The sequence below is a fragment of the Neoarius graeffei genome, chromosome 6 (genome assembly GCF_027579695.1).
Source record: "Neoarius graeffei isolate fNeoGra1 chromosome 6, fNeoGra1.pri, whole genome shotgun sequence".
Classification (NCBI taxonomy): domain Eukaryota; kingdom Metazoa; phylum Chordata; class Actinopteri; order Siluriformes; family Ariidae; genus Neoarius; species Neoarius graeffei.
Window position 1 is genome coordinate 49,673,994 of NC_083574.1, and position 72,089 is coordinate 49,746,082.

The 72,089-nt window shown below is 41.4% G+C and overlaps 2 protein-coding genes across 2 annotated transcripts; one reads left to right on the plus strand and one right to left on the minus strand.

The window, feature by feature from the left end:
- Positions 1 to 10,690: 10,690 nt before the first annotated feature.
- Positions 10,691 to 44,798, minus strand: rassf9 (Ras association domain family member 9). Its single transcript, XM_060923770.1, has 2 exons — positions 44,608 to 44,798; positions 10,691 to 14,830 (listed from the first exon to the last, which is right to left on the minus strand). The coding sequence occupies exons 1-2, from the start codon at positions 44,652 to 44,654 to the stop codon at positions 13,561 to 13,563; spliced, it is 1,317 nt and encodes a 438-aa protein (XP_060779753.1). The 5' UTR covers positions 44,655 to 44,798; the 3' UTR covers positions 10,691 to 13,560.
- Positions 44,799 to 51,791: 6,993 nt separating this feature from the next.
- nts (neurotensin) lies at positions 51,792 to 55,391 on the plus strand. The gene is made up of 4 exons (XM_060922940.1): positions 51,792 to 52,034; positions 52,868 to 52,929; positions 54,580 to 54,792; positions 55,086 to 55,391. The coding sequence occupies exons 1-4, from the start codon at positions 51,974 to 51,976 to the stop codon at positions 55,212 to 55,214; spliced, it is 465 nt and encodes a 154-aa protein (XP_060778923.1). The 5' UTR covers positions 51,792 to 51,973; the 3' UTR covers positions 55,215 to 55,391.
- The last annotated feature ends 16,698 nt before the right edge of the window (positions 55,392 to 72,089 follow it).

Sequence of the window (72,089 nt, forward strand, 5' to 3'; positions counted from 1 at the left end):
AGCCACATAAAGTTTTGATTATTAATCAGTAGCGTAAAATGAAAGACGTGGAAAGAGGAATGAATGGGAGTAGATGGAAGCCGGTACGCCAACATTCTGATATCCTCCAGAATTTTTTAATGGTCCAGAATAAATTGAATGCTACACGTTGATGGATTACTTTGTTCTTCTACGCGCTTTTTGAGGAATGTATTGTTGGACTTAAACCAACATCTGAAGAGGTGAGATCGCTCCTTTTTTTTCCCTATTTTTGCTGGCGGGATTGTTTTTGTTTTTGGAAAGCGCACGGGCGGTGCGCGGTTTGGTTATACTCAGTACTTCCGCAGTGTTTGGACTAAAGACTCTGCCCTAAGGGCTATTCTCTCTCTCTCTCTCTCTCTCTCTCTCTCTCTCTCTCACTTTGCACCATTACACAATAAATATTCACAGTGAAAATATTTTGTAAGCGCGTTTCATGAACCAAGTTATAGGATTTGTTGACAACTCGCATCGAGTTCGTTACACTTCTACCCAGCGTGAAGCACTGACAGTCATGTGGTTGTGACGTCATCGTAAACAAATCTGTTCTACTCATCCAGACGACTTCGCAACGGCACCGTTGCCAGATTTTTCTACTCTGGAACCCGTTCTCAAAAGATTTCGTTTTGGGGCACCCAAAATGCCGGTGCCATGTGGATGCCAGGCCGAAACAATAAACAATTTTATCAGATTCACCTGAATCCGTTGCCGTGTGGACAGGGCCATAGACACAGACAACCATTCACACTCACACCTACGGTCAATTGAACCTAACCTGCATGTCTTTAGACTGTGGGGGAAACCAGAGCACCCGGAGGAAACCCACGCAGACACAGGGAGAACATGCAAACTCTGCACAGAAAGGCCCTCGCCGGCCACGGGGCTCGAACCCAGACCTTCTTGCTGTGAGGCGACAGCACTAACCACTACACAACTCTGTTGCCCTAACAATACAGTAAATAGCCCTATTTCACAACTGTAGTAATCCATATTACGTCAAGAACCGCTCAACAGTCCATCATTACTTTAAGCTATTAAGTGTCTTTAAATTAATAAAAATAAAGAAAACTATTAAATTACAAGGTGTGTCCAAACTTTTGACTGGTACTGTAGAAAAAGACACAAATGAAGAAAAGAATGAAGGAAAGAAAGAAGGAAGGAAGGAACTGATGGATGAAAATCAGAAAGGGAGGAAGGATGGAAGGAAGTTGGAAGAAAAAAAATCTTATATAAAACTGTTTACCTATTTAGTTTATCTATAAAACCTCATTGGTATAGTATTGAACAGAAAGCACAATGGTTTTCCCCAAACTGATAATTAATTATGTTATAATCAAAGGTCTTTTTCAAGAAAGAACATACAGAGATCCACTGCAAACTAGAAAACCCTAGCAGGCAGAGAAGAAATACAGAACTTCACCACACACACACACACACACACACACACACACACACACACACACACACACACACACAAAAAAAAAAGTCGATTTTTTTTTTTCAGATTTGTGCTGTACAACAGTAAGAAAACTGGTCTGGTGTCATCAGACTGGTTTCCTTGTATTACCGATGTAAGTGGTTAAAAATGGTAAATGCTACCGCTAATATGTACCGTAGGTATTGTCACTTTGGAGTATGGTAAATACAGTATATATGAGAAAAAATAACATTTATCTACATAAAATTATGGGCGGCATGGTGGTGTAGTGGTTAGCACTGTTGCCTCACAGCAAGAAGGTTCTGGGTTCGAGCTCAGCGGCCGGCGAGGGCCTTTCTGTGTGGAGTTTGCACGTTCTCTCCGTGTCTGCGTGGGTTTCCTCTGGGTGCTCCGGTTTCCCCCACAGTCCAAAGACATGCAGGTTAGGTTAATTGGTGGCTCTAAATTGACCCTTGGTGTGAATGTGAGTGTGATTGGTTGTCTGTCTCTAAGTGTTGGCCCTGTGATGATCTGGTGACTTGTCCAGGGTGTACCCCACCTCTCACCTATAGTCAGCTGGGATAGGCTCCAGCTTGCCAGTGACCCTGCACAGGATAAGCGGTTATGGACAATGGATGGATGGATACATAAAATTATAATACCAATATTACAACAGGGCCATAATAAAAGGGAATTGAATGAATCAGTTTGACATGAGGCTGAGCTTTAGATTGATTATGATTAAAAAAATGCAGCAAAAGCAATCAACGTATTCAACATATGCATGCTGGCTCTGAGACTCTTAGGAGAAAATTAGCAAGGCATGGGGTCACTAAGAAGTACAGAGGTTGAGGCACTGAGGACAGTTCTTTTATGAGAAACTAATGAGGAACACAGATGTGTAAAGAAGAATTATGGAGCTGAAGGAGGGACAGAGAAATGTCTAACTTTTAAATTAACATTTAGATCCTTCGGCTTTAAAAGTCATATCTTATTTGATGAACACTTACTGTGTAAGTGTCTTATATACTATACATAATTGAGCATAGGATTCTGCTTAACAAACATCTCAGGGTTTTTTGTGCCTGCGCCTCCCCTCCCTTGACAGCTCTGTAGACTGGCTTGGCCATAATGAAAGGCTGTTTGATGAGCCTAAGAGAACACCTGTGGTAGAGCAAACACAAATAACAGTAATAATATGTGCACAGTTGGAGTGCAGGAATAGAGAGAGACATTAAACATGAAAGAAGCGTGTGTGCGGCTGAGCAGTGAAGGTGTCACAGATCCTACAGCACAATATCAGAATAATGCATGTATAGAATATTTAAGACCACCCAAGAGGCAGGCACACACACACATTGTGCACACATGTGTAATGTGTGTATGTGCATGAGCGTACTGTGAAATTGAGTGGAGGAGACAGTATTAATGCTCTGAATGCTGGTAAGTGGTTTTATTTATCCTTGTTTTTTTCTCAGTTAAAAGGTGGAAATGCTGAGATAGAATCAGTGTTGTATTCGAGTCACTAAACCTCAAGTCCGAGTCCAGTCTCAAGTCCCCAGTGTTCAAGTCTGAATCAAGTCCAAGCCATTAAAGAAAATGTTGAGTCGAGTCCGAGAACAAGACTCCAACTGCACCATTTGACGGTGGCTGTTGCTGCCTTTATGTGAAACTGTCTCTGCTACTGTGTTGGAATAACGTTACTGCTTGACTGCCCCATAGTGAATAGGCTACAGATAAAAAGCTTGTTTATCACTCAGCAAGCCCCGCCCACTATCAACAGGGCAAATAACATGAGATAGGGTTAACACTAGCTAGTTCATCGCTCAGCAAGCCCCGCTATCAACAGAGCAATGAACACTGCATGTCACTTCCTTCTCTAGGTGGAGTCTTACCAAATGACGATTGAAGTTCGAGGTTGTCCCCATCGTCTCCTTGGTAGTTCTTCTACATATGGAACATATAGCAGTGCATTTTTCCCACTGCACGAGAAGTCTGTATAAGCAAAGCAGACAATCCTAGGGGCTTCTTTCCAGGCATTTTAGCGCCATTAATGTTAGCTTGTTCCTGAACATGATATATGAACAGGTGAATGTGCATTCTCTTGCACGAAATTAGTATCAAAATTAATGTAAATATAAATATCTTATGCCAAATTATTATGGCATGTTACAAAAAATAAAGAAAAAAAATCAGAGTCCTCATCTCCAATTTATGAGTCTGAATGCAGTTAATGCACTAGTCCAAGTCTGAGTCATCAGTGCTCAAGTCATGAGTCGGACTCGGGTACTACAAGCCTGGATAGAATATTAAAGTTTTCTTTCTGCCATACCCTTTAGTCCACTTATTTGAGGACTTATTTGAGACACACTTGTTGATCAAGCATAAATCAATATATATTTTAGATGCTTTGAAAAGAAAATTGGCATTTAATATGAGAAATGCTTAAAGAGCAGTCTTGGAAACATAGATTATGTAAGGGTGTAACACAATGCTGCTATCTGTGTCTGTTTAATGCTCCAAATATTCATTTCTGTATTTGGATTTAAATCTGAAGTGGCCATGGCTTAAACTGGAGTTAAATAAAAATTAAATATAAACCACCACTACGCTCTTAATAGAATACTTTCTAACAAATGTACTTGGTTATAGTTTCCAAAATATAAACAAAACAGTAGCCCAATTTAAACCATCCTCATCTTGAGCAGGCAATTACTAAGGACTGCTGCCCATATACAACTTCATATCCGAGAACTCACTCACACCCGCATGAAAGTAAAAACCGCCTGCTTGAGCAACTTGGTTTGTTGCGACCTACGGCATCCCAGTCATAATTCACATCTTTAGAGTCAAACAGACTGTGAAACTTTCTTGTAAGCTTAAAAAAAACAACAAAAAAAACCCCTAAAACTAATAGTGTGCCTCCTGTTCATAACTATTTATAACACATTATGTGTTCATTCTCTATTTTGTATTACATGCTAATAGATCACTATTAAAGGTATTACATTTTCTACTTAAAGAAAACAGATCCATTAGAATATTGGAAATGTTTTATCGATTTTGACAGCAGTGCAATCAAGATATAAATTAAATATTACGGAAAAACTTTGTATGTCAGTAAAGAAAGCAGTGCATTATGTAAGAGACCACTTTTCACACAAGGGTTATTTAAATAATATTGGCTGGCTTTGAGTGGTATATCAGATATATCCCATTCAGCTAGCATGATATTGAATGAGTCAAAGATGAGACCACAAAAAAAAGCTAGCCAATATTATTATTATACATACACACTCTTCATATCAGCATGCTCAAAGGCCAACTAGCTTACCCACGACTTGGTGCTGTTAGTGCAGCAGTGCAGTTACCTTCCAGCAGGTATAGTGTTAGTGAAGGCCAATGCTAGCGCAGTCGAGCCAAATATTATTATTATTATTTTCCCTGTGTAATTTACTTAGTTACTTTTAAAATCAACATCAACAACTACACACAACGGAGTGACCTAGCAGCCAAAATTCTCTCAGAATCTTCTGTTTTTAAGGAAGCAAACCTGGCGGCCATGTTTGTTTACAAACTGTCACAGTCACTCGCTAGTGCAGAAGTTTTCCATCTCCGATGTGTCTCTTTTCCAGTTTTTAAATGTCCACTGGTATGTTTTTCTCTTGTAAATATGCGTGAAGAATATATAATGAAGTTTTGGTAGGCTTTCGGGTGTTCAGCGCATCTTTAGTTTCAGTTTTCAGTTTAATTATTTTGTGAGTAAACCTAGCACTGGTTTAGCCTTGTCTTCTCTCTTTCCCAGCTGACAAAGAAATGATTCTGCACATGCGCAGCAGAAAATTTTGTCACTGGATATTCGCATGAGCTCTGATGTGTGACGTCACATTGTCTTGACAACGTGCAATATTGTAACCATATTGCACACTCATTCTCCATTGGGGAGAGTAGCATAATACATGGAAGATAAGATATAATAACAATATTGCATGCCATCAATAAACCCACTAGAAGGGAATAGAATACATGTTTTTATTCCATGGAAAAAGTGGCCTGTATGTAAAATAATTCACATTATTGAAGGCTGCTGGGTTTTGCATGTAAAAATTATAAGAAGGAAGTGCTTCATTTACTTTTGAAGGGATATTTGCTTTACCGTATTTCTTTGCATATTATGCCTAAGCCTTTTGCATAATACCGTAACAACTTAGAACATGGCACTTTTGGTAACTAACATTTATTATTATACATACAGAACACTTTTTCGATTGAATAAAAACATGTATTCTATTCCCTTCTAGCAGGTTTCATTCATTTGGTTTGATAGCATGCAATTTTGTTAGCATATCGCTTATCCCACGTGTATTACGCCACTCTACCCAATGGAAAATGAGCACTGAATATGATTTACTATATTGCATGGCTGTCAAGACAACATGACATCACACGTTGTAGATGTAAAACTTCCGTGCTAGTGAGCGACTGTGACAATTTGTAAACAAACATGGCCACCAGGTTTGCTTTGTTAAATACGGAAGATTTTGAGAGAATTTTGAAAGAGAAAGACATGTTGAACACCCAAAAGGAATGTGTATGTATAATAATAATAATAATAATAATAATAATAATAATAATCCCTGCGTCCGAAATCACTCACTCGTTCACTACTCCCTACTCACTATATAGGGAATTACTATATAGAGGACTATATAGTGAGCTCATCTCATCTCATTATCTCTAGCCGCTTTATCCTTCTACAGGGTCGCAGGCAAGCTGGAGCCTATCCCAGCTGACTACGGGCGAAAGGCGGGGTACACCCTGGACAAGTCGCCAGGTCATCACAGGGCTGACACATAGACACAGACAACCATTCACACTCACATTCACACCTACGGTCAATTTAGAGTCACCAGTTAACCTAACCTGCATGTTTTTGGACTGTGGGGGAAACCGGAGCACCCGGAGGAAACCCACGCGGACACGGGGAGAACATGCAAACTCCGCACAGAAAGGCCCTCGCCGGCCATGGGGCTCGAACCCAGGACCTTCTTGCTGTGAGGCGACAGCGCTAACCACTACACCACCGTGCCGCCCTATATAGTGAGCTCATTGATAAAATGAAAAACCGCTTTCGGACACTAGAACGTTGCACTGGTATTTACGTCATTACTATCGCACAATTAAAACATGCCAGATCAGTCGGCTGGTGGGTTTTCAAAATAATAAATACATGCATGTATTTTTGTGATAAATACGTATTATACTGAGCGCATTTCCCACATTAATAAATACAAAGTACTTTGTGTCTGCTGCATCTTTCAGATCTTTTAAATCAAGGCTGAATACTTTCTTCTTTGCCGCCGCCTTTTATTAAATCAAATTTGAGGCTTTTGATTTGATTTATTTCAGCGCGACTGCAATGCATGATGGGATATATTGCTTGGTTAATGACCATCGGTTGCGCACTACTTTTCATGATGCATTGTGGGATACTTTGAGTGCACTATATAGGGTGTAATGATTCTCACTATACATTCAGACAGCACTACAAAATGGCAAACTCAATATATAGTCCACTATATAGTGAGTAGGGAGTGATTTCGGACACAGTGATTGGCTGGCTTTTTCGTGGTATATCAGATATATTCCATTCAGCTAGCATGATACTGAACTCATCTTTGACTCGTTTAATATCATGCTAGCTGAATGGAAGATATCTGATATACCACTCAAAGCCAGCCAATATTATTTAAATGTTTGGTTGTATATCCCATTGCTTGCAAAACCAAGCTGGTGAACCACTGACATCACCAAACTGTTGCCTTCTTTTGTGATGCTTTTCCAGGCGTATACTGCAGCTTCATTCAGTTGTTATTTGTTTTGGGGAGTTTCTCCCTTCAGTCTGCTCTTCAGGTGGTGAAATTCATGCTCAGTTGGGTTAAGGTTTGGTGATTGGCCTGGCCAGCCAAAAACCTTCCAATTTTTTCCCTGATTACATCCTTTGTTGCAGTGTGTTTTGGCTCATTGCATGACGAAGTTCCTCCCACTTACATTGGATGCAGTTCTCTGTAAATTGGCAGACAGAACATTTCTGTAGACTTCTGAATTCATTCTGCTGCTGCTGCTACCATCATGACTTACCTCATGACAACTTGGTAAAAACCTTCACGTTGTCAAATTTTTATATTTTCTACTATATCGTTCTGAAAACTACAGGCTTCCCTGAACTCTTTCCCTTCCTCTTTCACATACACTCACCATCCACTTTATTAGGAACACCTGTACACCTGCTCATTCATGAAATTATCCAATCAGCCAATATGGCAGCAGTGCAATGCAGATGAACTACGGCAACAGAAAATCACATCAGGTTCAACTCCCAGCAGCCAAGAACAAGAATCTGAAGCTATCGTGGGCAGAAATTCACCAAAAACGGGTAGTTGGCAAAATGTTACCTCGTCTCATATAAAGTATGCTACAACTTGATCAAAGCTCATTCACTATGTGAGGAAATCACAATTAACTAGCAAGGTTTTAGACTGTTTTTAACACCATGTTTGTTAAATTGGTTCTTTAACCAACATGATCTTTGCAGGACTATAGCCTGAAATACTGAAAAGTAAATAAAATAAGTTTTGGTGAAATACATCTATGATTTCTTAAAGTTGCGGTGTCAAGCTACTATATACACCCAAGCTTTTTTTTTGGATGTTTGTCAGAATTGAACCACAAAGACATTTGACGAGTTTTCCAAACCACCATGCTCATTAGGCTATATCCTTATTATTGGAGACATTCTTCTTCTCTGGATAATGTTTTAAAACAGAAAATGTAGGAATAGGTTCAACCTGAACTCTACATTACAAGGTGAGTACAGTAGATGGTGAGGGGAAAAAAAAGAAGAAGAAAATGTTATGTATCTATAATGCTTCTAAGATTATACTTTCTCTATGATCATGTATTGGACATTATCTCTTTTAAGATTAATTGTTTATGTTAAGAAATTACAGTATATACATAAAATGGTTTTAAGCCCATTTTAGATTGAGATAAATAATAACCTTACAGAGATCTAAATAATATGGAATGAGGAAGAAAGATTTTATTATTATTTCCATTGCTGAGTGCATGTCCTGACTTTTGTCTAATTATCATAAAATTTATAGCTTTGTGCCCGATGGCGTCTCCTCTAACAGTGTTTAGGGTTGAGGCAATTGCCTTCTGAAGCTGGTGTTGTTCAGGCATGCCAGTGTTGTTTAATCCAGTGGGCTCTCTTCGCTTCAGTGACTCCCTTCCTACTTTTGCAAGATTCTCAAGATGAAACAACATTTTAATATATGTACATTATTATATTCTAGCCCACAAAGGAATACAATCTAATAACTTTTCTTGGACTACATATGAATTTTGAACATGTTTTACACACAAAATTTATACCCATTCTGTGTTAAGCACATTGATTATTGCAGTCACTTTAATGGTATGGTTTATGTCTTCTCTAGTATCATATTATCCCATTAGGGCCCATAAACCTGATCCCCCGTTTTTGTATTTGAGAATCATGTAATTAAGAACAGACACTATATTTAAACAGCCCTGACAATATCATACATTCTAGCTACCATTTGAAATAGACGTCTCATTTAAAAAATTATATAACCTAGTCCAGTATATAAAAAAGTAAAGAAAAAAGATAATTTTTTTGAGGTGGGAGAATACGATTGTTTTTGGATCTGCACTTTTAATTATATTAATGATTTGAAGGTGGTTGGAATGTTTGTTTTTTGAAACATAAGGCTCATCATTTGGGTTGCACGGTGCTGCAGTGGTTAGCACTGTCACCTCATAGTAAGAAGGTTACAGGTTTGAATCTCACGGCTGACGGGGGCCTTTCTGTGTGGAGTTTGCATGTTCTCCCTGTGTCCTCCAGGTGCTCTGGTTTCCCCCATAGTCCAAATACATGCAGTTAGGTTAACTGGCTACTCTAAATTGCCTATGTATGTGAATGGTTGAGAGGAAAAATCCTCTATAATAATGCAGTAGAAGGCAACAGAAAACCACGACTGTAATTTTGCCTAGAAACTTTGATGGCTGGAAGAAAAAGCTGTTAGAGCAGCCATGTCACTGTAGTGATATGCCAAACTGAGAGAATAAGGACCATCATTTGGTCTGTTTCTCAGCAGAGAATTGGTTGTAGCACATGAAATGCATCATTGTGCATGATATTAAAAGATTATAGCTCTCAGCATGTTATCATGAAGTTCAAACAAAAGAGAAATTGGCTTGCTGTAAAGTGAATAGCTTTTGTGGCTTTCATAAGCCTAATAAGTAATGATCAAGCTTCATGCATATGTAATGAATTTCTTTTGAATAATAGTGGAAATTTGTTTTGTTGAGCTCTAAAGGGAATGTGGGCAAGATTAATTTGCTTTGCTTTGATTAACTAATTTGCAGTCACTGGTTTGATTGATATAACCCAACTTGCTTTTGTTTTAGAACCTACACCTAAACAAAGGATTGGACTGGAAAAGAAATTCAAGATTTTGTTATTTACTTGGCCACTATATATGTGGTTGCTATTGGGCGTAAAGACTAGCCTGTAGTATGACTCCACTTAGCTAATGTTGTATGAAGACCTCAACCAGCATGACTCTTCTGTCTTACTCAGTCCCGACCTCATCTCACCTGAAGCAAACCACATCAAACACCTATGAAATCTGATGTTATTTCCAGTTGTTTAGGACAACAGCAAGTCTCTTGATAGGGATACGACTAACTCATCAAATGTGATAAAGCTGCTTAAGACAACACACACACTTTGCAGAAATCTGAGCAATTACCTGTGGTTTGGGTCTCATGTTTTGCTCACACCTAACAGATAAAGCTTTTATGGTACTATGTTTACTCAGTTACAGCCCAATACAAGACGTGGTTCTTTAAAATGGCATCTAAAATGACTGTTTATGAGACTTGGATCAAGTAATTGTTAGTGCTGGAGAAGCTACTGCATCAGCAGTGGGAGAAGCAGTAATTGACATTTTCAGCGAGGTAATTATGGCCATTTTGCAATACAACAGAGTTCTGGCAGGCCTCTCCTTCCTCCTGAATGCAAAGTAGAGGAAAAATAAGTCACCATGGTAATGGTGGAATGATGAGCCATCTTTGATTTAAGCTGGCAGCATTCCTTTTGGCAGTCAGGCAGAAATTTCTACAGTTATAATTTATACAGTACCAGTCAAAAGTTTGGACACACCGTGTAATTCAATGGCTTTTCTTTATTTTTCTTTATTCAAAGACATTTTATGTTTTAAAGTAACGATAAACTGTTGATTCTCTTTACTAAGTTGAGCAATTCTTGACATAATATGGATCACCCCTATTATGACAACACATTGTACATGATAACCAAATAACATGTCCCTATGTGAGTCAGTGAGCAGCAAGAGAAGATTATATTACATAGCGACAAAATGGCACTTTAATGAGATTGCCTTGGCCTGTTGCACATTCAAAGACAGAAAATGAGGGAATTGCTTCATGCAAAACAGCTTAAATATCTCTTTCCTGGCCTGAACTAAAGAGGTGTACAGTAGTGTTTCTATGAGAATTCCTCACTTACCCCATCATTATACCTGAGTCGAGCTGCATTCCTGCTGCATGTGCTGTTTCATTTACAGAGGTTGTGATGATACTGTGCAGTTGTGAGCGACTATTCTAAAAAAAGAGGGTTTACACAATTTTACTGTGCGATTTTATTGGAAACAAAAAGTCTTAAAGAAAAAAAAAAGTGTGTGTGTTATCGTCCAAGATGTGAGAATGGAAATTTGACATGTACATAAATTTATACTCGATATATTTAGTGAATGATTAAAAAAAACAAACACGTAATAAATAAATTCTATTTCTAAGCACTTTAAACTGACATGTATTCTTATCACATTGTCTACTGTACAAATACATATTAGTTTATAGCATAGCTTTTTGAAACAGGCTACATGGTGTTGAAAATTTGAAACGGTTTATACAGTGAATTAAAAAAAAAGCATTTCTGAGAAGCTGGTAAAAAGGCTCTACATACATTCTGTGGTATGTTTTAATGTAAAACAATTATACGTTCAATTATAAGCCTATTTGATTTCTATCTGTTCTAGCTATACCTTAAATACTTGCATTCTTTATAAATAAGTTTTTTAAAAATAAAGAAAAAAATTAAAAAGGTTTTGAAAATTAAGATTTTGTTGAAGATTCGGAATGGATCCCTTAGTTCCCGTAAGAGAAATTGTAATGGTACAGCAGACAAAGACATCCTGTACAATTGTGTGCTTTTGTGCCAATAGTTTAGGGAAGAACCACATATGGGTGTGATGGTCAAGTGTCCACAAACATTTGGCAAAATATATAACATTTATTCCATGAAATCAAGTCGTACATAAGCTGACACCCAACGAGGTGTATAGCACCGAGTTGACTATAAGTCATGTACGACCAGACTGAGTGGCATAACTGTTTTATTCTATCCACATTCACTGGATTTTGAGAAACAGAGCATTTTTATGTTTTGCAAATTCGATAAATAAAAACTTTATACAAAACGTCCGACAAAATCATTTCTGCTTAGAATGTAAACAAACTGGCGAAATGACAGGAGCAAATTGTGAAAAATGTGATAATAATAATTCTTGAAAAATAAAAAAGATACGTTCTTACCATGAAATACTTTCATTCCATATTTTGTTGTTTTTTGGGGGTTTTGTTTTCGAGTAGTTTTTATTTCATCCTCGGTTGGTTCAGCAACACAGTCTGCCATTTTCTTATTCTTCTTTAGGTTTTTTTTTGGCGGTTTGCAAACCAACTTGAAGGTGTAATACTGCCACCGACTGGGCTGGAGTGTGGAACAGGAGATATTGGGCGGAAAAAAACTACATTCTTTTAGCTATTTCTGTTTCTTTTAAATACTTAATAACAAAGTGATATATCTGACTTGATGCACTCCGCCATTTTGTTTTCTCTACTCATGGTATATGAGCTGATATCCTAGTAATAGAGTAGCCAATCAGATTGCGCGATTGCTCGTATCCAGTGAATGTGGACAGAATATATTGTATTGTAGGATTTACATCACTTGTGCAAGCCCACTACATACTGTATGTTCCACCTGCTGTGGGCTAAGCCTACAGTAGTCTTCTGAAGATGCCACTAAAAGCCCTGTCCTAAATGGGTGAATTTTTTTAGGAAAGTTCACTGTTTAACACATCAAAAGTTTCACAGACTTGTGATCTCAGACCTAGCCAAGTGAAAATGATAAATTATATTCAAAAGAACACATGTAGCTCTGTGAGAAAATATGACTGCATAAGGATGTATGCCTAGGAGAGTGATCCCTTATACCGGTAATTGTGAATTTAAAAAACAATCACAGTTGATACTTTTTCTGAATTATTGCTGACTGATGCTGATTGAGATGCTGATTATGTCCACTGTCAGCTCACATAAGAGATTTTATTTCACTATTGTCTCCTATAAATTATGCCCGTTTGATAGCTAGGCTGGGCAGCACGGTGGTGTAGTGGTTAGCGCTGTCGCCTCACAGGAAGAAGGTCCAGGTTCGAGCCCCGTGGCCGGCGAGGGCCTTTCTATGCGGAGTTTGCATGTTCTCCCTGTGTCCGCATGGGTTTCCTCCGGGTGCTCCGGTTTCCCCCACAGTCCAAAGACATGCAGGTTAGGTTAACTGGTGACTCTAAATTGACCGTAGGTGTGAATGTGAGTGTGAATGGTTGTCTGTGTCTATGTGCCAGCCCTGTGATGACCTGGCGACTTGTCCAGGGTGTACCCCGCCTTTCGCCCGTAGTCAGCTGGGAGGCTCCAGCTTGCCTGCGACCCTGTAGAACAGGATAAAGCGGCTACAGATAATGAGATGAGATGAGAGCTAGGCTATTAACAAAATCATAAATGTATATTTTTCTACAGCCTTTGCTATTAATGCATCACAATTTTAACCATTTCTGTCAATTTAACAAGGAACTAATGATAAAAAGCTTCTATGAGACCACCTATTCATCGAGACCAGCTGATAAAGTGGGCAATGTATGGATGTATATTTGGATGTATATTTGCACATCCATCATTTAGACATCAGTGTCCAGGGGTGGCTGCCTGTCCACGCAAGGAGACAGTGAGTCCTGACTGTGAGTGGAGCTTATGCCAGTGTCTGAGTCTGTGTCTGTCACATCACTAGGTGAAAGTTTCTGTCTAAGTGTCCCTGCGGTCTTCTGAGAGACACCAGGCCTGACTGAGCTCTTCAGGTAAACAGGGCTTGGTGGCTCAGCACAGTCCTCCAGCTGCATTGAGCTCAGCTGGGCAATAAGGTGCTGGTACTCCTGGTTCCTGGACTGCAGCAATGTTGTGTTATGCTGAAGCTCCTTTTCAAGGTCCTGGGTTTGGGTGTGGAGGAAAATTCCTGCTCTCATACTTGCCTCCAACTCACTCCGCAAGGTGTCCAGCTCTAAAGATTCTGCAGAGGACAGGGCAGAGATGGGGTCAAATTCAAAAGCAGGATTTGCAGCTGTTGCCCCCTCAAGCTCCTCAGTGTCCAATGAGTAAACAGCTTTCCTCAGCTCTAGGTCAATGTCTCTAGAAAGCTCATCAATGAGTTCCTGATGCCTGAGCACCTGTAGGTCCAGTTGTGCAATACCATCACTGGTATAGAGGTATTCCTGCATTTGGTCTTCATGCTGGAATATGGACAAGGAAAGCAATTGACTGTTGGCACTCTCTGTGAGCCCAGAATCAGGTAGACTGTTTTCTCTCAGCTGCTGCTCCATAAGCTCGAGTCCCAGGTCCAGTTCCTGTATCTGGTGGAGCTGGTGTCGGATGGTGTAGTCCTGGGAGATGATAAGTTGCACCATTTTGTCAATTTCCTCTGAACCCTCTGAGCTTCCTGGCTTCTGCATTTTCTCCAGTTTGCGAAAGGCTTTCTTCACCATGCGTTTCTGGCGCTCCACAGCAAGGTTCCTGGCATACTGCATTGGACCCTGCTCTGATCTTTTAGATCGGAGCCCCTTAGATTTTGAAGCCCTTTTGGGTACAAACTCATTAGTCTTCACTAAGACAAACTGTATGAAGGGTTTCTCATCACCCCATGCATTCCACAAGCGAAGAATACGCGTGAGGGGAGGTAGAGCCCTTTCAAACCCCCTCCACCGCTCCAGGAGACAGAACTCTTTTGGTTCCCCATGTAGGAGCCTTTTACTTTCTGGTATGGTCTTATGGTCTTCCAGTAAAGCCTGAACCACATCAGCACAAGTTGTATGCTTGGTGACACCAGAAACAATTTTCTCCTCTTTGCCTATTAAAACTTGAATTTCTTTTGCTGGTGTCTCCACTTTTTCTTTAGACCTGAGGAAAGAAAGGAAAAAAAGGTTTATAAAAGTTGAACTACTTGGAGGTAATTCATTAACTGCAAGAAAATGAGAGAAAATGATGCATAACCACATGTAAAAGAGTTGCATGATAGTTGCTAAAGTAATAATTACAACCCCAAATAAGAAAAAGTTGGAATGGCATGGAAAATGCAAATTAAAAAAAGAAAGCAGTGGTTTCTGAATTTATTTTGATTTGTGTTTCATTGCAGACAGTATGAACCTAAGACATTTTTTGTCTTATCTGGTCCACTTCATTTCATTTGTTAATGCAGCCATTCCTGCATTTCAGGCCTGTAACACATTCCAAAAAAAGTTGAGACAGGGGTAATTTAGGGCTAGTAATGAGGTAAAACTATGAAATAATGATGTGATTTGAAAGAAGTGATGTTAACAGGTGATTGTAATCATGATTTGGTACAAAATCAGTATCCGGGAAAGGCCTAGTCTTTGAGGAGCAAAAATTGGCTGAGGATCTCCAGTTTGTCAACAAATGTGTGAGAAAATTATTGAAATGTTTAAAAACAATGTCCCACAAAGAAAGCTATGATGGAGTTTGGATATTTCACCCTCTACGGTATATAATATCATGAAATGATTTAAGGAATCTGGAAGAATTTCGGTGTGTAAAGGGCAAGGGTGCAAGCCTAAGCTGAACACCCGTGACCTTTGATCCCTCGGCTGGCACTGCATCCAGAACTATCATTAATGTATAGCTGATATAACCACATGAACTTGGGAATAGTTTGGCAAACATTTGACAAGCACTAAAATATGTTACATCCACAAATACCAGTTAAAACTTTACTGTGCAAAAGGGAAGCCTGATGTTAACTGTGTCCAGAAGCACCACTGACTCCTCTGGGTTTGGAGGTATCTGGGATGGACCATCACACAGTGGAAACGTGCATTGTGGTCAGAGCAATCAGTAATCCAGGTCTTTTTTGGAAGAAATGGACCAGCCAGACTATTACCAGGAACAAGTCCAAAAGCCAGGGTCTGTCATGGTATGGGTTTGTGTCAGTGCCCTTGGCAAAGGTAACTTACACTTCAGTGATGGCAGCATTAATTCGGAAAAATACACTGAGATTTTGAAGCAACATATTCTGCCTTCAAGATGACAACTTTTCCAGGGATATTTCAACAAGACAATGAGAAACCACATTCTGCATACATTACAAAGGCATGGCTGTGGAAGAAGAGCGTGTCTGTCCCCTCTGTTCCTGATAGAGAATATACGGCAATTTTTGAAATGAAAAGCATGACAGTAACGACTCCGTACTATTGAACAGTGTAAGACCTGTTTGCAGGAACAATGGGAAAAATAACACCTGAAACGCTTCATCACTTGGTGTCTTCAGTCCCAAAGCATCTTTTCAGTGTTATGAGAAGTAACGACAATATTATAAAGTGGTAAATGCTTTACTGTTCCAACTTTTTTTTAAATATGTTGCAAGAATCAAAATTGCAATAAGAGTTTATTCAGGGAAAAAAAAGCAATAATATTTATAAGGTAAAACATCAAATAATGCAGTTTTGTACTGTTTTAAGTGCAATACAGGTCGAAGATTATTTACAAAACATTGTTTTCAATTTTAATTTTAAGAGACCGTCCTAACTTTTTCTGATTTGGGGTTGTACTATATCAGGGATGAGAATGAAAAATATTTTAAAAGTCTGAAAAAACCGGGGCGGGGCCCATGGGGCTAATTATTTTTGGCTATTTTTTTTTTACCCCAAAACCATTAATTTTATCAGCAAAAATTTGCAATTTATTTGGAAAGAAATTCCCCTTCTTTGTGGACTCCCAGGTGAAAATGATTAATATGGTACAAGAGACTTGTTTTTAATCAATTCACATTTGATTATTTCAAAAAATCAATGCACCTTTTAATATAAACGAGCTCGATAGTATTATATTTCTGCATTTTTGTGATTCATCTTTGAATACTCTAATCCTTTAAAATGAAGTGCAAACCAGAAAAAAGTTCTATCATATAATTCTCTTAAGCTTTCTTCTGATGTTATCATGGTAGCAGGAGGTCCTGCATATTAAGCAGGCAACATTCAACATCACTCATCACTTCCCTTTCAACTGTTGTGTGTACTAACTAGGTTTTATCTGGACAGGATGCTGTGTAATGTAATACAGATACCATATGGTCAATCTGAAGATCAAGATGGTGATTTTGAGTTAAAGAACAGGCATGTACAATGGGCATTACATATTGGAAATTTTTTTTAAATCAAAAACTATAAGTTCATCTCGGCCTAAAAAATTTGGGCAGATGCTCCCGGGCGGCACATGCCAGCAATTCCCCCTATGAAATGAGCAATAAGTAGGAGAGTTATACAGTACATGCTATCATACCTAAAATTTTATCAGAAATATAGATATGATACTATGATTCTCCCCAACATGCTACATTAGATAAGCTAACCCCATTTATAAAAGATACACACTTATATATGACGTGTAATTGATATATATTTTTTGGGGCGCGCGCTCTCTCTCTGCCATGCCGATCCTGTAGGCTGCACTGACTCAACTGAAAACTCCGGTCCTCGAGAAAAGAGATAAAAGCCCGCCCACACTGAAAGCTGATTGGCTTATTTTGCTGAGTAACCCAATCAAGATGCTCTTTGTCTGGCATGCGCTACATGAACAGGCACACAGGCAGTGTTGCCAGATTGGGTGCTTTTAAGTGCATTTTGGCGGGTTTTGAACATATTTTGGGCTGGAAAACGTCAGCAGTATCTGGCAACACTGCATACAGTCTCCCTCACGCACCCCCTCGCGCGCGCACATTCTAAGATGCGTGATGCAGACCTTAATGTTGCGCATGCATGCTCTTGCTCGCTTCTATCAATATGCAGGAGACTCCCGGAACTTCCGGGAGACTTGGGATGTCTGCGTTATAAGGTGACCACAGATCGTTAATCATACCCCCCCCCCAAAAAAAAATTCTCAACGGATTTACATCGATCTCAAAAACGATCATTTTGGTCTGAAAAAGTCGGAAATCCGCCAATCGGCGGAAAATTCTCATCCCTGCTATATGGAGGATGACAGAAGGGTTTATCGAGGCAAGTTTTCACTACAAACATGTTGGGGTGACAGTGCCCCTTGTGCTATCCTTTCCTCCCTGTGACAGTGGGCTATCCTTTAACAGATCAGAGAGGGGTAAAGCAAGGACACTTTACATAAATATAGTTAACAGGCCTTTAACATATAATGAAATCCCACATCCCTCACATGAATTTCTAGGCTTGGAAAATACAGCCATTAACATCTCAAGCATAGATAAGCCCTGTGTATCTGAGAACCAAGTTTCTGTTTTAGCTGCACCATCAAACTTGACTGAAACTCGTTCAGTGTTGTCGAGCTGAGGTTAGACAAAGTTGGTACTTTGGTGAACTTAAGATAATGGTCCTTGTTAGGCTTGTGCCTGGCAATGTTTGATAGAGCTACAACAGTAACAGACCCCAGGGACAGTAAAAAGGCATTTAAAGAAAATTTCAGTTACTGATTTATTTAACAAAAAACAAAAGCAAGATAATAGTATTCCTAAACATGAACATAACTGAACATGTTGGGTGCTGTGATATCCGACATTAATACTACTTGTACTGTTCCTAGCAGAGATCTAGAAATGCGGTTGCTGAGCTGCACCACTGCAGTACAGATATAATGAGATATAATGAGTCACTTCTTAAAGCTCTGGCGATGGTGTTTAAGAGTGCTAGGATGGCTGGCCTGAGCACGCAGAGCAGTATCACTGATTATGGTGGGAAAAAAATGCACAGGCTGCCATGAATTGAGTACAGGCAAAGGTATTCACGAGTGTGGAACAGTGAAGCATGTGTAAAATGTGAGATCAATTCACTCAGACCCGCACACTACTTTCCATTTGCTAGTCAGAGTTTAGACTTTGCTCATGAGTCAAGGTAATGTAAAATGTAAATGAATCAGAAAAAGTAATTGTGGCGCTAATAAAGGGTGGGTGGAGCACAGAGGACGGCAGGACAACGCTTAGAGGCAGAGAAGGCTATTTATTTACACAACTTTTCAGTCTAACGGCGGCGTAAGCCCATATACACACACACACACACACACACACACACTCTGCATCTGGTCCCGGGTTGCGCTCCCTCTGCTCTCCCTCTGCCTCCTTAAATAGGGAGCGGTTACTGGGAAAACACACACAAAACACAGGTTAACTACCGTCAGGTGTAGCGATTCTGCCACTCACCTTCCCTGGCTCCGCCCTCCTGTCACAGACCGGCGCTTGACCACGCCCCCGCTGCCACATACCCCCACCGCCCGACTCAGGCCGGGCGCCCGTCCGGCCTGCAGCCGACTCCCCCCCCCCCCCGACAGGAGAGGAAGTCCGCCACGACCATCTGCGCCCCCGGCCTGTGGACCACCTTGAAGTTGAAGGGTTGGAGTGCCAGATACCAACGGGTGATCCGCGCGTTGGCATCCTTCATGCAGTGGAGCCACTGGAGGGGCGCGTGGTCCGAACAGAGGGTGAAAGGGCGCCCCAGCAGGTAGTAACGGAGGGCGAGGACCGCCCACTTGATCACCAGGCATTCCTTCTCAATTGTGCTGTAGCGCCCCTCATGCACAGACAGCTTCCGGCTGATGTATAGGACCGGGCGATCCTCCCCCTCCACCTGCTGGGACAAAACGGCCCCCAGCCCTCTGTCCAACGCATCCGTCTGTAACATAAAAGGGAGAGAGAAGTCAGGGGAGTGTAAAAGTGGCCCCCCACACAGTGCAGCCTTTACCTCAGAGAAAGCCCGCTGGCACTGCTCCGTCCACTGGACTGGATCTGGCGCCCCCTTTTTAGTGAGGTCAGTCAGCGGGCTGGTGACGTCCGAATAATTAGGTATAAACCTACGATAGTAGCTAGCCAGCCCCAGGAACTGTCTCACCCCCTTTTTGGTCTTGGGCCTCGGGCAGGCGGCAATCGCTGCTGTCTTATTAATTTGGGGACGCACTTGCCCGTTGCCCAAGTGGAAGCCCAGATACCGTACTTCCACCCGCCCAATCGCACACTTCTTTGGGTTGGCAGTGAGTCCCGCCCGCTTCAGCGACCTAAGGACGGCCCTCAGGTGTTGCAGGTGCCGCTGCCAGTCATTACTATAAATGATAATATCGTCTAGATACGCGGCCGCATAGGTGGCGTGGGGCCGGAGGACCCTGTCCATCAGCCGCTGAAACGTAGCGGGCACCCCAAACAGCCCAAACGGAAGTGTGACGAACTGGTGTAAGCCGAACGGTGTGGAAAAGGCCATTTTCTCCCGGGATAATGGAGTCAAGGGGATCTGCCAATATCCCTTCGTCAAATCCAGTGTCGAGTAAAAGCGAGCTGTGCCTAGTCGATCGAGCAGCTCATCAATACGAGGCATTGGGTACGCGTCGAATTTAGACACCGCGTTGACTTTTCTATAGTCCACACAGAACCGGATCGAGCCGTCGGCCTTGGGAACCAAGACCACCGGGCTGCTCCAGTCACTGTGGGACTCCTCGACGATGCCCATTTCGAGCATGGCCTGAAGTTCTTCCCGAACCACCTTTTTTTGTGTTCGGGTAGTCTATAAGGGCGGCTACGCACTACCACCCCGGGGGCGTCTCTATGTGGTGTTATATGAGGTTAGTGCGACCGGGCAGGGGCGAGAACACATCCGAAAACTCGGCCTGCAACTGGGCGACCTCCGTGAGTTGGGTCGGGGAGAGGTGGTCTCCACAGGGGACCGGAGAGGTACGTGATGCCAATGTCCCTTTTTGGACCTCCGACCCCAGCTCCGCCTTCTCCGGAACTACCGACACCAACGCCACGGAGACCTCCTCGTTCCAGAGTTTCAGCAGATTGAGGTGGTAGATCTGTAGTGCCCCCTCCCTGTCCATTCGCCTAACATCATAGTCGACGTCCCCGACTCGCCGTGTGACCTCAAAGGGTCCTTGCCACTTGGCGATTAATTTGGAGCTCGACGTGGGCAACAGGACGAGTACCTTATCTCCCGGAGTGAACTCTCTAAGGCGCGTGCCCTTGTTATACAGGCGGGCTTGCCGTTCCTGGGCCTGCCGCAAATTCTCCTGAGTTAGGTGGGTGAGCGTGTGGAGTTTTGCGCGCAGGTCCATAACGTACTGAATCTCGTTTTTGCTCTGTGAAGGTCCCTCCTCCCAATTTTCCCGCGCGGCTTACGCCCATATAATAATTCAAACGGGGAGAACCCCGTGGAGGCTTGTTGGACCTCTCGCACTGCAAATAACAAGGGTTCGAGCCACTTATCCCAGTTACATGCGTCCTCACTTACGAATTTTTTGATAATATTTTTGAGGGTGCGATTGAACCGTTCAACTAAACCGTCCGTCTGTGGGTGATAAACGCTGGTGCGGATCGGCTTAATCCCCAGTAGCCCATACAGTTCGCTCAGTGTTCGTGACATAAATGAGGTGCCTTGGTCAGTCAGAATCTCTTTCGGGATTCCAACCTGGGAGATGACGTGGAAGAGGGCCTCTGCAATACTGCGTGCTGAGATATTGCGAAGAGGCACTGCTTCCGGGTATTGCGTTGCATAGTCCACCAGAACCAATATAAAGCGGTACCCTCGTGTTGACTGATCTAATGGCCCGAAGAGATCCATCCCAATTCTTTCAAACGGGGTCTCGATTAATGGTAGCGGGCGCAAGGGCGCTTTTGGAATGGCCGCTGGATTCACTAACTGGCATTCGCGGCACGCCGTACACCACTTACGGACGTCGCCGCGAATCCCCGGCCAATAGAATCGGGCCATTATCCGGGCTAGTGTCTTATCCTGCCCGAGGTGTCCAGCCATGGGATTAAAGTGAGCCGCCTGGAATACCAATTCCCGGCGGCTCTTTGGAATTAATAACTGGGTGACTCGCTCTTTCGTCTGAGTGTCCTGCGTCACTCGGTATAATCTATCCTTCAAAATGGAAAAATAGGGGAAGGACGGGGTGGCGTTCGGCTGGAGCGTTTGACCATCGATTACTCTCACTTGGTCAAACGCGTGTCGCAGAGTCTCGTCTCGCGATTGTTCTAGTGGGAAATCCGCAAGGGATTCCCCAATAGAAAGAGGAGGAGCCGGCGGCTCCTCACTCTGTCGCGGAGATGATGTAGACGGCTCTGCGACCGCAGCTCCAGCCAAAGCGACACCGGGACCTTCCCCTATCAACCGGCAGGACCCACTCTTTACTAGGCGTGCCATTAAACCCTGAAATCCCGGCCAATCAGTCCCCAAAATCAAGGAGTGGGTAAGGCGAAGATTAACCGCCGCCTTCACTATAGATTGTTCCCCTCTGAAATATATGTGGACCGACACCAACGGGTATCTGTGAACATCCCCGTGCACACACAACACCTTCGCCCCCTGTGCTCCCCCCAATGCCTCGTCTTGCACCAGGCTTTGGCGGATCGAGGTCTGATTGCAACCCGAATCCACCAACGCCTGATATGTAGCCCCTTGTACACTCACCGGTATGCGATACGCTCCGGCCCGATCGAGGGCAGCTTCTGGCGTGTCGGGGATCCGCACCACCGCCCCCACCTCCATTGCTACGCACTGTTGCTGCAGGTGGCCCGGTTCCCCGCAGCGCCAGCAAACCGGCCCGGGCCTTCCCTCTGCAGCTGTGTTCTGGGGCTCACTCACCTGAGGGGGGGAGAGACAGACACAGAAGGGAGAAATGGGAGGGCACCACGGGTGCGGCGGGCCGGCTGGGGTGGAGCCGGCCCCTGCCTCCGTGGTGGGGGAATGGAGCGAGGACGGGACACAGAAGGGGGGGGAGAAAGAGAGAGAGAAGAGGAGAGAAGAGATGGCGTCGTTGGCTGTCCTGCCGCCGGAACAGCCGCCAAATGATCCTCCGCCAGTCCTACGGCCTGATCCAGCGACGCCGGGCGGTGGCACTGGACCCACTCCGCGGTTCCGGCTGATAAGCGGGCGATGAATTGCTCCAGCACCACCTGATCGATGATTCCCTCGGCGTCGCAATCGTCGGCCCTCAGCCACCGCCAGCAGGCGTCCCGGAGCTGCTGGCTGAATGCGAATGGCCGGCCGACTTCCTCCATCCGCAGTGCGCGGAAGCGCTGGTGCTGTTGCTCGGGCGTGCGCCCCACGCGCTGGAGGACGGCCCGGCGAAGGTCGGCGTAGGCCAGCCGGCGGTCGGCGGGGAGCTGTAGTGCGGCCAGCTGCGCCTCTCCCGTCAGGAGGGGGAGGAGGCGCGCCGCATGCTGCTCCATCGGCCACCCCGAGGCTTCGGCGACCTGCTCGAACAAGGTGATAAATGCCTCGGGGTCGTCCTGCGGGCCCATCTTGGTCATGGTGAGGGGAGACGGGCCCGCGGCCGGGGCGCCGCCGCCTCTCGATCTTCCTGCTGGGCCAGCACCAGGGCTTCGAAGCGTCGCTCCTGCTCCTTTCGGAGCGTGACGAGTGCCTGGTGCTGGCTCTGCTGAGCCGTGGCGAGGGTGTGGACCAAGTCCGCGAACGGGGAGGATTCCATGGGGCTGCAAAGTTGGTGCTCCACCTTATCCCGGGTTTCGGCACCACTGTGGCGCTAATAAAGTGTGGGTGGAGCACAGAGGACGGCAGGACAACGCTTAGAGGCAGAGAAGGCTATTTATTTACACAACTTTTCAGTCTAACGGTGGCGTAAGCCCATACACACACACACACACACACTCTGCATCTGGTCCCGGGTTGCGCTCCCTCTGCTCTCCCTCTGCCTCCTTAAATAGGGAGCGGTTACTGGGAAAACACACACAAAACACAGGTTAACTACCGTCAGGTGTAGCGATTCTGCCACTCACCTTCCCTGGCTCCGCCCTCCTGTCACAGACCGGCGCATGACCATGCCCCCGCTGCCACAGTAATCTGTAATCTTGCTTTTATTCATATTCTGAGAATTTATGTTTAAATGTAAAATAAACCAGATCAATTGCAAATGCATGGTTTGGGATTTTTCTTTTGTAATCATTTTCCTTCCTTCCATTTATTTATCTGTTTGTTTATGTGTAAACTGTAGTAATAAAATAAATTAAAGGTTTTATTTGTAAATATGGTTCAAGTTATATATATACACACACTAGCAGGTTACCTGGCGTTGCCTGGGTTTTGCAAAATTCTGGGTTGCCCCCAGACTTCCATATCAAATTTGGTGAAGATCTGTCGAGAAATGGTGATCTTAACCCAAGACAAACAAAAATCCAAACATCCACCACCCAGGGGCCCACCGGGGACCCGTACATGAATTTTGTTTATATCTGCAAAATTCTGGGTCATCCCCGGACCGACTTGCCAAATTTGATGAAAATCCGTCGAGAAATGGTGACGTTAGCTCAAGACAAACAAAGAAACAAAGAAACAAACTTTGCCGCTTATTTTCACATTCACTGGATATAAGCAATCACACGCTCTGAGTGGCTACTCTACTACTAGGCTATCAGCTCATATACCATGAGTAGAGAAAAACAAAATGGCAGAGCATGTTGCTGAGTCAGCTGAGGACAAAATAAAAACTCTACTCAAAAACAACCCTCCCCCCCAAAAAAAAAAAAAAACCCAAAAGCAACTAAATATGGAATAAAAGTGGTAAGTCGTATCTTTTTTAGATTTTTTCAATAATTATTATTATCGCATTTTTCACAAATTGCTCCTGTCATTTCGCCGGTTTCTTTACATTCTAAGTGGAAATGGTTTTGTCGGACGTTTTACATGAAGCTTTTATTTATCGAATTTGCAAAAAATAAAAATAAAAATGCTGTTTCTCAAAATCCAGTGAATGTGGATATATTAAAACAGTTACGCTACTCAATCTTGCCGTATATGGCTTATAGCAGACTATCAGCTCATGTATGACTCGATTTCATGGAATAACTGTTAAATATATAGGCCTTCCCCCTCACTGAAATCTGCATCAAAATATGAAAAATGTGATAATAATAATTCTTGAAAAAATGTAAAAAAGATACGTTCTTACCACCAAATACTTTTATTCCATATTTTGTTGCTTTTGGGTTGGTTTTTTTTGTATTTTTTTGGGGAAGGGTTGCTTTTAAGTTGAAATCTGCATCCCCTCCTCGCCCCAGTTTAACCGTTTACTGGGGTTATTTTTTTCAAACAGTTAACTGAATAAGATTATTCTAATACCAGCACAAGGCTAGTTCTGGTTTCAAAACCTTTGTTTCTTTTAAGTATTAACACCTCTCGTACTCCTGGCCAGGATGTGAGTAGTTAAACTTCAAGACTGAACAAAAGGTATTATAGTATTATGGGGTTCTATCTGGGTGAAAAGTAAATGGCACATAGAAAGGTCATGGTTTGTAAATGTAACAATAGCACCGATGTGTGACATTAGTAATTACAATTAGAATCTGTATTTTCATAAGCCAAATCTACAGGGGGGGAAAAAAAAACTTTTTATAGCCTGGTACAACATTATCTAGGTTTCCACCTGGCACAGAAAAACAAGTGGCATATTGTGTGAGTCCTTGATAAAAGACCCCAAAGGAATGTAATACGTATGCAACAATGTGAGTGGCTGGTTAATGGTTAGAAGATCCTGAGAGTTCAATTGAGCCAAGTAAATACCTGAGCTACTCACACAGCAAACAGCTTAACAGATCTCCTGCGTACACAGATACTGCCTATGACCGCTTAATCAAATGTACAGAGCTGCTGCCTCAGCACATGTGCGATGTTCAGGAGTCGAGAGAACTACTTAATTCTTCTGGTTTAATTTGAATGCTTAAACACTGACAATGTTAGTGCAAAAATGTAAAGTTGATGTCAAAATATTGTATGCAGGTAAAACAGAATATTTTCTGTGGTGAGGTGTGGATACAGAACTCAGTACTGTCTGGATTCTCACACCCTAGTAAAGTAAAATGGTCTTTGTGTATGAATAACTATGTTGTCCTTGTATGTGAATAAGTGATGTTACTGTAAATCACAGTTAGTGTGTGTGCACACACACACACACACACACACACTCTGTGTCAGGGTCAGCACCTACCTACATCTAACCCGCCCTAACCAAAAACCCAGTGTGTCTCCTCAACACCAGTTACATCAACTCTTAAACATATAAATAAATAAATAAATAAATAAATAAAATAAAGCAGTTTGAATTTGCTATGACTACCTCACTAACATCTTCAGTGCTTAAAAGTGTAACAATAAAGGTTAGTTAATTGTTAGAAATTAGACATAAGGAAATGGGTATGCTTACTGAAGGCCACCTGCAGTCTTCTCATCTCAAGTAAGTGCTAATAAACAAGATTATTATATGTACAGGACACTTTTTCGATGGAATAAAACCATGTGCTCTGTTCCCTTTGAGCAGGTTTCATTCATTTGGTTTGTGAGCATGCAATATTGTTATCATATTGCTTATCCTACATGTATTACGTCACTCTACCCAATGGAAAACGAGTGTTGAATATGGTTTACGATATTGCATGGGGCAGCATGGTGGTGTAGTGGTTAGCGCTGTCGCCTCACAGCAAGAAGGTCTGGGTTCGAGCCCCGTGAACGGCGAGGGCCTTTCTGTGCGGAGTTTGCATGTTCTCCCCGTGTCCGCGTGGGTTTCCTCCGGGTGCTCCGGTTTCCCCCACAGTCCAAAGACATGCAGGTAAGGTTAACTGGTGACTCTAAATTGACTGTAGGTGTGAATGTGAGTGTGAATGGTTGTCTGTGTCTATGTGTCAGCCCTGTGATGACCTGGCGACTTGTCCAGGGTGTACCCCGCCTTTCGCCCGTAGTCAGCTGGGATAGGCTCCAGCTTGCCTGCAACCCTGTAGAACAGGATAAAGCGGCTAGAGATAATGAGATGAGATATTGCATGGTTGTCAAGACAACACGATGTCACATGTCGGAGCTGATGCGAATATCCAATGAGAAAGTTTTCTGCTGTGCATGTGTAGAAACATTTTTTTGTTCGCCGGGAAAGAGAAAGACGTGTTGAACACCTGAAAGGCTACCAAAACTTCATTAGGTATCCTTCACTTATATTTACAAGAGAAAAACATACCAACGGACATCGAAAAACTGGAAGAGTGTGTATGTATAATAATCTCATCTCATTATCTCTCGCCGCTTTATCCTGTTCTACAGGGTCGCAGGCAAGCTGGAGCCTATCCCAGCTGACTACGGGCGAAAGGCGGGGTACACCCTGGACAAGTCGCCAGGTCATCACAGGGCTGACACATAGACACAGACAACCATTTACACTCACATTCACACCTACAGTCAATTTAGAGTCATCAGTTAACCTAACCTGCATGTCTTTGGATTGTGGGGGAAACCGGAGCACCTGGAGGAAACCCACACGGACATGGGGAGAACATGCAAACTTTGCACAGAAAGGCCCTCACCGGCCCCGGGGCTCGAACCCAGTACCTTCTTGCTGTGAGGCGACAGCGCTAACCACTACACCACCGTGCCGCCATGTATAATAATAATAATAAAAATAATAATAATATTGGCTGGCTTTTTTTGTGGTAGTATATCAGATATATTCTATTCAGCTAGCATGATACTGAACTCATCTTCAACTCATTCAATATCATGCTAGTTGAATGGAATATATCTGATATACCACTCAACACCAGCCGATATCGTTTAAACATAAAACAAAACAACACATCAGCAACTCTATACCATGCACCAGCTAGTTCAGAAGCTGGGATTCTTAGCCTAGCAATCAAAATGATTAAAACATGACAATGTTACTGTGGGGCGGCACGGTGATGTAGTGGTTAGCGCTGTCGCTTCACAGCAAGAAGGTCTGGGTTCGAGCCCTGTGGCCGGCGAGGGCCTTTCTGTGTGGAGTTTGCATGTTCTCCCCGTGTCCGTGTGGGTTTCCTCCGGGTGCTCCGGTTTCCCCCACAGTCCAAAGACATGCAGGTTAGGTTAACTGGTGACTCTAAATTGACCGTAGGTGTGAATGTGAGTGTGAATGGTTGTCTGTGTCTATGTGTCAGCCCTGTGATGACCTGGCGACTTGTCCAGGGTGTACCCCGCCTTTCGCCCGTAGTCAGCTGGGATAGGCTCCAGCTTGCCTGCGACCCTGTAGAAGGATAAAGCGGCTTGAGATAATGAGATGAGATGAGGTTAACTGGTGACTCTAAATTGACCATAGGTGTGAATGCGAGTGTGAATGGTTGTCTGTGTCAGCCCTGTGATGACCTGGCGACTTGTCCAGGGTGTACCCCGCCTTTCGCCCGTAGTCAGCTGGGATAGGCTCCAGCTTGCCTGCGACCCTGTAGAACAGGATAAAGCGGCTAGAGATAATGAGATGAGATGAATGTTACTGTGGCACGGTGGTGTAGTGGTTAGCACTGTCGCCTCACAGCAAGAAGGTTCTGGGTTCGAGCCCAGCGGCCGACAGGGGCCTTTCTGTGTGGAGTTTGCATATTCTCCCCGTGTCTGCGTTGGTTTCCTCTGGGTGCTCTGGTTTCCCCCACAGTCCAAAGATATGCAGTTAGATTAATGTGGGGTGGCCTTGGGCTGAAGTAGAGGTCTGCGCAGGTCGGATTTTTCAGTCCCGCCCGCGCCCGCATTGTGCAGTCCCACTCCCGCCCGTAAAGAATTATGATTTTCAGTCCCGCTCCCGCCCGCGCCCACAAAAAAATTATGATTTTCAGTCCCGCTCCCGCCCGCACCTGCCATATTTTGTCCCGCCCCCGCCCGCGAATCCCGCATGATGCAGACGTTCGCGTTATTTCTCAGGAAAGTTCTTGTCTTGACACAGCGTGATGGTGCCTCGCCCCCTACTTTGAGTGGATTTCAGCATAAATATCTACAGCTCATGTTGTTATTATTTACCTTCTTTTGAAATTCAGTATGTATTGTCTTTAATAACAATAATTAGTGTTGTCAAACAATTAAAATAATTAATCGCGAATCATACATTTTTGCCATATGAGAAACCATTGCAATTCTCTGATCAGCATAAAAAAGTGAATGGACTTGCTTTGTACCAATGGTGTGTGCTTTTTTTTTTTCCTTTTTATTGCAAAGCAGAGTTACTAAGAGAAGTGAATTGAGTTACTGCTTGAGTTAGTCTACAACTTTAGTCAGAGAGACATGTGACAGTAGGCTTGACTCAATGCTATCCCAGAAATCCTTCCTGTAATATGCAAATTTGGCTGTCCAATCAGAGGCGGCCAAATTTGCATATTACAGGAAGGATTTCTGGGATAGCATTGAGTCAAGCCTACCGTCACTGTGTAACATGTCTCTCTGACTAAAGTTGTAGACTAACGCAAGCTGTGAATCACTTCACTCATGGTTCTCTTGTTAGCCGGGTGTGAGCTGCGAGTCATTAGAGTGATCAAAGGATTAATGGCAAATTTAAGATACAATTTCTCTGGCAATCTGACTCTCTCTGCAAATTTAGGTATCTTAAAATGTTTTTATTAATGTTAAGTAAAATATCCAGCACAAGTTATGTATGATAGACATACAGGTCCTTCTCAAAAAATTAGCATATTGTGATAAAGTTCATTATTTTCCATAATGTAATGATAAAAATTAAACTTTCATATATTTTAGATTCATTGCACACCAACTGAAATATTTCAGGTCTTTTATTGTTTTAATACTGATTATTTTGGCATACAGCTCATGAAAACCCAAAATTCCTATCTCAAAAAATTAGCATATCATGAAAAGTTACTCTAAACGAGCTATTAACCTAATCATCTGAATCAACGACTTAACTCTAAACACCTGCAAAAGATTCCTGAGGCTTTTAAAAACTCCCAGTCTGGTTCATTACTCAAAACCGCAATCATGGGTAAGTAAGACTGACGACCTGACTGCTGTCCAGAAGGTCATCATTGACACCCTCAAGCAAAAGGGTAAGACACAGAAAGAAATCTCTGAGCGAATAGGCTGTTCCCAGAGTGCTGTATCAAGGCACCTCAGTGGGACGTCTGTGGGAAGGAAAAAGTGTGGCAGAAAACGCTGCACAACCAGAAGAGGTGACCGGACCCTGAGGAAGATTGTGGAGAATGGCCGATTCCAGACCTTGGGGGACCTGTGGAAGCAGTGGACTGAGTCTGGAGTAGAAACATCTAGAGCCACCGTGCACAGGCGTGTGCAGGAAATGGGCTACAGAGAAGCAGCACTGGACTGTTGCTCAGTGGTCCAAAGTACTTTTTTCGGATGAAAGCAAATTTTGCATGTCATTCGGAAATCAAAGTGCCAGAGTCTGGAGGAAGACTGGGGAGAAGGAAATGCCAAAATGCCTGAAGTCCAATGTCAAGTACCCACAGTCAGTGATGGTCTGGGGTGCCATGTCAGCTGCTGGTGTTGGTCCACTGTGTTTTATCAAAGGCAGGGTCAATGCAGCTAGCTATCAGGAGATTTTGGAGCACTTCATGCTTCCATCTGCTGAAAAGCTTTATGGAGATGAAGATTTCATTTTTCAGCACGACCTGGCACCTGCTCACAGTGCCAAAATCACTGGTAAATGGTTTACTGACCATGGTATTACTGTGCTCAACTGGCCTGCCAACTCTCCTGACCTCAACCCCATAGAGAATCTGTGGGGTATTGTGAAGAGGAAGTTGAGAGACACCAGACCCAACACTGTGGATGAGCTTAAGGCCGCTATCGAAGCATCCTGGGCCTCCATAACACCTCAGCAGTGCCACAGGCTGATCGCCTCCATGCTACGTCGCATTGAAGCAGTCATTTCTACCAAAGGATTCCCGACCAAGTATTGAGTGCATAACTGAACATAATTATTTGAAGGTTGACTTTTTTTGTATTAAAAACACTTTTTTTTATTGGTCAGATGAAATATGCTAATTTTTTGAGATAGGGATTTTTGGTTTTCCTTTACTTTTTTGCCACAATCATCAATACTAAAACAATAAAAGGCTTGAACTACTTCAGTTGTGTGTAATGAATCTAAAATATATTAAAGTCTAATGTTTATGAGTACATTACAGAAAATAATGAACTTTATCACAATATGCTAATTTTTTGAGAAGGACCTGTAAATTAATAATTTATACTTTTTATTTCAAACACATTTTTAGTTAGCGGGACTGCAGCTTGTCACCACTCCCGCCCGCGCCCGCAATGAGCTTTCAAAATTTGTCCCGCGCCGCACTGCTTTGCGGCGGGACTCCCGCGGGAGTGCAGGGCTCTAGGCTGAAGTGCCCTTGAGCAAAGTACCTAACTGCTCGGGTGCTGTAGTATGGCTGCCCGTTGCTTTGGGTGTGTGTGTGCATGTGTGTTCACTGCTTCAGAGGGGTTAAATGCAGAGGATGAATCTCACTGTGCTTGAGTGTGCATGTGACAAATAAATTAAGGTTTCTGATTTGATTTTGATTGACCAACACATGCAAATGATTTAATAACATATGCACTGCTGCATTCTGACACACGCAATTAGGACACAACAAACATGCATGTGAAAGAAAGGCAAAGCAATCAAGGGTGAAATATTGACGTGTGCATTTGTGTTTGTTCGATTAGTGTCTGACTGATTCGTCTTTACTGTCTGTGGGAAACTTAACACCATTTCAGAGTTGACTTTCTTCTGATGCCAATTCGGCATTACGGGGGAAAAAAAAATACTACGAGTTAACCTGACTGAATACCCACTGCAATGGTGTACTATGAGGAATACATTTGCACAGTTTAAAGAGCTAAAAAATAAAAAAAAAATGGACTTGCTACATATTACTCTGTACATATCCTGGCTTTGCAAAGCACATACTTGTACAGGAAAGTAGTAAATGGGGGATGGAAGCACCTGTGTTTGTCTTGTGAAGATCAGTGGACACCAGCAGCATCCTGTTACACACTTCCTGCCTGCAGATGCAGACATTTCCATGGCAATATCGGAACAAAAATAGAGATTTGAAGCTGAGGTATAGGAAACTTTTTATGTGGAATAACAGGTCTGTGAACATTTGCAAAGAAACCAAAGGCAGAGACGAGGTGCCTGTAGATACGACAGTGATGAGTACTGTACTAGTCCATGTTGATATACAATAATCTAGTCCTGTTGTGGCCTGTTAATGTTGTGCTTCTGTGACCATTCGAGACTTACTGCATGTTGAGTGCAATACGCTTGTTCTGCGTGTTGTTTTCTTCCACACCCAGCATTGTGCTTGATCACCAAGCAGAAAGAACTAATGCCATTCAGATGGTAATGAGTGTATTTTCCAGCTGAAGGAACAGTGTTTCAGGAGATATTACACGCACATTAGGAATACTAATCCCCTTAGTCAGTCAATCACTGACTCCTGGAGTGATTTTTCTGATTTATCAGACAAAATCTGTATCTGTTTTTAAACGTATCACTGGTGAGTCCTGTGCAAACATCAGCATATGCAAAGAAATGATGTAAAGCAAAGATATCTTCAAATATAATGAAATGAAATGTTTCTACATGAAAAATACTAGAGCAGTAAGCAGTAATAAACTTAACAAAGACAAAATCTCAGGTACAATTTGTGCAGTTTTATAAGGAAATTAGTTGGTGAGTCTTAATGAGCATCTTGGAGGTCTGCCACAGTTCTGGAGAATTTGACTGTCGCATTTACTTCTTTGTTACTGCATGCAAAACCCAGCAGATTTCATTATGTGTTTGTTTTTTTTGTCTTAAAATGGTCTTGTATATGTTTTTGTATATTTTTCTGTCACTTTTTTTTTTTGAAAAGTAATGTTTGGAAAGACAAAATGTTTTTTGTACTGACTCAGTAATGCAGAAGTCATAAAATATATTATATTACATTACAGGCATTTAGCAGACGCTCTTATCCAGAGTGACATACAATATACCCAGAGCAGCCTGGGGAGCAGTTGGGGGTTAGGTGCCTTGCTCAAGGGCACTTCAGCCATTCCTGCTGGTCCAGGGAATCAAACCAGCAAACTTTTGGTCCCAAAGCTCCTTCTCAAACCATTAGGCCATGGCTAAACAAACATCTGTAAAAAATGTGTACTAAAAAAGCATACCTAAGTCTTTTGCACTGTCCTGTATAACCAGAGGCGATTCTAGAGTCTGTTGTGGCCCCAAGCAAAAATTTCCAGGGGGCCCTTCTGACCAGTGTTCATCACCAATATCTCATCTCATTATCTGTAGCCGCTTTATCCTGTTCTACAGGGTTGCAGGCAAGCTGGAGCCTATCCCAGCTGACTACAGGCGAAAGGCGGGGTACACCCTGGACAAGTTGCCAGGTCATCACAGGGCTGACACATAGACACAGACAACCATTCACACTCACACTCACACCTATGGTCAATTTAGAGTCACCAGTTAACCTAACCTGCATGCCTTTGGACTGTGGGGGAAACCGGAGCACCCGGAGGAAACCCACGCGGACACGGGGAGAGCATGCAAACTCCGCACAGAAAGGCCCTCGCCGGCCACGGGGCTCAAACCTGGACCTTCTTGCTGTGAGGCGACAGCGCTAACCACTACACCACCGTGCTGCCCGCCTTCTGACCAGCGTTCATCAAAATAAATAAGCCCTTGGGCCCTGACTCTCGGGGGGCCCCTGGGCCAGGGGGCCCCAAGCAGTTGCTTGCCTTGCCTGTTCACAAGCTGCGCGTCTGTGTATAACATTACAGAACATACAGATCGGGTTTTGGCGGCACGGTGGTGCAGTGGTTAGCACTCTCGCCTCACAGCAAGAAGGTTCTGGATTTGAGCCCAGTGGCCGAAGGAGGGCTTTCTGTGAAGAGTTTGCATGTTCTCCCCATGTTTGTGTGGGTTTCCTCTGGGTGCTCCAGTTTCCCTCACAGTCCAAAGGCATGCAGGTTAGGTTCATTGGTGGCTCTAAATTGACCGTAGGTGTGAATGGTTGTTTGTCTCTGTGTGTCAGCTCTGTGATGACCTGGTGACTTGTCCAGGGTGTACCCCGCCTCTCGCCCATGACCCTGCACAGGATAAGCGGTTACGGATAATGGATGGATGGATGATTGGGTTTTTCTATAGGCATTTGTTATATCAAGAGTGAACATGACAGGGACACAGACTTTTGGGAAATGCATGAAAAATGATTATCATGATAATGATTTGGGCGATCCGATACTGAGCATTACAACTGGAGCCATATTACATCAGATTTGAAACGTTTTTCATCTTGTCTTAAAGCATACTCTCACTGCATTGCCATGGTTACAAAGAGGATGTCAGGATTGGATCAGTATCAGGTATCGTCGATAGAGCAGGTTTGTAGGGTATCCATCCATTATCTGTAACCACTTATCTTATTCAGGGTCGCAGGCAAGCTGGAGCCTATCACAGCTGACTACGGGCGAGAGGTGGGGTACACCCTGGACAAGTCGCCAGGTCATCACAGGGCTGACACATAGACACAGACAACCATTCACCCTCACGTTCACACCTACGGTCAATTTAGAGCTACCAATTAGCCTAACCTGCATGTCTTTGGACTGTGGGGGAAACCGGAGGACCCGGAGGAAACCCACGCAGACACGGGGAGAGCATGCAAATTCCACACAGAAAGGCCCTCGCCGGCTGCTGGGCTCGAACCCAGGGCCTTCTTGCTGTGAGGTGACAGCGCTAACCACTACACCACTGGGTCGCCCCTTTATAGAGTATGTTAAATAAAATTAGTCAAAAAAATACCAAGGCGCATGTTACTTGTTACTCAGGATCAGATTTATATTTAGGAAGAAGCACTGATGATGATGATAAAGCCACATATTAACCCATGTATTACATCATAAAGAAAGTTAGCTTATACCTCTGTGAAAGAACATGAAACAATGTAGCATTCTCTGCCTCTTACTAAGCGACATGGATGACGTAAGCAGCGTGTAGTGTTATAGTGCACTTGGACTGTCAATAAATTTTTCATTGTATAAGAGTTCTTATGCACTCTCGTCAAGTGTCACGTTCTAAAGCCAACACATTTCAGAATGCTTTAGAAACTTTAGTGTTTCAGATTTATTTCAAGTATTTACACGTAACAATCAGCCATCTTAATCTTACATTTGTATTCATTGTTGTGTATTCACACAGGAATGAACCCACAGTAAATGAGCACACAGTAAAGCCCCACTGACTTCATATTCAATATATATAGCCTGGCAAGCCAGACTAAATGTGAATATTTAGTCTGGCCTCGATCCGTAGACATTTCCAAAGCGAGTGGGAGGAACAAACCGCTGTCTTTGAAACTGTCTCTGTGCGTATAGGCCAACGCTCTGACCAATCAGCGCAACAGTGACTGTGATGTAGTCAGAGCGACAGAAAGCAGTGGGGGAGACCTTGAAATAAATAATTTTTCAAAATGCGTATTAATTAATAAACAGGTTCTAGATATTAAGAAGTTTGGAGATAATGACCACAAGTTTGGAGTCTGTACCACATACACTCATTTTTTTTCAAGTGTTTTTCAAGGGTTTGCTTAAACTGTTTTTGAGAGTTTTTATTTAGTGGTGTTTGGTGAAATAATTTCCCTTAAATTTAAAATAACGGGAAAATAAGAAACAATCAAAAAGTAATGTTTCAAAGCTGTTTATTAATTCTTTGTACTGCACAAACTAGCCCCATCCTTTTGGCTACGAGCGGAGCCAGCTAGTAGATCAGACTTTTGCCATAGCCGGTCGGCAAAACAGCGAAAACGTCCTTCTTGAAAAGGAATGAGCGGAGAGCCTCTTCCTGCTCATGTTTCAACGAAAACTCCAAGTCTAATTCTTCTAAAACAAAGCGGAGTCAAACACGCTCTGTTCACTAGCGGTAGCCATCTTTCCTGCTGTGCTTTCTCCAGCGTCGCACAGCTTTGTCGTCACTCCTGCAAAAGCCCGCCCAAAGAATCCAAACAAAAACCTTGCGTTGTGATTGGCGGGCACGATTTGATGCCCGGGGTGTTTTTGTTTATATGGTGCGAGGCTAGACCCACTCGCTAGGCAAAAATATTTTTGGCCGCTAGGCGGGTGGGTCTAGTTTACTAGGCTACAATATATACGCTCTCTCCATAGAAAACAGACAGAACTCCATTTAGGATTCAGCCACACAAATGTAGCAGGCAGAATACAGCAGATTATTCTATCCACATTCACTGGATATGAGCAATCGCGCGCTCTGATCGGCTACTCTACTACTAGAATATCAACTCATATACCGTGAGTAGAGAAAAACAAAATGGTGGAGAGTGTTGCTGAACCAACCGAGGGTGAAATAAAAACTCTGGTTGAAAACAAAACCCTAAAAAATACAAAAAAAGCAACAAAATATGGAGTAAAAGTATTTGATGGTAAGAACATATCTTTTTTATTTTTCAAGAATTATTATTATAACATTTTTCACAAATTGCTCCTGTCATTTCGCCTGTTTGTTAACATTCTAAGTGGAAATGATTTTGTTGGACGTTTTGTACGAAGTTTTTATTTATCAAAATGACAAAAAAATAAAAATAAAAATGCTCTGTTTCTCAAAATCCAGTGAATGTGGATAGAATAAAACAATTATTCCACTCAATCTCATTGTGCATGGCTTGCGGCCAACTTGGCACTACGCGCCTCGTCGGCTATCAGCTCATGTACGACTCGATTTTGTGGAATAACTGTTAAATATAATGAAGCCAAAGTATTTTTTTGTGTTTACAAACTTACTTGAGTGAGATTAAAACTGAAAAATCTCTTGCTGTAAACAGTACTTTCCACTGATAATTTATTCAAATTAACTCAAGTAAACTTTGGGTTTCGAAATGTGTAAAAACAGACTAATAACCCATTAAGAGAACATTTAAAGACAAATGACTCCATGTGTAAAGTGAGTTTGTAAGCACTGCTTAACTGAATGTGTAACGGAAATAACAGGATTTTGTTAACAGGATTTGTTTGACTGAAGATACATCAGCAAGAAACACTTTTCCTGACTTTCCTGAGCCTTATCTAAAGAGGATGCGGGATTCTGATGGAACAAACATGGCTGTTTATCTTCAGAGGGAACTTCTTCAGCAGATAGTCATCTTCACAGGAGACAAAACAATCTGAAAGGAGTGAGCTCACAGTGCAGCATGTATGGACTTACAAAAGTGATGATTAATGCTCTGTCCATGGGCTCACTTGTATAATTAGATCATACGACAAAGCAATTTCACTGTCACAATAATATGCATCACCTAATAATAATAATTATTTTTTTCGCGGTTTGGTTTCCATCAAATCCTGCGCTCTGATTGGTTGGTGAGCAGGTCCGTATCCTACGATACAGACCCCAGTTACGGACCCCGGTTATGGACCTCTGGCGACTTGCTCGTTCACAATAACAAACATAGTAGAATTTTTTGTCAACATTTATTTTCGCATTTCTCAGGAGAATAGCATTAATTTTACAGCATGGATAGCGATAACGACAGTCTTCACAGTGAAAGCGAGTTTTACTACCCTGAGGAAGAAGAAATAAAAGAAAACATTTCAGGAGAAAGCTAAAAACCTCTAACTGTTGCTAACGCCGAACAAAAATATGGCTGAATCCTGAATGACTCAATTTTGTATAAATAGGGGACTACATAGGCGGCAAAATGTATTTTTTTTCCTGCCATGGAAGTGCACTTGTATACCGAGTAGGAAGCCATTTGCATTACAGCCGTGAATGAGGATTCAAACTGGTGGCTCGCCTTGGCTTGGTTTTCCCTTTCGGGCGCTCTCATTTTCTGTTAGAATTTGGTAAAGAAAAAATAAATATATTATTTACCAGCTTAAGGTCGGTCCGTATGGTGAAATACTGTGACCTCGGCCTTGAATACTGACCTCGGCCCAGAGGGCCTCGGTCAGTACTTTCAAGACCTTGGTCACGGTATTTCACCATACGGACCTCCCAGCTGGTAAATAACATATATTTATTATAATAAACAGTCAGGACATCGTGCACCATATTGCTTATAAAATAACTATTGATGCTGACTGGCACACATGGATGATACACAGGTGTGTAATATAGCATGTATAATAACCACATGTAGCAAAGCTGTGATTTACTTCAAACCCTTGCTGTTATGATGGACTGCTGCGAAAGGGAAAACAAATCACAGCAAGCAAGCAAGCTGATGAATAAAATGATCCACCACGCACAAAACAGTCTTCATGAGCCACATAAAATAACAGACGATGGGAGTCAGGTTACCTCTGATCTGGTTTCCATCTTAACACTTAAGATAATTACAGTGTGTGTTGCTTTAAAGCAGGTTGTGTTGTTTTTTATATATATATATATATATATATATATATATATATATATATATATATAAACACACACACACACACGGTATGTATATATATATTTTGTTATGGATTTCTATTTTATGAATTCTACATTATCGAGTCAGTACAAAAACATTTTAGAGTCCAAATGTTCGTTTTCCAGCACAAAATTAAATGGTACTGAAAAAAATGTTTTTATCTGAGCAGCATATTACATAATAGACCATTTTTCCGATTAAAAAAGAAAACATAATGAAGGCTACTGGGTTTTGGTGCAAAATTAAGAAGCAAGTGCGACAGTAAAGTGTCCAGAAGAACTGTGGCTGCTTCTGCAAGATGCTCAGTAAAACCTACAGCTCATTTCCTTATAAAACTGCACTCATTGTACCTGAGACTACTATTTTATTTTATTTTTTAAAGCAAAGGGTCATCTCGCACCAAATATCAACTCTGTTTCATTTATTATGGCTTACTACTGTTTATAGTGTTTTTTTGAAATGTTGAAACATTTCATTTCATTATTTTTAAGCCATTTTTGGTCTCCAGCATTTATTTACACGTGCCTAAGACTTTTGCACAGTCCTGCATATCCTACATGTAGTTTGTTACAAGATCTTGTTTAAAATTTTGGAAGTCTAAACTGGCTTGAAAGCATTTACAAAGACTTATTCTCAATTCTGATTGGTCAGAAGGTGTTGATTAATTGTCTACAACAGCAGTGAGTGCATTAGTATCAGCTGCAAGGCAAATCACAGGTTTACATTAATGCACTCATTTTAGTACATTTTCTTTCTATAGTAATAACCTGTTCCAACAAAGAGACGAATTAAATTTAGTATAAATACAGAGGTGATTATAGAAAATTGCACGCGCTGATTGGTCGAGAAATTCTGACTATTTCTCGATAATCACCTCGAGCGACTCGGCAAAATGGCGGCCAATCGCTTTGTCACTATAAGTGAGGAAGAATTACAAATTATGAAAGAAAATGCTGTTCCTAAAAGCACTAAAGATGATATTAAGTTTGCTCTAAAACTGTTCCAAGGTAGCCTGGGAAATCCCATGCTGCTTTGCACAATCGTTCCGATCTGAAAAGACAGCATGGAAACTATGGTCTAAAGGCTCGCCTGAGTTAGGGAGCCAATCAGAAAGTGGGGAGGGGTGGAAAGACGGTGACGCGTACTACTCGACAAACGGAAGCTTGTAGTTTATTTGGGACTGTTTACGGATCACATTTAACATGGCGGCAAGTGATACGAACCAAACTTTCGATCAAGCTTTAGACACTGTTCTGAATAGTTTAGAGCGAAAGTTTGTTTTAAAAAAAGAACAGCGTTTTCCTATTTTTGTTTTGCCTTCTCTTTCTCTTTCCTTCTCTTCTTTGCCTCTTCGTCTTCTTCGTCGCTCTAACTACATCACCGGGTACGACTGCCATGATTGGCCATGGGCTACGGATATGCCAATTGATAGACATTCGCAACGTCCAATAAACGGCCGTTAAACCACACCTCCCCTACGAGAAATTCAATAGGCAGATTCCAGACCATATTTCACTTGTGATATGGTCTGGCGTTAACCAGACTAGTTCCAAGGTAAGGTGGAATTGTGATTTATTTTATCGATTTCAAAGCAAAGTGAGTGAGTATGTGAGTCGGCATAGATAAGTGACACAAGTCTGTATGCACCTTTATTACATTTGCATACCGCTTTTGAGGTTTGAAATAATTTATTTTTAATACAATTTTTTAATTAAAAAAAAAAAAATCATCTGTGTATTTATACTAAAGCAATTATCCGCTTCACGCTCAGTGAATATCAGTGAATAATAACCTCAACTTTGTCTCGGTTATTATTCACCGATATTCACTTGCCTTCGGTGAATAATTGTTAAATATAGTAGTTTGTAGTGTGATAGTGATGCAGTTGTGTGCGAGGAGACTTTAGTTTGCATTTTTGGAAGGAGTCTCCAATGTCGGTGCTTTGTAACCTTTGGATGTGAAACTCTTCTTTTGTGTATCAACATGGGAAGGTCTTCAGGACAAAAGGATTTGTGGTTTCTCAGTAACATGGCTAGTGAGACAACAATTGTGTACAACTGTTATAACATAAGTGATAACAGGAACTAACTTGTCACATTAACCTAAGTATAAATGAATGCAAATTATTATTATTATTATTATTATTATTATTATTATTATTATTATTATTATTATCTTTTTTTCTGTGGTGTAAGAGGAATAAAACACTTTGGAATATGCTGTATTTATCTTTCGAGTGGATCACACTGCCCTGTCATTGACTGTTTTCCGATATCAAAATTATCCAATGTGTTTACATAAAATGATCCAGTGTTAACGTTAGGCAAAATCATTCTGCAGGTCCAAAACAGGTTGTACCTGCACCCTTAAACTGAAATTAGGTGTGTTTGTACTCTTGTTACAAACAAACCTTTACCACAGAACGTATTGTAAATGTGTCTGCGTGGTAATGATGTGCATAGCACTAATGTTGAATTATTGTCAACAAGTAAACAGAAACACTGCAGCTGTTCAATCAGTACTGAGACTTAATTTAACTGTGCTGATGCAAGAGCAAATTCAACCTTGTAAGAAGTTTTTTTCAAAACTAAAAGTAAAACAACAACTGTAAGAGTTTAACATTATGAGGCAAAACTGAACACTGTTCAGTTTTATTCAAAACCATTGGTATTCCTTAATCAACACAGTAAGATTTAATAAAAGACAACTGAATTTGACATTAGTCATTCATTAAACACTTCATTATGAGTTAATGCCAACACCAACAAATTCACTACAATATTCAAGCCTCAAAGTGTATGAAAAGATATTAAGGTTAAGGTTAGGGATAGAATTAGCACTGTAATGTTTTTCTTACAACTTCATTCAAATGAAATAAAAAAAAAAATCAACCACACTGGCATTGTTCATTCGAATTTGTGTGAATTTCTTATTAAGTCTGACGAGTTCATTTAACTCTAAATTTAAGACAGGGTAATTTAGCACTGTACAAAGTCAACATTATAGTTGTCACTTTATCATTGGGAATTTTCATCACACTTGCAGTGTGAGCAATTATTTATTTATCTGTGTGGCTTCAAAACTTGTTTGTAATCAGAATGCAGAACGTCCGCAATTGTTATGACATCAAAACTATTAAACAAGGCCCTTACGGAAACTGGACAAGTGATAGACAGGCGTTAATACATCCCTTGTCACAAAACCCATCAGTCTGCAATAAAGGAATAGCCTGAATAACCCAGTTTCTCAGTGGAGGTTAGTATCCCTTCCATTACATCATGAAGATCTTTGAGGGTGTGTATGACTGGGAAATCATACACTCACCGGCCACTTTATTAGGAACACCCATACACCTGCTGTTTGATACAGTTCTCTAATCAGCCGATCCCTTGACAGCAGCACAATACATAAAATCATGCAGATACGAATGGGAAAACCTGTGATCTCAAAGTGTGACTTTCACTGAGACATGGGTGTTGGTTTGAGCCAGATGGACTTGTTTGAGTATTTCAGAAACTGCAGATCTCCTGGGGGTTTTACACACAACAGTCTCTAGAGTTTACACAGAATGGTGCGAAAAACAAAAAAACATTGCGTGAGCAACAGTTCTGTGGGTGGAAACAAATGTCTTGTTGATAAGAGAGGTCAGAGGAAAATGGCCAGATTGGTTTGAGCTGCCAGGAAGGCTATAGTAACTCATATCATTGAGTTATCACTCTTTACAACTGTGGTGAGCAGAAAAGCATCTCAGCATGCAACAGCAGAAGACCACATTGGGTTCCACTCCTGCCAGCCAAGAACAGGAATCTTAGAATCAAGAACAAGTTCCTATTAAAGTGGCCAGTGAGTGTATACTCTACACTGTATACTTAAACAACTCATCCTGAACAACTTCTTCTTCTTTATAATTAATAACTGTTTTTCTGTGGTGTTTAGCATTAATTTTCTTATGAGTTTACCCTTTTTTGGTTTAGGCTTCATTCATCTACATACTGGTCGGTTTTCACTTTGGCTAATTCTTTCCAGCATTGCCCACAATGCTCATCCTGATGCACCGCACTAGCGGGATGAAGCCTTTGCTTCATCTCTACTTGATGAGACTGATGCAGCAGTGCTTTAGTCCTTCAGTCTGCCCAGCTTCCTCACTGTCTCTTCCGTACACACTGCTCAAACAGATCAGGTTCCAAAGCTACAACTTTCATACTAATACCACCATCAACACCGTTGTGCTTGTCTCTCATAAATCACCAACTAGTCTAGCTGAACCTCTGGTGTAACTCAGAGTGATTGTGTTCTAGAGCTGCTGGACAGAGTTTTCTGTCTTCACTAGTTCTTTGTTGGATTTCTCATTAAAATGATGAGCGACAAAAGGAGCTATTGCTTCTATTGTTTTGAGGAGCTAACAGTGAAAGCTGACCATTATACCTCATGTTTGATCTTGCTGATTTTTTTTTTTTTTTTTTTTACCTCTGCCAACTTTGTTGGAGGTGGTTGTTTGTTTCTGTTTGTTTGTCTGTTCCCAATGTAATTCAAAAAGTAGCAAACAGATTTTGATGAAATTTTGTGGAAAGGTGAGCCATGGGCCAAGGAATAATTTATTAGACTTTGATGCAAATCTGGATATGTTTGTGGATCCAGATATGTTTGTGGGTCCAGGATCCAGATATGTATGCAGATCCAGGATGTTGTTTTTTTTTTTTTTCTGTTCCCAGTTTTTGTGGAAAGACGAGCCATGGGCCAAGGAACAATTGAGTAGATTTTGATACAAATCCGGATATGTTTGTGGATTCAGGATACAGATATGTATGTGGATTCAGGGTCTTTTATTATAATTAATTAATTAATTAATTAATTAATTAGTTAGTTAGTTAGTTAGTTAGTTAGTCTGTTCCCAATGTAACTCAAAAAGTAGTGAACTGATTTTGATGAAATTTTGTTGAAAGGTGAGCCATGGGCCAAGGAATAATTTATTAGACTTTGATGCAAATCTGGATATGTTTGTGGATCCTGGATCCAGATATGTATGCAGATCCAGGAATTTTTTTTTTGTCTGTTCCCAATGTAACTCAAAAAATAGTGAACTGATTTTGATGAAATTTTGTAGAAAGACGAGCCATGGGGCAAGGAACAATTGAGTAGATTTTGATACAAATCCGGATATGTTTGTGGATTCAGGATACAGATATGTATGTGGATCCAGGGTCTTTTATTATTATTATTTATTTGTTTATTTATTTATTTGTCTGGGAGCGGCACGGTGGTGTAGTGGCTAGCGCTGTCGCCTCACAGCAAGAAGGTCCGGGTTCGAGCTCTGTGGCCGATGAGGGCCTTTCTGTGCGGAGTTTGCATGTTCTCCCTGTGTCCGCGTGGGTTTCCTCCGGGTGCTCCGGTTTGCCCCACAGTCCAAAGACATGCAGGTTAGGTTAACTGGTGACTCTAAATTGACCGTAGGTGTGAATGTGAGTGTGAATGGTTGTCTGTGTCTATGTGTCAGCCCTGTGATGACCTGGCGACTTGTCCAGGGTGTACCCCGCCTTTCGCCCGTAGTCAGCTGGGATAGGCTCCAGCTTGCCTGCGACCCTGTAGCGGCTAGAGATAATGAGATGAGATGAGATTTTTTTGTCTGTTCCCAATGTAACTCAAAAAGTAGTGAACTGATTTTGATGAAATTTTGTTGAAGGGTGAGCCATGGGCCAAGGAATAATTTATGACACTTTGATGCAAATCTGGATATGTTTGTGGATCCTGGATCCAGATATGTATGCAGATCCAGGATTTTTTTTTATTGTCTGTTCCCAATGTAACTCAAAAAATAGTGAACGGATTTTGATGAAATTTTGTGGAAAGACGAGCCATGGGGCAAGGAACAATTGAGTAGATTTTGATACAAATCCAGATACGTTTGTGGATTCAGGATACAGAAATGTATGTGGACCCAGTTTTTTTTTTTTGCCTGTTCCCAATGTAACTCAAAAAGTAGTGAACGGATTTTGATGAAATTTTGAGAAAAGGTGAGCCATGGGCCAAGGAATAATTGTACTGTAAATGTACTAGTATGATGTCAGAGCAGCACACAACTGATAATTTCTGACAGGATGGAACAAAATACAGCATCATCCAACAGATTAACACCAGAGGTGCTAAAACAAAGCAGTAGAAACAAGCTGAGTGTCTTTCAGGGTGGAGTTTTCCTTTAACACACACACAAGCACCTGCGTCTATGGTGAGCTGAAGAGCAGAACTGAAGAGTAACTCGAGCCTGAGACACCATATGATCCAACAACACTGTAGTCTACTGTAAGCGAGTCATCTCATTGCACCGGAGAGGGATTCTCCCATTTCACACAAAAACACTCTCAGCTCCATCAAACATGTATTTTTTGGTTAAAATTTTAGTTCTGTAGTCTATAAAATGTTTTTAAAATACCTGTACTTTCATAAAAAGTTACAAGAAGTAAAAAAAAAAAAGTTATTTGGAAATTTGTACCTGCTTTTCAGTCGCGCTTTCAGAAAGTTCCGTCCGAACGGCGCCATGGCGACTCTGAGCGAGAATCAAAGCGGCTCAGTTCCGAGGCATCGCGAGAGTCCAGGACACAAGCGCGCGCGCGACACAGCGCAGGGGAACTGCGCAGGGAAAAGTTGCCCAACTTGTGAAGAGCGTTAAAGCAGCCTGCGGTAACCCACTGTGGCAATGGGCCGGCCCACTCCGAGGAGGGAGTTGGGTTACGTCTCAAATCAGCTCACTACCCGACTATAAAGCCTGTAAAAACACCCAGAAAGCCACGTAAGAGTGAAAGACACTCTATTATTTAATACTGGACTGTTTTTAAACACATAGCCCGGAAGTACACCTGTTCTACTCATATCAAGGTGTGTATTTGAGATGATGAATGAACGGCGCCTTAAGATGGCGACAGGGGATTCCCCTGAGGGGAAAAAAAAGCACACATGAAACCCACGTCTCAAAAGCTAATGCGCTTGATGTATAGCCACAGAGCCATTTCTCCCACCAGCTAAAACATTAGTGGATGTTCTCAACAGCAAAGAAGTGTAATAATCAGGTAATATTCATATTCAGACAATCCTAACCATTAAAGAATAAATGTGGTGTAATGGTTAGCACGGTCGCCTCACAGCAAGAAGGTCCAGGTTCGAACCCAGCGGCCGGCGAGGGCCTTTCTGTGTGGAGTTTGCATGTTCAATCCTAACCATTAAAGAATAAATGTGGTGTAGTGGTTAGCACGGTCGCCTCACAGCAAGAAGGCCCAGGTTCGAAACCCGTGGCCGGCGAGGACCTTTCTGTGTGGAGTTTGCATGTTCAATCCTAACCATTAAAGAATAGGGCCAAGTTTACATTAGACCGTATCTGTCTCGTTTTCTTCGCGGATGCACTGTCCGTTTACATTAAAACGCCTGGAAACGCCAGGAAACGGGAATCCGCCAGCGTCCACGTATTCAGTCCAGATCGTGTCTGGTCCGGTGCTATGTAAACATTGAGAATACGCGGATACGCTGTGCTGAGCTCTAGCTGGCGTCGTCATTGGACAACGTCACTGTGACATCCACCTTCCTGATTCGCTGGCGTTGGTCATGTGACGCGACTGCTGAAAAACGGCACGGACTTCCGCCTTGTATCACCTTTCATTAAAGAGTATAAAAGTATGAAAATACTGCAAATACTGATGCAAATACTGCCCATTGTGTAGTTATGATTGTCTTTAGGCTTGCCATCCTTCCACTTGCAAGTGGTAAGTGATGCGCATACCCGATATGCACTGAGAGCACACACACAGCGGCTCAGTCCCAAATTACTGCTCGTGCACTTCACTCGCGCGCTCTGTGAGCTGCGCAGGGCCGGAGTGCGCACCCTCCAGAGGGCATTCGCTGTTCAGGGCGGAGTGATTTGGAGCACAGGATGCCTGCGGAGCCGAGTGTATCTGTGTATTGGTGTTGCTGTGTGCAGGCGAATCGTGTATTGGCGTTGCTGTGTGCATGTTAATCGTTTTAAAAACGTTAATCTGATGATCCGCTGATACGGTCTAATGTAAACCCCACCTAAATGTGGTGTAGTGGTTAGCATGGTCGCCTCACAGTAAGAAGGTTCCGGGTTTGAACCCAGCGGCCGGCGAGGGCCTTTCTGTGTGGAGTTTGCATGTTCAATCCTAACCATTAAAGAATAAATGTGGTGTAGTGGTTAGCACGGTCGCCTCACAGCAAGAAGGGTCCGGGTTCGAACCCAGCGGCCGGCGAAGGCCTTTCTGTGTGGAGTTTGCATGTTCTCCCCGTGTCCGCCTGGGTTTCCTCCGGGTGCTCCGGTTTCCCCCACAGTTCAAAGACATGCAGTTAGGTTGACGTGGGGGGACCTTGGGCTGAAGTGCGCTTGAGCAAGGTACCTAACCCCTGACTGCTCCTCGGGCGCTTTGGTGTGGCTGCCCACTGCTCTGAGTGTGTGTGTGTGTTCACTGCTTCAGATGGGTTAAATGCAGAGGATCAGTTTCACTGTGCTTGAAGTGTGCATGTGACGAATAAAGGTTTTTTCTTCTTTAAATAAACAAACTTCTCACAACTGATCCTTCTCCTGATTTCTGTGGCGGTCCTGGAAAACCCATACACATTCTGAAATTTCTACATTTTCTACCTTCTGAAAACTACAATCTTTCTTGAATGAAAATACATCGTCCATCCATAGCCGCTTATCCTGTCCTACAGGGTCACAGGCAAGCTGGAGCCTATCCCAGCTGACTATGGGCGAGAGGCGGAGTACACCCTGGACAAGTCGCCAGGTCATCGCAGGGCTGACACACACAGACAAACAATCATTCATACCTACTGTCTTTGGACTGTAGGGGAAACTGGAGCACCCGGAGGAAACCCATGCAGACACGGGGAGAACATGTAAACTCCGCACAGAAAGGCCCTCGCCAGCCACTGGGCTCGAACCCAGAACCTTCTTGCTGTGAGGTGACAGTGCTAACCACTACACCACTGTGCCACCCAAAATACACTGTGTAAAACATAAATAAAAACAGAATGTGAAAATTTACAAACCATCCTATATTTCACTGAAAATAGTACAAAGACAACATATCAAATGTTGAAACTGAGAAATTTTATTGTTTTTTGAAAAAAAAATATGCACATTTTGAATTTAATGTCAGTAACATGTTTCAGAAAAGTTTGGACAAAACAAACAAACAAACAAACAAACAAACAAACAAACAAAAAACCTAATTTGGTTAATTGGCAACAGGTCAGTAACATGATTAGGTATAAAAAGAGCATCCCAGAGAGGTGGAGTCTCTCAGAAGTACGTAAAGATGGGGAGGGTTCACTGCTCTGTGAAAGACTGCATGGGCAACCAGTGCAACAATTTAAGAATAACGCTCCTCACTGTAAAATTGTAAAGCATTTGGGGATCATATCATCTGTGGTACATAATATCATTAAAAGATTCAGATAATCTGGAGAAATCTCTGTATGCAAGAGGCAAGGCTGAAAACTGACACTGGATGCCTGTGATCTTCAGACCCTCAGGCAACACTGCATTAAAAGCAAACATGTGTCTGTAGTGGAAATCACTGTATGGGCTCAGGAACACTTTAGAAAACCAACATCTGTGAAAATAGTTCATTACTGCATCCACAAATGCAAGTTAAAATCACAAATAAACAATATCCAGAAACACCGCTACTTTCTCTGGGCCCGAGCTCTTTTACAATGGACTGAGGCGAAGTGGAAAATTGTCCCGCAGTCTGAGTATCAAAAGTAGAAATTCTTTTTAGAAATCATGGACACCACGTCCTCCAGGCTAAAGAGGTGATGGACCATCAGGCTTGTTATCAGTGCACAGTTCAAAAGCCAGCATCTGCGATGGTGTGAAGGTGCAGTAGTGGACATGACATGGGTAGCTTGTACATCTGGGAAAGCATCATTAATGCTGAATGATGTATACACGTTTCAGAGCAATATGCTGCCATCCAGACAAAATCTTTTTCGTGGAAGGCCTTCCTTCTTTCAGCAAGACAATGCCAAACCGCTTTCTGCACATGTTAAAACTGCATGGCTCCGTAGTAAAAGAGTCCGGGTGCTAAACTGGCCTGCCTGCAGTCCAGACCTGCCTCTCATTTAAAACATTTGGCGCATTATGAAGCACAAAATATGACAAAGGAGATCCCAAACTGTTGAGCAACTGAAATTGCATAACAGGCAAGAAAGGGACAACATTTCTCTTTCAAAAAACTACAGCAATTGGTCTCCTCAGTTCCCAAACGTTTATAGTGTTGTTAAAAGTAGAGGTGATGCAGCACAGTGGCAAACGTGCCCCGTCCCAACTTTTCTGAAACGTCTTGCTGGCATCAAATTCAAAATGAGCATATATTTTTCAAAAAACAATAAAATTTCTCAGTTTCAAAATTTGTTATGCTGTCTTTATACTATTTGCAATGAAATATAGGGTTTCCATGATTTGCAAATTATCGCATTCTGTTTTTATTTCCAGTTTACACAGCATCCCAATTTTTTTGGAATTGGGGTTGTGGGTTTCCCTTGTAACATCTGTCTCAATAACAAATAAAGTTATACCTAGCATTTTTCAAGATTACCCCCAAAAGTGAAAAATTTCACTGAAAGATAGTAACACACTGGCATTCTAAAGCAAATGCTTAAATAAATAATTATTTTATTTCATTTAAAATGTAATAAATGCTAATAAAAAGACATACAAATTATATTGATGACTATGAACACTGTGTCAAGCATTATAGCTTCTTGTAACCTACAGACAGCCTACAGCCTGCACTTATCCATCCATCCATTTTCTATATCGCTTATCCATTGTGGCTCATGGGTGAGCTGGAGCCAATCCCAGCTGACATTGGGTGAGAGGTGGGGTACACACTAGACAGGTCATCAATCTATCACAGGGGTAACACAGAAAGGCAGACAGCCATTCACACTCGGGGCAATTTCGATTAGCCAGTTGATCAAATCCACATGTCTTTAGACTGTGGGAGGAAACCAGAGCACATGAAAGAAACCCACAGAGGCACAGGGAGAACATGCAAACTCCACACAGAAAGGGCCCTACTTAACCAGCAGGTTTGGACCCAGAACCTTCTTGCTGTGAGGTGACAGTGCTAACCACTGCACCACTGAGCCACCCAGCCTCATTTATAGCATACCCAAATCTCATTCTCATTATCTCTAGCCGCTTTATCCTGTTCTACAGGGTCGCAGGCGAGCTGGAGCCTATCCCAGCTGACTACGGGCAAAAGGCGGGGTACACCCTGGACAAGTCGCCAGGTCATCACAGGGCTGACACATAGACACAGACAAGCATTCACACTCATATTCACACCTACGGTCAATTTAAAGTCACCAGTTAACCTAACCTGCATGTCTTTGGACTGTGGGGGAAACCAGAGCACCCGGAGGAAACCCACGCGGAGAACATGCAAACTCCGCACAGAAAGGCCCTCGCCAGCCACGGGGCTCGAACCCGGACCTTCTTGCTGTGAGGCGACAGCACTAACCACTACACCACCATGCTGCCTGCATACCCAAATCTATTTTTTTCATAAAAAGATTTGCATACCCAAATCTATTTATGAAAAAAAAAATTGTGTCACTTGATCAAAGAATTATGAATGGGAAATTTCCCATCAAATGGGAATTTGATGGGAAATGTGTAATTACATTGACGAAATTAAAATATTATATTGTATTACAATACAATAGTGTAATGGTTAGCACTGTTGCCTCACAGCAAGAAGGTTCTGGGATCAAGCCCAGCAGTTGACGGGAGCCTTTCTGTGTGGAGTTTGCATGTTCTCCCCGTGTCTGCGTGGGTTTCCTCTGCGTGCTCCGGTTTCCCCCACAGTCCAAAGACATGCAGGTTAGGCTAATTGGTGGCTCTAAATTAACCATAGGTGTGAATGGTTGGTTATCTCTTTGTGTCAGCCCTGCGATGACCTGGCAACTTGTCCAGGGTGTACCCCACCTCTCACCCATAGTCAGCTGGAATAGGCTCCAGCTTGCCTGTGACCCTGCACAGGATAAGCAGTGACAGATAATGGATGGATGGATGGATGGAACAATGTGTTACCTTGATTTCACAAGATTCATTGTTGTCTCTTCAGTCACCTGATCTCTATTCGCATTAACATCAGTACTGAAATAATGGATGATTAATTTACTCAGTTCTGCTCTGTTGACTAAAACCAATGTTTACTTTATACTGAGTGTTTAAACACCCCTTTTGATTTTGATGATAATGTAATGGTGTGGAAGCATCATGAACGTTTTCACAGATAGTATCAGATTACAAGCTGGATTAATTAGGATCATGACTGTTTCAATACAGCATGTAACTATCCAGCTGCTTGACCAAAGCATTACATTCACTGTTTGAGGAAATCACACTTAGCTAGCAAAGTTTCAGACATCTTTAGGCAGAGTGACCACAGTGTTTGTGGGCTCCTTACACAAAATGATATTCAGGGGAAAATGACTTAGGCAAGATTAGAAAATAATTAAAACTAGATAGAGACTGTGACTAAAGACACAGTAGTTTGCACTAGCTGTTATAAACTGGGACGTCTGGTCACCGTACCCTATAGATCCAGAATAGTAAGAGATAGAGAATAACACTTAGTGAGGAAAAGTTTCACCTTGCTGCCCTGAAAAAAAAAAAAAAATGCTGATTGAAAAAATCATGAAATAAGTGATTGAAAAAAATCCCATTTTTCATGAATCATTCTGAATCAGTGATCCAGATCACCATCAAAAGTCATAGCAACATAATTCAGCCCAGAGGTATTCTTCATGTAAAATTTGGTTATGACTGGTTGAAAACTGAGGGAGAAATAGCGTCCTAAAAATCTCATTCTCATTATCTCTAGCCGCTTTATCCTGTTCTACAGGGTCGCAGGCAAGCTGGAGCCTATCCCAGCTGACAACAGGTGAAAGGTGGGGTACACCCTGGACAAGTCGCCAGGTCATCACAGGGCTGACACATAGACACAGACAACCATTCACACCTACAGTCAATTTAGAGTCACCAGTTAACCTAACCTGCATGTCTTTGGACTTTGGGGGAAACCGGAGCACCCGGAGGAAACCCACGCGGACACGGGGCGAACATGCAAACTCCGCACAGAAAGGCCCTCGCCAGCCACGGGGCTTGAACCCGGACCTTCTTGCTGTGAGGTGACAGCGCTAACCACTTCACCACTGTGCCGCCCCATCCTAAAAATGTTAGGCTAATAATAATAATAATAAGAAGAAAGTAGAAAGATCCTTAGTGAGAGTAACAATTTGTGCCAGCACTGCTAGCGCAAATTAAATATTTTTGAGTGCTTTTGGACACGTCACAAACTCAACTGTGCATCTCACATCCTAAAAAGGAGAAAAGAATATGATGAACAGGTACAGAGGTTTTGACGTCAACTGGCGAAGTGGCAGACATGTATTTCTCTTGTGTCATTTGAAGTCATCAAGATGCAGAACGCAGAGCTGATGGGAGAGAGGGCTAGACGGGGAAGGATAGAGAGAGCTGGAGAGGGGAGAGGGGAGGTAGGATGAAGCAGCGTGTGACATCACTCCTGCTCTTATATACTGGGTGGAATGGAGCCCAGCGCTCCTCAGTTGATTTCTGAAAAAGCCAACAGGACACACAGCACGACAGACTGAATAAGGAACCAAGAGAAAACTGTCTGTTGGTGTTCTTTTGATTTCCTGATCTCTTTCATTTTACTTTGCCCTGTTCACTCTCTCCACTCCTTCTAGCCTTGACCTATAACCTTATGGACTTGGGCCTAGCATAAAGGTGCAACATCTGTGGGATTGTCAGCAAGATGTCAGTGCAGTTGACCTTTGTGGTTTTTCTCTTTCTGACCATCAGTGGACTCTGCTCAGGTAGGCACTTCATCACTGCACAGTCATGAGTACCCTATAGATTTTGTTTTGGGGTTTTCTACCACACCTGTTTCATCATGTCAGGTAATATTAGTAAGTATAGAAACTATTTATAAGCAAAGTTACCTGCTTTAAGTTATAGTCACTTATAAATCATGAAGTTTGAGCAGATGGCAGAGGGAGTGCAAATATTTACAGTGTAAGATTTATGTAACGGAGTAGTTGATTTGATCATTGGAATGCAAATTGATATGAATTAAATTAAATGCATTTGTATGTATAGTGAAAACATGCATCCGATGCATATTTAATTCTTTATTTTTACTCAGATGCAAAACACATCTAGTGTATTTATTATTTCATTAATTGCTTTATATAATTGTCCTTAAAAAATCAAATCAGTCATTTCAGAGAGAGAGAGAGAGAGAGAGAGAGAGAGAGAGAGACCTTTATTACAGTTCATATTTGAATAAATTTGTTTTATGATGCAGTTCAATGTAAATAATAAATTTCACACCCAACAGAGTTGTGCTGCAAATGGTTCAATCTACAAAACAGTTAAATCTGAAAAAAGGCATGCAATTTACTGTCTTTTCCAGTGAAAAACACTCCTGTTAATGTGTGTATTAGGCACGTCTGGCCAAGTTGGGACGATCACACAACTGTTTGAATTGTGAAGTGAAGAATGAAGATGAGTAATTATTGCAATTAGTTTGGATGGAAACTACTGTTTTCCTCCATAATATTCTCATGGACTATTTGCTAAGATTCTGCTTGCTTTCTTCCATAGGGCGTATCCGTACATAACTAACGTAGTCATTATTTCTTCTCAGATACTGATCAGGCCAAAGAGGCGATGGAAGAGGAGATACTGAGCAGCCTCTTTACATCAGAGGTAGTGTATTCCCATAGTTTCACACTGAAAGTCACTTGCGAAGATTCAGATCTTCATTAGTGCTTGCTGAAAGTCTTTAAAAGATTTAAAATGTAGAGAGGTTGATGAAATTGTTTTGATGATGAATAATGATTGGGAATAGGGACAGTTGTTTGCTTACAGAGCTAGTGAAAAGCTCCCCCGAGTGATTAAAGATGTCAGCAGGAAGTCTTTGGCGTGTTGATTTGACTTTTGAGAGAAGGACACAGACAATCTTACATCTTAGTGTAAGATTGTCATCAGGTCTGTTTTGTTTGTTTGTTTTAGAGATGGGCCAATAAATTAGAAATCTAATTTATACATAAATGGACAAATGAGACTGATAATTTTACAGTTTGCGGTGGCTCAATAAAAAAGCTCCCAACTTCCTGAATTGATCAAAGTAGTGATTGTGGTTAAACTTTACACAGAATTATATTGACTTGGCTCCACAACGCACACTATTTAATGCTCAATATATTTTTATGAACCTTTACATTATTAAACTGTGACATCGAATACTGTGGGAGCATTCAGCCTGAAATAAAACCTAATTATAGTCTGAGGCTCATTGCCTGTGTGAATGCATTTTAAAGAGTCTCCTCTAGTTATCAGTACTGCAAGCACAATAGCACTAAATGCAATAATATAGTTCTTTGGAAAATATGTAGAAATCACTTTATTGATCAGCTTATCGACTAACTGCCACCAATCATTAATCTATAAATCAGGACTCCCAGTATTTGCTTCTTGTGTGAAGTCAAAGCATGAAATGCTAGAGGTTTGTAGTTTATTGATGAACCAGCTGACATCTGTTTGGTTGTGATGATGAATAGCTGTCGGATTCTGGTCCACAAGTGCTGATGGAGAATGTGGGCAAGCCTAGAAGTGTGCTGTTTATCAGCGATTGCACCGCTTTCCAGACACATTTGCTTAACTGTTGCAATTTACTCCCGATCAGACATGAGACTGATTTTAGTAATAGCTTGGAATCGAATTAAGCACCACATTCTCGCTTAAGGGATTTGCTGAAATGCAATTTCTTTAACTTGACCAGTGCTTTGTGCACAGAAACATTACAACATTGATTATTTTGAAATATATCAAATATAGATGTGTAATGAAATGTATAATCAGTTAAGCAGTCTGCTGACCATCCTGTGTCTGAAAGGACTCATGGGAACAGCCTTTGCCTCTCGACTAGAGGAAAAGCGCCAGCACTCAGTTGAACAAGTCGCCGTCACAGCCATAATATTAAATGTTTTGACTTTTCTGATGTTTAAACTGAGCTAATTGGATAGAAAATGAATTTATAAGCTATTCCAGTTTCTATTATGCTTCTTATTACCATTCTTTAGTACATTATTATAGACCTCACACGGTCAAAAGCATTAAACAGGATTTATAGACTGCATGTCAGGCTTAGATGAGGTTAGTTGGTCCTGTGGATGCAATAAAATGAGTTCAGTGAAGGCAGTGAAACGTGCAATTGGAGAGGAAAGGGTAGCAAGCCTTAACTGGGTATGCTATAGGTTTGGTTTTGTAGAACATGATACTGCTTCAATTTTTAGAAATAAGCTCGATATACAGTTCTTTCTCTTTCTCTCTCTCTCTCTCTCTCTCTCTCTGTAGGTACAACAGAGCAGACACAGCTCCCCCCTATGGCAGATGCCTGTACTAAACATGTGCCAGATACTGGCAAGGGTTAGTGAGCCCTGGCAGGATGAATGGTACGCAAACAAGATCCAGCCAGCTTATAGCCAGAGGGTCTCCACTGCTGTGAGCAAAACATTGCAGGAACTGTATGACCTCCTGACCCTCTGCAGAGTCATCCAGCTCAGAGAGGTGGGAGAGGGAACGTAAAGGAATAGATGTGTTTGCCTGCTAGCACACAATTACTTATTCCTTCTCTGCAGATGCACACTTCAAACACACCGTATTAACACATCCTTATACCACATCATGCCTTTCATTTTAAAACGAACACAGAGCCAATGAACAATCACAATCACGACACGGCACACTGCATTCAGTTCATTACACCTTCACACACCCAGCACACACTACACATGAGAACAGAATGTGTATATCAAAGCAAAACCTGTTGTCTTCATTTCTTTCTCTGACTCTTGTTTCAGCCTGACCTTGAAATGGACCAGAACAACGACAGGCCACTGAAACGAAAATCTCCATATATTCTAAAGAGGCAACTGCACACCAAGAAAGCAAGGCGGCCATATATTCTGAAACGAAGTTCATTTTACTGAACCCAATGACCACCAACAAATAGACACAATGCACTCCATGAATATGTTTCTATTTCCACAGTAGGGATATCTAAGCTGTATTAACTGGTTTATGTGTTCACTTTGGTTTGCTTTAGCTAATTTTCACACCAGAGTCTTGTCCCATGTTCTCTTTTACTAAGGGACTGCCTGTGTAAATAAATCAATAAGTAACTATCTCCTGGATGTTTCCTTGAAATACTATGATATTTGTTCAATTATTATTTATTTATAATTATGACTAGAATTATGTACATTGATATAATTAAATGATCATTCAGCTATTCGAAACAGGCTCATGGTTATTTGACTGTGAAGTAATTTTACAGAGATTTCTCATTCTGTTTCTTTCTAACAACTAAATGCTATTATGTTTATTTAAAAATTGTAAATGGATTGTTCCTTGCTTATATAGCAGAGTTTAGTTGATATAATTGCATTTAGTAGATCGTTGGTTTTCTACATGCTACCCACCTTCAGTCAGACTTCATTTTTCTAATCAATAGTATTGATGTCCTTGAACAAGCCTTTAATTCCAAAATGCAACACGACACATCAAAGGATCACTGAGTAGAAAATTGTAATATTAATCTGAAGAAGAAGAAGAAGAAGAAGAAGAAAATATTACTTAGTAGTTAAATGTGTGGAATGATGCATGATAATTCAGCAAGGGTGGGTGCTGGTTACAGTGAGTTAAGAAAATACTTAAGTGCTGTCACTCCCTATCACTTTCTGTTCATTATTATTAACAAGTCCTGTGGTCAGTGACAATACAGTAATGTCTGACCTACTGGTGTTTACATGTTAGTTTAATAAAACACCTCATACATCAGGTTTGTAGTACTCAAGTCCAGGACTCAGACTCGAGTCCGACTCATGCCCTAATTTTAAGGACTCGTGACTTAACTTGGACTTGAGCACTGATGACTCGGACTTGGACTTGGACTAGTGCATTAACTGCATTTGGACTCATAAATTGGAGACGAGGACTCTGACTTTTTCTTTATTTTTTGTAACATGCCATAATAATTTGGCATATTTACATTAATTTTGATACTAATTTCGTGCAAGAGAATGCACATTTACCTGTTCATATATCATGTTCAGGAACAATCTAACGTTAATGGCGCTAAAATGCCTGGAGAGAAGCCCCTAGGATTGTCCACTTTGCTCATACAGACTTCTCATGCAGTGGGAAATAATGCACTGCTATGAGTTCCGTATGTAGAAGAACTATTGAGGAGATGAACTTCAATTGTCATTTCTCAAGACTACACCCAGAGAAGCAAGCGACACGCTATGTTCATTGCTCTGTTGATAGCGGGGCTTGCTGAGCGATGAACTAGCTAGTGTTAACCCTCTCTTATGTTATTTGCCCTGTTGATAGTGGGCGGGGCTTGCTGAATGACGAACAAGCTTTTTATCTGTAGCCTATTAACTAAAATGGGGCAGTCAAGCAGTAAAGTTAGTCCAACACAGTAGCAGAGACGGGTTCACATAAAGGCAGCAACAGCCACCGTCAAATGGTAGGGTTGGAGTCTTGTTCTTGGACTCGACTTGGATCAATAGTGGACTCAACTCGGACTCGATTCAAAATTTTCTTTAATGACTTGGACTTGATTTGGACTTGAACACTGGGGACTTGAGACTGGACTTGGACTTGAGGTTTTGTGACTCGACTACAACACTGTCATACTGTACCGGTACATACATTACATACAAAAAGCATGCAAACACGTGCATACCCTTAGAATACAATGAAAAAGACAAAGCAGTAATATCATTACTGGATTAGGTTTCACATCTTGAATAGCATTTGAGTAAATAATTATATTGAAAACTGTCAATATCTAATAAATTGCATACTGCCTTACTGCCTTTGCCAAAACAGTTCTATAAGTCATGCTGGATTAGGGAATCTGATAAATGCTGGAAATATAATACCAAATAAGCAATTTAAACTTGACAGTGTATTCTATATGCAATAATACATGCAAATTATATGATTTAAATTGATCTGATTGAGGTTTACATTAGTTAGCGCTCTTATGTTTAAATTAACACACAATCAGGAGTATGAATGGGAACAAAATATGAACTTTTTTTCTGCAATTTTCATGAATATCAAATTCCTTGTGGAAATTCTTGTACAAATGATTTACAAATAAATCCATTCATATCCAGCTTGATAACTGAGGCGAATTGTCAGTCACAAATTTGGGGACACCTACACCTTCTACTTTTTTCTGAATCTTTTGACATTTGACATTGAAACTTTTGACATTTGACATTGAAACTTTTAACAGATATTAATTCATTCATCTTCTATACTGTTTATTCACTGTGGGTCGTGGGGGAAGCTGGAGCCAATCCCAGCTGATTTTGGGCGAGAGACAGGGTTCACCCTAGACAGGCCACCAGTCTGTTGTGGGGATAAAACAGAGATACAGACAACCATTCGCACTCACACTTATGGGTAATTTAGAATGGCCAGTTGACCTAAAGAGCTTGTCTTTGGACTGTAGGAGGAAACCAGAGCACCCGAAGGAAACCCACAGAGGAGAACATGCAAACTCCACACAGAAAGGCCCCCGTCAACCTGCATGTCTGAACCCAGAATGTGAATTGACAGTACTAACTACTGCACCACTGTTCCAATCTCACCAAATATTGCATTGGTTCATTTATATTAAACCTGGTAAGTCTTTATCCATCCATCCATTATCTGTAGCCGCTTATCCTGTTCTACAGGGTCGCAGGCAAGCTGGATCCTATCCCAGCTGACTATGGCGAGAGGCAGGGTACACCCTGGACAAGTCGCCAGGTCATCGCAGGGCTGACACATAGACACAAACAACCATCCACACTCACACCTACAGCCAATTTAGAGCCACCAATTAACCTAACCTGCATGTCTTTGGACTGTGGGGGGAACCAGAGCACCCGGAGGAAATCCACGCAGACACGGGGAGAACATACAAACTCCACACAGAAAGGCCTTTGCCGGCTGCTGGGCTCGAACCCAGGACCTTCTTGCTGTGAGGCAACAGTGCTAACCACTACACCACCGTACCGCCCGGTAAGTCTTTATTTTCTTTATATTTAACTATGAAGCTATAAAAGTGATCATTAATTCAAAACATTTTGACACTTTTGACAACCAGCGTGATTTAAGTTGACCATTAAACCTTAGATCTAATATTTCGAGCCAGAGTACACCAAGCTAAATTAACTTAGGGTTCCAGTGTAATTAGAACATTTCTAAATGAGGCAAACATCATTGGATCTTTATTTATACAGGTATAAACAATATCATTCTGATTGATTATCACTAATCAGTCACTCACTGCTTGCTTTGCTCCCATTACCATAATGGGGCACACGAGGCACTCTAGATTTCATTTCTTTAATTATCTGCTTCTATTTACAAGTACTACTGCAGCTAAGTAATTAGAGAAAAGGACACAGAGACTTGTATATAATTAATCCACTTATTCCATCTGGCCACAGACATTTGGTAGCATGCTTAGTACAAATATCAAATGCAAATGCATTGCATTTAGGTTTTAATTGGCAAAATAAAATGTAATGGGACATATTTGATTAAATCTGTTTGCTCATGTAGGCCAGGAGATGGCAATAGAGAAACATAAAAGGAAGCGGCATAGCCATAAACCTCTAGAAAGAGCTTACAGTATGTTATTTTTTTTTATTTTGCATTCAAACATAAGTGTTACTGTCAGTGTTGAAGCACAGTACATGTAACCCTTTTTACAATTCTCCCCATACCACAAAAGAAACCGATTACTGAAATCAATTAGTGCATCTTGTTAAATTTACATTATGCTGCCTTCAGCCTCCAGACTTATTTGTTCATTATCTCACCCATACTTGGCATGAGTCATTATGTGGTTTCTGCAACTACGTAAGAAATAAAAACAACTCCTGTCCCTGAAAAGCGCATATGGATGGATGCCAAAGAAACTTAGTCCTCCTCCAGCATAATCTGTTATAGCCATGCCAGTGCTTGATAGTGCATAATTGTTTTGGCCACAATCCATAACAGAGTTGCTCTTTAATTTGGCTCAATTTTGTAGACGGCGCTAAAGATTGACAGTTTAAGTTAGCCACGGGGCTCCGTCACATTCTTAGCGTGATACTAAATGAAAGTCATCACCTTCATCTGTGCAGGGCGGTGGATCTTCAAGCAAAGCCCTCAGATCAAGATAATTGCTTCTGAAAGAATTAGATTAGTTCTCTTGGTAAGAAATGTGATTTGTGAATTGGATGGTGGTATAACAAGCGTAACCTTGTACTATGACAGCGCAGTAAATAATTAGGGCCTACACATTGGCACACAGATGAACAGGGAGGGAGATTGTGAAGTGACATTTCCTCACAGGATAGATTCAATCCAACCTAACATCTTCTCTAACTGAAGTCAGTTTCTCCCCATAACAAGGACACACACACACACACACACACACACACATTTTATCTTTGTGTACTATGTCTGTCTTACTATCCTTGTGAGGACCTTCTACTGACATAATTTTTAACACAACTAATTAACGTAATGCCTGCACCTAAATCTAGCTGATGCTTTTGGCTTAAAAACAAACAACAACAACAACTACTACTACTACTACTACTACTACTACAGCAACAGCAACAACAAAACATCCACCACCACCACCACCAACAACAGCACAGTTTTCCTTGTGCCAAAATGTCCCCACAAGGTCAAAAATGGTCCATTCACATTCATTCACACTTACGGGCAATCTAGAATAACCAATCTGCCTATCTGTATGTTTTTGGACAGTGGAAGGAAACTGGAGAACCCAGATGAAATGTATGTGAATGACCCTGAGGAATGTACCAGGACCCTGGGGCTCTGAGGTGGTAAAGCTACTTACTACATCACACTGCTGGCCAACCCAGAGCATCCAGAATATGAAAATAAGGGAACACTTTATTAGACAGGTTCCTACAATGTACATTGTGTTTTCATAATTCATTCATCATTCATAAACATAACAATACTGGAGTATTTATAAAACACATCATATTTCATAATGTGAGAGCAGTTTCATGTAATATGACTGTCTTGACATGGATGAGAGAAGAATTATTCTTGTATTACGATTACTGTAATTTATTATATAGATACGAGTGTTTTACTGGGAAATATGCCACTCATACAATTTTTCATACAAACTATATCTGGGACATTAAGGAACATATTTTTCAAGATCAGTGAATTGCTTTGATAAATTTGGGTACTTTTTGTTTGTGAATGTGTTTATATAATAAAAAGAAAATCACACATTGGCTTGAACACTGTCAGTAACAATTACAAAAAAATGGAGTTTGGAGCGGCATCCAAACATGGCCACTATGGACTACACTTCCCAAGTGCCACCGCGCCCCCTCCTCTCTGGAATTCTGGAAGGCGCACCTGTTTCCCATTCCCTCAGTAATTAGCCCTGCTACTTAAACACAGCAACACACACTCTTATTGCAAAATATTGCTCTGTGTCTCTGTACCTGATCATACCAAATCGTTTACTGATTTCCTGACTGCCCGTGGATCTGACCTTGTTTTCTGTTTACTTCCGAATTTGTACTCTCGTCATTTCTCTGAATATCTGTTCGCACATCGACTGACCCCTGCTTGACCCTGACTGTGTCTTTTGGCTCAAGCTTTGGGTTTGGCTTCCAGTTTGTGACACACCCGCTCTTCCCTGCACCTGTATCCATAAGTGCCTGCACCCTGACAAAGATATGAAGTTTATCTTCTCATGATGAAAAACTCATATTTTTCATACAAAATACATTGCAGGTCAGAGTGACATATTTAAATAATATTAGCTGGCTTTGAGTGGTCGAGTCAAAGACTAGTTCAATATCATGCTAGCTGAAGGGAATATATCTGATATACCACAAAAAAGCCAGCCAATATTATTATTATTATTATTATACAATCTTCATATCAGTATTCTTGAAGGCCAGCACGAGCTTACCTGTGACTTGGTGCTGTTAGCACGGCAGTCCAGTTAGCTTCCACCCAGTGTAGCAGTTGCATTAGCGAAGGCCAATGCTAGCTTACCCATGACTTGGTACTGTTAGCGCGGCAGTCCAGTTAGTTTCCAGCCGGCATAGCAGTAACGTTAGTGAAGGCCAGTGCTAGCTAACTACAACTCTGTGCTGTTAGTGCTGCAGTCCAGTTGGCATAGCAATAGCATTAGCGAAGACCAATGCTAGCTTACCCATAACTCAGCATTGTTAGTGCAGTGGTCTAATTACTTTCCAGCTAGTGCAGTGTTAGCGAAGGCCAATGCTAGAGCAGTCAAGCCGATTATTATTATTATTATTATTATTATTATTATTATTATTATTATTATTATTATTATTTTCCCTGTGTAATTTACTTAGTTACTTTTAAAATCAACATCAACAGCTGCACACCACGGAACGACCTGGCAGCCAAAATTCTCTCAAAATCTTCCGCTTTTAATGAGGCAAACCTCACAGCCATGTTTGTTTACAAATTGTCGCTTGCTAGTGCAAAAGTTTTACATCTCCAATGTGTCTCTTCCAGTTTTTTGGTGCCCGTTGGTATGTTTTTCTCTTGTAAATATGCGTGAAGAATATAAGAATAATGAAGTTTTGGTAGCCTTTCGGGTGTTCAGCATGTCTTAATTTTCTTTTTTTTTTATATAGTCCTTAAACCTTAAGCCTCATCTTCTCTCTTTCACTGCCGACAAAGAAATGATTGTGTGCATGTGCAGCAGAAAAGTTTTGTAATTGGATCCTCGCATGAGCTCCAACGTGTGACGTCATGTTGTCTTGACAACGTGCAATATTATAACAATATTGCACGCTCATTCTCCATTGGGGAGAGTGGCGTAATACATGGAGGATAAGCGATATGATAATATTGCATGCCATCAATAAACCCACTAGAAGGGAATAGAATACATGTTTTTATTCCATGGAAAAAGTGGCCTCTATGTACTGTATAATGACTTCTGGTATTTCACTCTGATGACATCACTCCCAGTGTTTTCCCACTGACTAGATGCATGCTGTCAAAATGGCATACTGGTTCAAAGTTAAAATTATTTTGATTAACTTGCATTTTTTGTGGATGTCTGTATATAATAAAAAGAATATTACACGGTGGTGCGAAGATATGAAGTTTATCTTCTCATATTGAAAATATTTTCACTCGTTCGCTTTACTCACTTGTGAAATATATTCACCACTTAAAGATAAACTTCATATTTTTGTGCCACCGTGTAATATCCTCTACATATTAATCCTTCTCTAGTAGAATACATTCATTAAGCTTCAATTCAGCTTCAATTTCTATGCATTTAGCTGACATATAGGCTTCTTAAAGAAGTGAAGTTATAGCTATATTAGCGGTTCCTAACAGTGTTATCAGTGCAAATTTGATGACCACTTTAGTTTCAGGGCAAATGATTAATTCAGCTGACAAAGAATTTTCTTAAATAAATATAGTAGTATGAGAATAATGCTGTATAATCTTTGCCATGCACATGGAACACTAACACTTCAGCTGGGGAGCGTCCATTTCCACACTTCGATGTGAAATAGATAGGATAATATGTATATATATATATATATATATATATATATATATATATATATATATATATATATATATATATATATACAGTGGTGCTTGAAAGTTTGTGAACCCTTGAGAATTTTCTATATTTCTGCATAAATATAGCCTAAAACATCATCAGATTTTCACACAAGTCCTAAAAGTAGATAAAGAGAACCCAGTTAAACAAATGAGACAAAAATATTATACTTGGTCATTTATTTGTTGAGGAAAATGATCCAATATTGCATATCTGTGAGTGGCAAAAGTATGTGAACCTTTGCTTTTGGTATCTGGTACCCTTGTGCAGCAATAACTGCAACTAAACATTTCCAGTAACTGTTGATCAGTCCTGCACACCGGCTTGGAGGAATTTTAGCCCATTCCTCCATACAGAACAGCTTCAACTCTGGGATGTTGGTGGGTTTCCTCACATGAACTGCTCACTTCAGGTCCTTCCACAACATTTCGATTGGATTAAGGTCAGGACTTTGACTTGGCCATTCCAAAACATTAACTTTATTCTTCTTTAACCATTCTTTGGTAGAACGACTTGTGTGCTTAGGGTCGTTGTCTTGCTGCATGACCCACCTTCTCTTGAGATTCAGTTCATGGACAGATGTCCTGACATTTTCCTTTAGAATTCGCTGGTATAATTCAGAATTTATTGTTCCATCAATGATGGCAAGCCATCCTGGCCCAGATGCAGCAAAACAGGCCCAAACCATGATACTACCACCAGCATGTTTCACAGATGGGATAAGGTTCTTATGCTGGAATGCAGTGTTTTCCTTTCTCCAAACATAACGCTTCTCATTTAAACCAAAAATTTCTATTTTGGTCTCATCTGTCCACAAAACATTTTTCCAATAGCCTTCTGGCTTGTCCACGTGATCTTTAGCAAACTGCAGATGAGCAGCAATGTTCTTTTTGGAGAGCAGTGGCTTTCTCCTTGCAACCCTGCCATGCACACCATTGTTGTTCAGTGTTCTCCTGATGGTGGACTCATGAGCATTAACATTAACCAATGTGAGAGAGGTCTTCAGTTGCTTAGAAGTTACCCTGGGGTCCTTTGTGACCTCGCGGACTATTACACGCCTTGCTCTTGGAGTGATCTTTGTTGGTTGACCACTTCTGGGGAGGGTAACAATGGTCTTGAATTTCCTCCATTTGTACACAATCTGTCTGACTATGGATTGGTGGAGTCCAAACTCTTTAGAGATGGTTTTGTAACCTTTTCCATCCTGATGAGTATCAACAACACTTTTTCTGAGGTCCTCAGAAATCTCCTTTGTTCGTGCCATGATACACTTCCACAAACATGTGTTCTGAAGATCAGACTTTGATAGAGCCCCTGTTCTTTAAATAAAACAGGGTGCCCATTCACACCTGATTGTCATCCCATTGATTGAAAACACCTGACTCTAATTTCACCTTCAAATTAAATGCTAATCCTAGAGGTTCACATACTTTTGCCACTCACAGATATGTAATATTGGATCATTTTCCTCAATAAATAAATGACCAAGTATAATATTTTTGTCTCTTTTGTTTAACTGGGTTCTCTTTATCTACTTTTAGGACTTGTGTGAAAATCTGATGATGTTTTAGATCATATTTATGCAGAAATATAGAAAATTCTAAAGGGTTCACAAACTTTCAAGCACCACTGTATATATGGACACACACACACACACGTATATATATATATATATATATATATATATATATATATATATATATATATATATATATATAAGAGAGATAGGAAAATGCAGATACTTGATAGATTATTTGTCAGCTTCATGGATATGCTATTCATCAAGACAAATGAACATCTTGCAAGATCAGAATATTAAAACAGAGAGACAAATACAGCAGTCTCAATCAGGTTGCCCTGCTCTTTCATATAAAGAGAAAAAAAAGTCACATGAGCTGTGAATGTCACTATGCCATATGTTTTGACACAATTCTACAGCATTATTTTATAAAATACACATGCAAGTCTTAGAAAGCTGTTATGAAGGCCTAATGTTGGTGAAAAAGGGTGAAGGGGAGAAATATTTGAGAGTTGACAACTCGTGACAAGCTCTGAGCCAGGCCAGGACCTGTTAAAGACAAGTGAGATAATCATAAATAATCCTGTTGGATGAGAGAGGAGATAGCAACAACGAGGGGCGTAAAATGAGCCGATTATGTTTTAGCCTGCCATAGCGAAAATTACTTCCCTGCTCGTTACACACACACACGCACCCTACTGCTTTGCAAGTCATTCCAACATTCTAGTCACTTGGAGAAAGCAGCAGCAAGCCAGAGCTGTTTTGTTCTCTGTGCCACTGCCTCTCTCTCTCTCTCTCTCTCTCTCTCTCTCAGAGAAATGAGGCGCTTTTAAAGAAAAGCCCAGGGACAGGAGTTATCTCCACTCTCCACACAGGGAAATCCCCAGCATTAATCTTTAATTAAGGCCTTAAGAATGAAGCGAGAAACTGCAGCCATTTTGTATGAGAGAAACAGAGATAGATGGAGATGCGGAGAAAGAAAGAGAGAGGACCATGGCTAGATGACAACAGAAAGATGACAGCTGATAACAAGAAGCACAGTGTAAGAATATATTAGAAGTATATTAGAATGAATGTGTTCTTCCCTCATCCTGTACGTTATCTACAACCCCAAATCAGAAAAAGTTGAATTAAATTATATTGACTTCAGAGATCATGGGTGTTCAGTTTAGGCTTGATGATATTATGCACCATAGAGGGTGAAATATCCAAATCCCTTCCTATCTTTTTTGAGGAACATTGTTTTTAAATATTTCAATAACAATTTTCTCATACATTAGAAGAAGAAGCCTTTATTTGTTACATGTACACTCAAGCACAGATTTAAGCACACAGTGAAATTCCTCCTCTGCATTTAACCCATCTGAAGCAGTGAACACACACATGCGCACACACAAGTGAGCAATAAGCGCACACACATACTCAAAGCAGTGGGCAGCTATGCTACAGCACCCAGGGAGCAGTTGGGGTTTAGGTGCCTTGCTCAGGGGCATTTCAGCCCAACCTCAGGCCATGGCTGCCCCATGTTAACCTAGTTGATAAATTGTAGAGCCTCGGCCCATCTTTGCTCCTCAAAGACCAGGCCTTTCCTGGATACTGATTTTGTACCAAATCATGACTATGGTCAATTGGTGACCTCACGTGTTTCAAATCGCAACATTATTTAATTATTTTACCTCATTATTAGCCCTAAATTACCACGTCTCAACTTTTTTTGGAATGTGTTGCAGGCCTGAAACGCAGGAATGGATGTATATTAATAAGTGACATGAAGTTGACCAGATAAAACATTAAAATATCTTGGGTTTGTACTGTCTTGAAATGAAATACAAGTCAAAGTAAATTTAGAAATCACTGCTTTTCTTTTTTATTTGCATTTTCCATACTGTCCTAACATTCTGATTTGGGCTTGTTTGACTAAGCTAATTTAAAGTTATTTCATTACACCAACGATCATGAAAGCTTGATTCTGATTGGTCAGAAGTTGTTTACTAACTTTTTATAGCAGCAGGGGCAGCACAGTGGTGTAGTGGTTAGTGTTGTTGCCTCACAGCAAGAAGGTTCTGGGTTCGAGCCCCGTGGCCGACAGTGGCCTTCCTGTGTGGAGTTTTGTGTGTTCTCCCGGTGTCTGCGTGGGTTTCCTCCAGGTGCTCCGGTTTCCCCCAAAGACATGCGGTTAGGTTAACTGGCTACTCTAAATTGTCCATAGGTGTGAATGGTTGAGAGGAGAAAAACCTCTATAATAATCCAGTAGAAGGCAAAGGGAAACCACTACTGTAATTCTTCCCTAAAAACTTGTGTTCTGCCCAATGGTGGACCTGCTATCAGGCGGAATGCGAAAGAAGCAGCAGCTCTTATAATAGTGCGAATGGCAAAATGCACTCTTTCTTATGTTCTAGTTCTATAGCCACTGATTTACTGGGACTCCATATAATCTCATTAATTGTTATGCAATAATCAACATCTAATCGTTGATTATCAAGAGGAAGAGAGAGGCTGGTGAGGGAATGTGTATAGCTGTTATGGTGTAAGTGATGACAGGAAGTGATCTGTTTCATGCTGTTTCAACTATAAACAGATAAAAATACGTTAATGTAATCATTGGCAATGTGCTGTGGTATGAGGGGGATAAAACACCTTGGGATGTGCTGCTATAGGAAAATAATCAACTCCTGCTTGGTAACTATAACTGTGCTTTGTGTTGAGCAACTTCGCAATACCCACCATGGGTTATTTTCCAGCACACCCCTTCACCACATGAGAAAAGAGAAAAAGTCACATGAGCTTCATGTTTTATTCTTTATTTACCTATGTATTATACAGTTGTTTTCCGTAATGTATATCCACTCCATGATTATGAATTCCTCTTTTGTGTACGTCTCGGAATGTGACTGATATTTAGGAAATGTTGGGTGGTAACTGTGACAGTCTGCCTTATGCATGTCATATTGTTTATGAATGCTCCACATGCTGTTGCTGAGAACAAATGAGCAAACAGCTTGCTACCATGCTTACTGAATGCAAATCTCCCAAATCTTTGTCTGCTCTGCTTGAAAATACTCATAAAAAAAAAAAAAACCGCACAAGCCTCCTATTCCCAGTTGGTTCATTAAGGCTGAGTGCTGAACATTATATAGTTTCCTCTCCCATCTGAGTTGGTCAGTGTTCAGTGAGATCAGATTAGAATAAAATCCTGATGTAGTATGATCTGTTCTTCACTGCCAATGGGGAGTGCTGGCTTTATAGTGCTATCCCATTGAGAGTGAGTGTCATCAGACAGTAGTTAATGCCTATAAATGTTTAATGCTTTCTTGATGAGAGCTTTGGAGACTGGGTGAGCAGGATGGCATACTGCACCCCGAGGGGAGAGAAAGAATAAATGGAGCTAATTATCAGGTGAATGTGAATCCAGCTTCAGTGGTTGCAGTGTGTTGTGCTACAGTAGCTGGGAAGAGGCAGATGTAGGTCTTTACCTAGCGCACTGCAGTGGTGGCGGATTAACCCAGCTGAGGTCCAGGGAGAGCAGCCATAGGCAGCTAGGGGACACAGAGACACCTGCGGCTCTGATAAACTCCAAGTTATCACAGTCACAGTCGGTGCTAAATGTGGTATAATTGCCATGATGTTCTTTCATTCCACATAGTAATTATCATAGACCTAACCTCAGCCCTATTTTTTTTTTTTGCAGTTCTTAATCCTGTTCTCAAACTTTTTGCATTCAGAGACCCCTTTAAATTGAAAGGACTTGACGTATTCCCCTCAGTACATATTTATTTCATGAACATCATCCAATTATTCAAATATTAGGCACAATATTAAGTGTATAAATTAGTGCTGTCAAAAATGTCGCGTTATTAACGCGTTAACTTGACTCAATTTTAACTGCGATAATTTTTTTATCGCGAGATTAACGCTCTGTGACATAATGCCACGCCCTGCACAGCCAGAGTCCTCTGCCCTCCCCCGAAGAGCCACGGTGCTCGGCTGGTTTCGTTTTCCCATCGGCGGCTCCAGCCCCACTTTGCAGTGGCTGTGACAAGACGTGTTATGCTCTGCAATAAAAAAAAACATTGGTACAACCAGTGTTCGAACTATGCCGATATTTTCGGGGGGGGGTCCCTTATTTTCCCTTGGGGGGGTGCTTGCGCTTGTCTCAGAGCGCGGCTCTCCATCGCGCGCTCACTTCGGATATGCAAATGCTTCCCGTTACACACGATTGCTATGTCAATAAACATCATTTTGCTAATATTTTAGAGACCCCCCAACATTTCCCAAATCATGTTTTCAAGGGATCTCATGTCTGTTTCAGGGGATCTCGGATCCCCCGTGTACCCCCGTAGTTCGAACGGTGAGTAAGCCCATTCACTTTTTTTATGCTGATAAGAGAATTACAATGGTTTTTCATGTGACAAAAATGTGCGATTAAATTGCGATTAATCGCGAGTTAACTATGACAATCGCGACATTAATCGCGATTAAATATTTTAATCGCTTGACAGCACTAGTATAAATATTAATCTCATCTCATTATCTCTAGCCACTTTATCCTGTTCTACAGGGTCGCAGGCAAGCTGGTCACAGCCTTACAGCAAGAAGGTCCGGGTTCGAGCCCCGTGGCCGACGAGGGCCTTTCTGTGCGGAGTTTGGATGTTCTCCCCGTGTCCGTGTGGGTTTCCTCCGGGTGCTCTGGTTTCCCCCACAGTCCAAAGACATGCAGGTTAGGCTAATTGGTGGCTCTAAATTGACCGTAGGTGTGAATGTGAGTGCGAATGGTTGTTTGTCTCTGTGTCAGCCCTGCGATGATCTGGCAACTTGTCCAGGGTGTACCCCGCCTCTCGCCCATAGTCAGCTGGGATAGGCTCCAGCTTGCCTGTGACCCTACACAGAATAAGCGGCTACAGATAATGGATGGATAGATGTTATTTATAAGCCATCTTGTTTAAGTTATTTGGATTTAGATTAATTCAAATGTATTATTTGTATTACAGGCAGGAGGAGAATGACGAGACTGACTTGAGCTAAAAGAACGGCTACAGGAAAGTAAATGCTTATTATAAGCATGTAGCACAGAAAAGCATCTCAAAATGCACAACACATCAAACCAGATGTGAACAGTAACTGTATGTGTCACTGCACCAAAATCCCAAGAATCCAGAGATATCTTTCTAAATTCTTGAAAGTATCTGGAGCATATCTGGAGATGTTTCTTTGGTAATGCCATGATTGGAGAGTACTCAACTTGGATTTCATCATATACCGGTATGGGTCATAGTTTGAAATATCCAAGCAAAACTATTTCTGAATTTTGGGGTATTTTGTGAAGTGTGCATTATTTTGTTTGTATTTCATGCTGCTGTAACATTTAATTTCTTTTCAGGGCTCAATAATCTGTCTCATCTTATATGGGATACTGCATTGTCAGTTTATACTTGGTTACAGAATAAAGTTATTTTTTTCTCCCCCACACACACTTTCAGATGTAGTAGTTTCTCATGTTGTGGGACGGCTCAACTCCTGAAGCGCTCATTGATTTCCATTGTGACTTGGCTATAAATTATTTTCACTGTACTCTAGCAGTTGGAGCAGTGCTGATATAGACCTCAGTCTCTGTCTGTTTTCTTTGGAGACACCCCACCCTCATCCACATCAGCACACAGATCACACCCCTGTCAACAGCAGCGCTGAGCACAACTAATCGCACAGGGACCTTAGATCAGCTGTCAGACAGTCACCAGCTTATTACAAGCCATTCATCACCCACATCAATGTTTGGAATGCTCTGCTCCTCAGGGACATGCTTTTCTACAGCCTGCTGTTTACCCATCAATCTGCTTGTGCTTTTCTTTGCCTCTCTTCATCAGGTTGTAGAATGGCATCCATATTACTAAGCCTTCAGTCCATTCGGAGGTTCTTTTTTATGAGCAGACACCAATAAGAGGTCCTCTGTGTGTTTAGGATAGCCCTGAAAACATAAAAAAATGCATTCATGAGTTGATTATTTTTTAAAGTAAAAAACTATTCATGAACATGGTGCAGCTTTTAGAATGAGAGAGCTAATGGCCTCCATCTGGGAACTGTAAACACTCAGCTCAACAGTGTATTTACAGCTAATAAACGTTTAAAATAGTCAAAATATTAGGGGATGAAGGATAGCAGTTGAAGGCCTGATCTCAGCAGGTGAATACCACATTTTCACCTGGATTTTGAATATCTTTAAATATTTACAAATCGTTAAAAACCTCACAACTGGAGGTGTGAGGTTGCATGGATTCTCATTAAGGAAGTATCTCACACACCAGTATATGGAACAGTACTAAAAAAGGACAACAAGAAACATAATGTTCTTGATACAGGTTTGAATAATGAACATTATTTTAGACATGCACATTATAGTGATTATATTCAGGTTGTTTTGAGATAAGAAATCAGCTTGGTGGCTGTGAAATAACACTGGAATTAATTAATTAATCATATTATGAAACATGAGAGTAAACATGTGATTCTGTTGTTCAACTGTTCATTGCAATTAGCTTTAGTGTTCCTCATATAATATTGTTCCAACACTGTTCAACCTGAAATCTATTACCATCAAGTAAACACTGCATTTTCCTGATGCATGGGCAAGTTTTTTTTAAACTTCTTTGGTACCTCTGAGATACCAGTGATGCTGGTCTCTCCTACTCTTCGGAACTGCCTGATGCTGATCCATCCTGATGCCCTACTTCTGGCTGGAGTCTCATTACTTTTCTCCTGTGGAGGATGGCCCCATATGGGCAGGCTAAAGATAAACTTAGAAGATGGCTCTGGACACTTATAGTTTTGCTACAATGGACTACAGTTGTCATGATAACTTTAGGACTGCAGTTGTCATGAACAGTTTTGCAGTCAAGTCTCCATCAATGAACAGCTGACACCCAAATGAAGATGGGTTCCTTTTTGAGTCTGGTTCCTCTCAAGATTTCCTCCTCATGTCATCAGAGGAAGTTTTTCCTTGCCACCATTGCCACAGGCTTGCTTGTGAGGGATAAATAAAGTTATTAAGGATAAAATTAGTTCATATATTTAATGTCTTTATTTTTCCATAAAGCTACTTTGCAACAATGTCTGTCGATAAAAGCACTATACAAATAAACCGACTTGACTTCTCTGTTTTATTATTAGCTTGTATAAATTCAAATAGGGTGGTGTAGTGGTTAGCTCTGTTACTTCATAGCAAGAAGGTTCTGGGTTCGAGCCCTGTGGCTGACTGGAACCTTTCTGTGTGGAGTTTGCATGTTATCCTCATGCCTGTGTGGGTTTCCTCCAGGTGCTCTGTTTTCCTCCCACAGTCCAAAGATATGCAGATTAGGTCATTTGGTGTGGATGCGAGTGGCTGGCTCTCTCTGTGTTGGTCCTGGATAAGCGGTATAGAAAATGAATGAAATTCAAACGGAACATGCAGATACCCCATTGTACAACAATAAACATGTATAGTTTTACTTTGAATATCAGTCCGGGTTTAGATCCACTTACTCTACTGATACTTGTCTGGTAAATCTGACTGATTATATCAAACAAGAACAGGATAAAGGACACTATATTGGTATGGTCCTTCTAGATCTTCAAAAAGCTTTTGATAGGGTAGATCATAGATCTCTTACAAAAACTCAGCGCTCTAGG

Excerpts from the sequence above, each read along its gene's own strand:
- nts (XM_060922940.1), top strand. The coding sequence starts at position 51,974 with ATGTCAGTGCAGTTGACCTTTGTGGTTTTTCTCTTTCTGACCATCAGT. Across the intron at positions 52,930-54,579 it reads GCAGCCTCTTTACATCAGAG|GTACAACAGAGCAGACACAG; the intron begins GTAGTGTATTCC and ends CTCTCTCTGTAG. Across the intron at positions 54,793-55,085 it reads GAGTCATCCAGCTCAGAGAG|CCTGACCTTGAAATGGACCA; the intron begins GTGGGAGAGGGA and ends CTCTTGTTTCAG.
- rassf9 (XM_060923770.1), bottom strand. The coding sequence starts at position 44,654 with ATGGCGCCGTTCGGACGGAACTTTCTGAAAGCGCGACTGAAAAGCAG. Across the intron at positions 14,831-44,607 it reads AAAGCGCGACTGAAAAGCAG|GTCTAAAGAAAAAGTGGAGA; the intron begins GTACAAATTTCC and ends TTCTTTCCTCAG.